Genomic DNA, 72,089 nt, shown 5'->3' with positions numbered 1-72,089 from the left:
GAAGAGTGCATATACAGATGAATACAGTCAAGAATACATTGCTTGTATTCAGCAAGACTGTATTCATGTGGATTCATGTGAATTCACATGTATTATTCTATAATAGGGCGACTCATTAGAGTGAACTTATCTGTATTATTGTGTTATGATGCAGTGAAAAGTTTAGCCTTCTTTCAACCTTCATTGCTTTGTCATTATTCATAAAATATCTCAAATCGTGTTGTCACGACTATTGATTAGTGAAATTAAGACGTGTTTTCACAAATGTCTAAGGGGTGATTAATTTGTCACAAGATGTCTTGAATGGCTCTGCCATTTTTCCGATGTTTTCCGTTACTCGTCGCAAAGATCGGTCCTGCCTATGCGTCCGTCAGTTCTTCTCCCTTCAATTTTTTGCTATTAAACATCTTTTCAGAGACGTATATCATCAACATACAGTGTTGCAGGTGTAACATGATGATAAGATGATGACCATTTTATGTTTGGGCCAGTTTTCTCATTTTAGGTGAGAAATAGCCCTTTGGCTAAACAGATGCCAAATTGAGGATTTTTAATTGCACAAATTTCAATTCCTTAGCAGAATGTTTAGCTGGATGAACGTCTTCATCGAGTAGACTTCTTTTCCAACATAAAATACAGGCCAGCAAAACCTCATTCAAGTATATATATAACTTATAAGTGATAGTGTAATTTTCATATATACAATATGAGCGGCAATAACTTTCTTGAAAGATATAATAAATGTTACATTAACATACTTCAAAGGTGAATTAACTGTGATTATTTCGGTTTTACGATTCTTGTACTTTCAGCAGACGCCCAGTTTAGCGTAGAGACAAAATTTTCGTGTATTAAAATGTTATGGTTAATATTGCCTCTGGTTCGTATGACATTAGATATACGCGACCAGCAATTCCATCATAACACTCCGTAATCAAAGTAGATTTCAAAGAACGAAAATTATCGTTTTGCTTCGTCTCCAGCCCAATCATTTTGACAATTTATTGATAATCGTTTGGTTTTGATAGTGAATTTTGTCGTGTGGTTTTGTTATTTATGTTAATGGGCTATATATCAAGGCTTCTCAACGTTGACGTTTGTTTTACCACTATCATGTACTGTTGTTCGAGCATGCAGTAAAATTTCAAAAATTCTAGTTTTTATCACTGTGTACTGACTGATATAAACTCAAAATTGGCCAGTCAAAAACTGAAACAGTAAGAAAGTAAAGCATTATGTTTATTCTATCACAGGTACAGCTATCTTGAAGCATCAGTTGTCAACTTAACTCAGTTGTCATGACAATTGCCGATGCAGCCTGACATATGAAGGAAGAGCACTTTCGACATCGTCAAAACAGCTGAGATCTACTTCAGAAACAAAGATACTTGTGTAGGAAAAGGACATCTTTCTTCCATTAGAGAATTGTTATTTATCACAGCACAAATAACCAGAAGAGTCGTGTGTTTTTCTCCCTGCGGCATCCTAAAAAGTGCCAAGAATGAAGAGATCTGCCCTCTTCTTCTCAGATCAAGCGCCCTCCTTCGGTGTATGCAATCAAACAGACACCGACAGGGATTATGATGGCATTTTAAATGCGTCGGTCTACGAAGGAGGCAATCAAACTATAAACGATATGGGTTTTGGCAAAAGTCAATATTTTTTCATCTCAGCGCTGACAATATCGATAGGAGGGTTAGTCAATAACTTATCCTTCGTTATTGTCATATGGAAAATCAAGGAGATGCAGACTAAAAGCAATATTCTGCTAATTAATTTAGCCCTGTCAGATATGTTATTTCAGATTTTTAACATAGTTCTTTTTATGTCCCTATTTCTTGATGGACCGAGTGAAAGGTCAAGAGAAATGTTCACCTCTTTAATTTACGTTATTGTAATCACGATATCAGAGTCCACTTTTACAATATCTCTGATTGCCATTGAACGATATATTGTAGTTTGCCATCCTTTGAAAGTCAATGTTTATTTGAGAAGAAAGATATGTTTCATCTTCATCTCGATAACATGGTTGCTTAGCATTTTCTTCTCAATCTGCTTCTACCCGTTTTGCTCTGACGTCATAGAAATCCGTTACCTAAAATTGCTGAGTATCTTTTTAGTACCTGGTATTATGTGTATTGCTTTGTTTGCCGTTCCGATACTCTACATTTTAGTTGCAAGAGAGATGACTAGAAGAAGTAAATGTTCAACCCTGCCTCTATCAAGTTCAATGTTGAAAGATTTCCGACGAGTTTTTAGGAATGTTCTTGTGACGACTATCGTGTATTTTGTCGCCGTGTTGCCGTACACTATTGTACAGTTGTTGCTAAATTTAGTAGTTACAGGTTTTGTCGACAATGGTCCGTTTTCCTATTTCATTTCCTTTGTTGCAAAACCTATTACAATTTGTTTTGTGTTTCTTCAATGTTCAGTTAATCCATTCATTTATTTGCTGTTTAACACCAAGTACAGAAAAGCTGCTCGGAAAGTTTACTGTCCATGTGTTTTTCAAACTCCGAGACCAGATGGAGATTCAACAAATCAGTTTGTCGACAATTCAGTAGCTTTAACTTATCTGTCCAACGAAATAACACAATCATATGAAAATGAAAATGTTTAAGGTATAATGTGCCTCGGGTACAAATATTTGGACTGTGGGAATGATATACTACTTTTAGGGATCAATGTTGAAGCTCATGGAGTAAGAAAAAAAATTAACCGTCTTAATTTTCCGAAAATCGAAAATGTAATTTTCCACCACAGAGTTAACACAGAAATGACGGCCATTTTGAATTTACAATATCGGTAAATATTAGGTAACTAGTTATTACGATTGGAACTAATTTGGGATGATTCGATGGTGTTATTACGTTAGTCTAGTCTGCAAATGTAAGCTCATCTGCTTTTCTTTTTTCGCAATACACTTGATGTCATGGGTAAGTTCTAATATTGCAGCTTTCAGCTGTAGGGCACCTAACTCTTTCGATAAATATGAACAATTAAAAGATTCAATTTTCAAAAATTAGTTCCAATCATGTAAGTTTAAATTTCTAGTTCCAAACGTTTGCACGGTGACCCTGTCATTTATTTCCTTGATTTGATTAGAGCACTGCGGAAAGTTTCATCAAGAAAAGTTTGAGCCTTTACCTTTCGAGGTACGTGCTACCTCAAGCAACATTAATGTGCATCTACTTATGTGTGTTTTTAGTATCCCTATCTAAGGTTACCGATCTGTTTATTGTCAGTAACTATTTAGAAGAATATACAAGTTTTTTTTTATTTTGTTACCAGATTTTATCGTGTTCGATTCATTTTACGATCTTACCTATATTCAATTATTATCAAAATTTCTGTATGTAAGGAGACACATACATTGATGAAAAGTTGAAAATCACTACATGATTTATATTCTTTATAATTAGTACAACAAAGTATGGTATGCCCGTCGAATAAGAACACTGAAACATCATTTGAGTGAAACTGAACATTTTGTAATGTAGTAGAAAAGTGAAATGTTGATAAAAATGTCACTCATTGAACTATTCTCTACCCTAAACATTTGGTGTACAGATCGATCTGATGCTGTCCCTGAATTTAGAATTGACAAAGAAGTTACATCACCTATATGTACCTGAATTTGAAATTAAAAGCCTCACCTTGTTTCCAACAACTTTATTAACAAAATCTAAATATTCGTAAGAAAAGCAAGGCCACAAGTAGCTGAACACACTTTATTCAATAAATGTGTTATTACGTATGTATGTCTGTATGCGTTTAATAACGATGCATACTCAGTGTAGCGTTTGTATTAATGTATCATTGTATCTCACAAGTGGTAAGACTGTGTTGTGGGCCACTAGGCAGAATTCATACACGCTTGTTCAGACTGTTAAAGTGAGTCGTTTATGAGTATCGATGATGTATAAAACGTGTTTTTTCCTATGTTTGACTTCACAATAATTGAACAATGGGAAATTCGTGAAAATGAAGACAAAATTGTCAAAGTTAAGGGCTATTGTGTATTTTTTATTCTCGGGGACGACATTTTTTATCATCTGTTGTCTTGTGTAAATACAAGTCTTCTGTATCATTCGATATGTCTGTCGATTGACTAGCTAGAATTCAAATTTTATACAACGAACCAATGCTGAATTTTATCGTCTGTTTTCATAAGAAGGCTTTTACGATAAAAATCTAGACTAATTTTACTTGAAGTTAATTTTTTGTCCTCGTAACATTATCCGATTTATAGCTGTGTGTTCAAGGATAACTGAACACCGTTTTACAAAGGGTGATGTAGAAATTCACGAGCCATGCTTTATTATATGTATGCAATCCGTATAGTGATGAATTTACAATGTATTGTTTTAGTGAGTGCTTTCGACTAAGTTAGTATTAACTAGAGTAGCCAAATGTGGCTTTCTTATACTTTTGTAATATTTCAGATTGTCGTTTGATGTTTTGAATCAATTTTCATGTTTTTACTTATAATATTAAACGTCTTGTCTATGGTGACAGTCAAAGAATACGAAGTGTTGTCAACAATAAACTGAGCAAACTAAGTATAAACAATTTTAGTGTTTGACATCGTTACCAGAAGTGTTGACATTTTTTAAATAGTCGCCTTTGTGATTTGCGTCTGTAAACAGCGGACTACAAATATATTTCGTTTTCAAGATAAAAGTTTTATGCGTAACGACAATCAGAATAATTAGTTTTATCCAAAACGACAAGGAGATATGACTAATCCTTTTACATGGAGATTTTGCCTTGATTTTTGTGCTATTCTTATTACAATATAAATAAATATATGTTTCTAACCATAAGGTCAGTGTCGTGTGTACGTTGTCTTATATAACTTCTCATCACACATTATGCAGTGAGTTAAATAAAATATTAAATATCTTTGCTGTGTGACTTTATAGCATAAAAAGTGGGAGAAATCAAAGTCGCATGTCGAGAAATTGTGTTGTCGATAGAACACAAAGAAATGTTTTGTTATGGGTTCAGGTACAGTTATAAGTACTAATTGGGAACCAATAAAGAAATTTGAAACGATTAACGCTAGACCACGAGAAGGTCGAAATGCCGGCATTCGATAACACATGGCTAAACGGCGATGTCGACAATATTGTGTTTGGAAAGCAAAACGCTGAATTGCACTACGTCTCAAATTACTCGCCCTCAGTTGACGTTAGCAGTTTTTGAACATAAAAACTATAAAGACAATGGGTTGAACATACATTTCTAACATTTTTCAGAAAGTACAAAGTGCAAAATTTCGCTTACAATATATCAAAATGTTAGGCAAAATTTATTGATATGAAATGTTTTTTCTGTCATCGACTGAAAATAAATTCGCATATAAGTGTGAAATGAACAACCTCGTGATTATAACATCGTCCTGTCTCTTTATTTGGTGATAGCTGGTTGAAAAATATGCTGACTGAGTGGTTGTTTGGTTCAAATATTTGTTTTATGGTAGTTTGCGCCTCAAAATGAGGGATTTCAAACTTTCGAACTTTTCTTCTGACAATTTTCAGCCATTGTCTTTCAAAATCACAAATTAATATTTATGATCATCCTGCAAACTATGCTACAAGAAAAAAATTACCTTAAATTTACTGAGATTTGAAATTCGAAATGGCCGCCATCCCCATGTTAATGCTGTATGAAATGATACTTTTGAGTTCCTCAGTATATTCGCACAAAAAAATCGCCCCATGTTGTTCCTCAAGTAAAGTTTCGTGCATTATGCACAGAACGTGTTACCTGCTGACTGGAATACATAATCAATCTGGTACCATATATAATATTAAAGGCCTGTGTTGGCACCACGTTGTCTCATCAGAAAATTTACCTACCAGATTACAATTTCAATGGAAAACAAAAGGCTATCACAACTCAATAATCCTCTTACAAAGTAGAACAAAGGCGATCCCAGAACTAGGGATCGCGAAAAGTTCCTTTAAGTTTGACACTTTAGGAAGCCGTCATTACTTACGGTCAAGGGATGGGAAGAATCTGAGGGGGTGTCACTCAAAATATTGACATCAACAATGGTGTTGCTCAAAATACGGAGGCAAAAGGGGGTTACTCAATTTTCGGCGCAAAAATAAATTGAAACTTAAACCTCTAAGATTGCACCATTTCATTCATCATTTTCTCCAAATTTTCGATGCAAGAGGGGACACTACCCATTTCTTGCTCGCCCCCTCTCTTGGGTGTTCTAACAGTTGTACTTAGAAAAAAAAAATCGAAAAGACCTCTCAGATGGCACCAGCTGCAAAATTTTAAAAATCAAAATCTCACAATGTTCCATACAAGAAAGGGGACATCCCATCTGACACTTCCCCCTCGGGCTTTCTCCTGTTCTCCCCTGTGCTTTCAAATTCTGCCCTGTCAGATATCCTTGTGAAAACCCTGCCATGTTACCCATCCTAATTAAACAATATTATAGGGCAACGGATGGAGGTTATAACATGAACTTTTTATATCATTATTTTGTTGTGACTTTTAATTCCATTTTGTTGCTTTCAGTTTTTCAACCGTCATGAGATACCAGATGAAAGTATAGCAGGGTACACCGGGATCTAAAAGGTTGTTATTGTAGCAGCATTTTTGCAAATTATACTTAAAACGGTATTGATATTTAACTCTCCTGAGTGTTGGGACGGGTTTAGTCAAAATGTCTGTTTTAGAGACGGCATTACTCAAGATCATCATGGTTTGAAGGGGATATCACTCGAAATTTTAGAGTTTCTTATGCAATTCCTCCCACCCCCTGGGCCGTAAATAATGACGGCTCACTTAATGCTTAAGGGTAAGATACAAGGATTGACCTAACTTAAAACTGTTATCAAAGAAGTGGAAATTGAAGAGAATTTAGGTTACTAAATTATTTTCAAGGACTTGCAGCACTCATGGAGCCTAATTCAATGCCAAATTTAGAATATCTCACAGCCCCTCCTTTGATTTGCAATTCTCCAAAGCATGTGAAGCTGACCGAGTCAGTCAGACTAACGCGAAGTGAACTAGGAGCTGTTAACATTTTTCGAATTAATTTTCGAATTTTCTTTGGCTTCTCTAGGTGCATCTCAATCTCCATCCAGACAGAGATTATAGCGCGGCGTGACAGCACTGCAGCTTGGATAATTCTAACCAAGTTAGACAGTCTAAGAGTCAGACGCTTAAGCAAGAATATCACCAAAGTCATTCGCATTACAATTGCTACCCTGTGGACTATAGACGTTGGATTATATCAGGATCAGTGGAATTAGCGAGAGAGATAATTTTTCCTGTTCGAGGATTAACATAATATCGGGTAACATACCTAACCCTTAAACCATTGAAAATCTAAACCTCATTCTTACAGCATAACGGATATATTCATACATATACATTATTTTTAACAAGTCATCGTTGATGACACAGTCCCCACTTGTTAATGGGTACTTTGATTACAGGTCCTCAGAGAGGATAGAGTCCTCTTCATTAGGTCTGTGATAAAAATACTGTGATAAAAATACTTTTGAATAAATTCGCTTGATACATGTCTGAGTTCAGGACATGAAAAAATCATAACAAAATGGCCGCACAGCAGCTATATTGAATCGTATCACAAAACAAATTAACGTGCATATGTATGACCAATCGTATCACAAAACAAATTAACGTGCATATGTATGACATTGGTCAATCTCCTTTTACCAACTTTGAATAAAATCGCTTGATACATGTCTGAGTTATGGTTCTGGACATTAAAAAACGCATAAAATGGCCACACGGCGGCCATATTGGATCGTATTACAAAACAAATCAATGTGCATGTGTATGACATAGGTCAATGTCCTTGTACCAATTTGAATAAAATCGGTTGAGATATGCCTGAGTTATGGCTCTGTACATGAAAAAATTGTAACAAAATGGCCGCACAGCGGCCATATTGGATCATATCACAAAACAAATTGACGTGCATAGCTATGACATTAGTCAATGTCATTGTACCAACTTTGAATAAATTCTGTTGAAACATAACTGAGTAATGGCTCTGTACATGAAAAAATCATAATAAACTGGCCGCCTGGCGGCCATATTGGATAGTCTCGCAAAACAAATTGACGTGCATATGTATGACATAGGTCAATGTCCTTGTACCAACTTTGAATAAAATCGATTGAGATACGCCTGAGTTATGGCTCTGTACATGAAAAAATCGTAACAAAATGGCCGCACGGCGGCCATATTGGATTGTATCACCGAAAAAATTGAAGTGCATATCTATGACATTGGTCAATGTCCTTGTATCAACTTTGAATAAAATCAGTTGAAACATGCCTGAGTTGTTGCTCTGTACATGAAAAAATCGTAATAAAATGGCCGCCTGGCAGCCATATTGGATCGTATCACAAAACAAATCGACGTGCATCTGTATGACATATGAAGTAATCCTTGTACCAAGTTTGAATGAAATCGCTCCAGGCATCTCTGAGATATCTGCGTGAACGGACGGACGCACGGACGGACGCACGCACGGACATGACCAAACCTATAAGTCCCCCCGGACGGTGTCCGTGGGGACTAAAAAGCGAATCTATACCAATTCGTAAATGATGAAATTTCACTACTATCCATATCACTTTAAATGTGAAATACAATCGGTATCGTAAACGTAACGACCAAACAATGTTCGTTTCCTAAAAGTCTAGTCACTACCAGCTATAATCTAACATATCCCTGACGCAATAAGCAAACGAACGTCAACAATATCTAGTGATAATATCTAGTGATAAGGTCATCTTTGCAACACAGCATTGAAGTCAAGTGGTTACACCGACCAAATTCAATATTTCGGGACCAACCAGTCAACGAGGAGAAGCAATAACAGGAGACGTAACATCGAGTGGTTCAACCCCTTTCAGTAAAAACGTGTAAAAAATATCTTTTGCGTGAAAACTTGCAGCATACTAAGGACCATTAAATTTACAAAATATAGTGTAGAAATAATATAGGAAATAATTTGACCGTTTCATCAATATAGCTTGTATCATGAACATTGGTCTGTTTTTTGACCGCATCTTACTAGTAAGGCCACTGCCAATCTCTTTTACTGGACACATGGCCTTTCCTTGAATAACTTAAACTGCTAGAGTATAAGTTCCGATATTGAGGTGAAGAAACTTAAACTGCTAAGGGATAGGTTTCTATGTTAAGATAAAAAACTAACATGTCCTGTGCAAATAAATTAACTTACCAGCAACGTCATGTTTCAAATTCGACACATTCCACCGCCTATCACTCACAATACGGGTGGAAACAGACTAGCAAAGCAAGCTCAAGAGGCGTGTGCAGAAGACAATAAGTCAAATCGAAAATTTATACAAAAATATCACAATTGTTAACTGCCCCAAGTCCCATTTCGCGTTAAGCTGTCTGGCCAGTTAGATTTACTTGAGAGAAGGAACAGCGTAGCGAAGAGTGACAATGAAAGAGTTAAAATTTGCAATTGCTTGAGACCTAGACTGAAAAATCCGTCGCTCGAGGGCTCTCCTTACGCCTCGCTGGAGTGTAGAGAGCGCCCTCGAGCGACGAATCTTTAAGTCTACTGTAGACCCTATGCTTTCGAGAAGTCCAGGAGAATAACACAGAAGCCTAAATTTAGTTAAGTTCCGAATTGCTTTATAATCGAATTAGTTAACTCCATGTCAGTAGCCATATCTCACCAATATCATTGAAGCGTCAAGCTATTATGTCAAGCACTCAAAAAAGTCAATTCTTAATTTTGCTGAGTTTGTTATTAACACGATTGGGAGTAATTTTGGATATTTGGATGGTGAAGTAATGTTGGTATAATCTGTAAATGAGAGCTCACGTCCTTTTCTTCTGAAGTTATACACTTGATTTTTATGAGTTATTTGTAGTATTGCAACATTCAGCTATAGAACACAGAACACTCAGAGAAATTTGAAAAATATGAAGATCCAATTATGTCAAATTTGTTCCAATCGTGTTTTTGACAACAGCTTGAATTCTCCAACTGTCACTATAAGTAAGATATTTAACCATGACATACCACCAAAATTTGCGGTATTTTGATTTTTCAATCATTCTGGTGGTACGGTGTGACACGTTCGTTGTATCATGTACACCAATATGACAAGTCATAAAAATTATACACATTAAGAACAATTTTGACTTGCATAATGATATTTAACTGTTTATCAATGTATATGTTCTCGTTATAGGGTTGAATAATTATATTGATTTAATGTCCGCAGTATCTTGAAAAGAATAGAACACAATAAAATCTGGTGAGAGTCATTGGGTCGGTAGGAAGAGATTTCGTATTTCGATCATGTATTTTCTCCAAAGACGTTTCTGGGGGCAAAAATCACGGACGAAGAAAAAAACAACATCTCAATACTTCTTTCAGGAAGAATAAGATGAATCATCATTCACTATTTACGATGGTGTCATGTCTACTCGGTATCATGTACTCCAATTATCGTTGTTGTTTTCCGACACACCATACTTTACATACCCACGATGACCATGGTATCTCCACAGGTGGCGCTGCACTTCTGCTCTCGAAGGTGATACGTAGGAAGTTGCTATGTATCATTCTTTTCAAAATGACTTTGACATATGAAGTTCTGAATCATGACATTATGTCCTAAGTCGTTTCATTTCAGTCGTGGCAACTTCACTGTACGAAAAATATCGCAGCTTGTGGGAATCTCTACCAAATTTACAGATTGAGAGAAAATGTCACGCTTAAGGTACATTGGGGAAGACTGCATTAACTTGCATGGTACCTTCAACCCGAGTCCTTGCCTGACCAACTCGGGTGACAAACAGAAGACTTTTGATCCCCAAAGGTGTGAATGTTCCATTGTTATTTTATCTAATCCAGCTGGTGCCATTGTAGTGCCATTGTAAGAAAGGCAGGTCTGTGAAATTGATCCTCTGATAACTAAGTAGGGAAGTAGGGTATTCCTAAGTTAATGGAGCTTTCCCGTAATGAGTCACGTTTTACTCCTCTCAAATTCTGTTGACTACAATTTTAACAGTTTTCAGAATTTGGACAACTAAGTGGACAGTTTTATATGTTTGCTTCAAGATGCTTTAATATGACTTTATATTATGAAGCTATTATTAATGTTTTCAGTCAAGTGATAATGCCATATTTTTTGAGATACTATAGACCCTTTTCATAAGTCTAGCGCCCTCCTGTGGCCACTGTGAATTTGAAGTCAAAGCGAGGTCACTGGGAAAACCCTCCAGCCGCTGCCCAGGTTTTTCCCCAGTGGCCTCGCTTTGACTTCAAATTCACAGTGGCCACAGGAGGGCGCTAGACTTATGAAATGGGTCTATCCATACAGTGTTGCTTACAAAATGGCGTGCGTGTGGGGAACAGTTTTTCACAGGTTTTACTACTCAGGATTAATTGAAGCGGACCTTACAATGGCGGTAAAGAGTTGAAAGCCTCTAGGGATATCTGTTGTTGAATTGCGTACAAAAAAAGCAATTGCTCCTAATCATGCCAGGGATTATATTCCCAATTACGGTATCGACGTCCGTATGTACCGTGTCCATGGACCATAGATCGACGAGAACTGACTCAACTTAATACTGTTACACGGATCTGTAGCTTCCTCTTTTTCCAACTTGCCCGTACTGAGGCCCACTTACTTAACAAACTGGCGTCAAAAACCATTCGTCCTCTTCCACCTCTTTAAAACGCATGTTTTTGCAGAGTTTGTTCAATGACAAGCCGAATTGCAAATATATTTATTTCATATTGCAAACGTCTTTAGCTTTTGTTACAACACGAGTTACAAACGCTGTCTGTCTGTCTGTCTGTCTTTCGGTTAAATGTGTCATCTAAAACGCCTAGGATCTTGTTCATTGGTTAATTATAGCAGTGACACTAATTAATTTGTATTGGACAATATTGTAAGTTTAATTACTGTTTATGTGCGCGAAACGCTTTCCAGAAGTGAGATGTAATAAATTGACTGTGTCAGAGCTGATGAATGGTGATTTCTACATAGATCATAGAAACGCAGACGAGGTTTCAAGGCCAATTGGCAGTTTTATTTCATTGATGTTACTTATTGCTATATTTCATGTTTTTCAATTAGATGAAAAAATCTACCATTCTCATCTTAGGTATATGACGGTTGTGAAAGGCAGCTTTTTAAATGTCAGGTAATTGCTAATTGGCATTTTAGGGTATTTAATATCAAGGAGATATGTCAATTGCTATCAAACAAACGGTTGTGATGAAAATCGGTCAAATAGTCCCCACACTAACAGATGTATAAACTAAAAGACGGCTGGTAGTTTCTTTAGGGTACTTTATATTTTGTATGATCTTTCCAAATTTTGATTTTGTCAGTGGAAAGTCTGCTCCCAATCAAATGAGTTGCAACCATTCACATATTCAAACATTCACGGGAAACCAAAATCGACAATTAACAAATTATAAATATGACATTGGAGCATTTTCATTTCCTTTTGCGATCACATTAAATTTCTTTGGGTCTGGTTGACAAACCCACCACCTTTACCACCACGATGGCAGCCCCTAGGTTGTTTTCAATTTTAATACTATCCAACCCAATTCCATAAGGAGCAATAAAGAGTAAAGTTCCTTGCTCAGAGGCACTACACTACTGGAGTCTCGAACTCACCATCCTCCGACAGTGAGTCCAGCACTCAAAACACTGCCCAACAGTGCCTTCAGGTCTGTTTCAACCCTCTGTGTAAGCAGGGTATGAGACCGAAAATCCACGAAAAATCCATCTGCACTTCTTGAACGAATCCCGAATATATCCTTCCCTCGGACTGAGTGTTTCTCTGTTGTCAGTATCTCCGACATTCTTCGAGTTTAAAGCTAATAGAATAGAAACAATTGAAACAGAAATATTAATTATCTGTAAAGACAAAGACAAAGAGTGAAAATATCTACTGTTATAATTTTTATCGTCAGCTATCTAGTTTTTAATTTTTCAATGTTTACGCAAACGGAGAACTATACAAATGTTTATGCACTAAAATGCATCGTTTATCATCGACGTTTATTAGTTTTTTTTTAATATGAGAAAGTGTTATCTAATTTTACAACTGATTAAGTTAGTGACATGTTCTCTTTCACCGTGTATAAGTTATATTTGGAAATAATGAAATGATCAACAAGTAGATGACTGCTTCAAATATAAACATTTTGACTATTCACAGCCTGTTTGAATATTGTCAGTAAACGCTGCCTACATCAGAAAAGCTCTAGCTGGATTACCCCATCCCTAAGTACAAGACCGACACTTAAAAAGCCTGTAATGCTATAACTTGAATTAGATAATTTTCACTATTTTGTCTATAGGGTCAACCATTGTGTGTTGTTCTACTCCCGGAAGAATGTTGATATACGCATTTTTTAAATTACACTGTTATTGTTGTCAAATGAATTCAGGTCTGGACTAGAATTCATATGTAAACAAAAACAGTGAGTTTTACAAAGATACACATTATGCTGACAACCTGAATAGAACGTGTTTCAACATTCTTTCGAATAATAAATACGGTTGATACACACAGAAAACAAATTATAAACAATTTCAAAATTTGGCATTACTGGCCCTTGAAGAAGACGACGATAAATGAGGGTTGTGCATACATAGGTTCATTCACATTTGCGTCACCAATCTCCTTGGTAATAAGCTGATCAGAAATCAGTTCCTCAATCTCAACGCTGCTTTCCGTACTTCGAACAACTGACAGGTAAACAATACAGATTGATCAATGCAGGCTCAAAATGAGCAGCAGTAATTTTTTTATTAACACGGAATTTATTCTACGTTAAGTAATTATTTTCACAATAACAAAGAAGAGTCGATGTTGTTCGCGAGTTCTGAATTGTTTATTACTGCACTTCGACAAGTAAGAGTTAATAGCAAAACGAAAACCCCACTCCAGATACAGCACCTCACTGATTCTGAGATGAATCACTTCAAACTTGCCTTCACTGTATGTTACAGCTGATATTGCACATAAGAAGGCACTTTAATGGTCCGAAAAACAAAAATGCTGGTGTCAAACTCTGGCAACTGTGCAATAACTTAATTAGTTTGTGTGTGAGTACCCTTCTTTGTTTGTTTGTTTATTTGGTTTTTGTCTGGTTGTTAGTTTTGGTTTGATAGAATCTTAAAATGCGTAAAAATTTAGAACAAAGTCATTGAATAAATGTTTTGTTTTCTCTATGGGCTCCATAACCATTAATTGTAATTTTGTTCCGTTATTTGTTGTTAGAGTTTCTTTGATGCTGTTGTTTTATGTTATTCTTATCAAAGAAATCAGACATGGCAGGTTTTTCAGCTGTAAGGACAGCTTGTTTAAATGTTCCGTATCCAGAGAGCTATGGCAAAATCCGTTTTAATGGATTCTTACGATATACAGTAGAATCTATGAGGAATCCATAAATATCCAGCACTTGGAATCCAGCATTAGAATTAACAATGGATTCCTTCTGGATTTCAAAGTATTCTAATACAATCCAATATAGAATCCAGCAAAATCCTTTGTGGATTCAGCTCTTTTGACATAGTATTTGCGTTAAATCCGATATGACGTTGACAAATCCCTCGCCTTTTGTAAGTACAGTTTAAACAGATGATTACGATGGCGTGAATTCTCGAAATTACAAGACTTTGACTTTGGCTTATTTATTCTGTTTCTAAATTCACTATAAACATCAAGGTCAAGGCTCAAACTAGTATTGTGGAAACAAAGAACATTCAAGACTTTACTGATACTTGAAATTCAAAATGCCCGCCATCTCTCAGTCAACTTCAGAGGTACAGTACTTTATAGTGTGGCTTTTGTTATTTGATTTCAGTTGTTATGAACATCGGGGTAAAAGAGATAAGTTGGTACGATGAAAAGGGACAATCTTGGATTTATTGACTCTGAGCTTCTAAATTACAAGACATAGACTTTGGCTTGAACATTCCTCATGAGAATTTTCAATCATGCTCTGTAAAAATCAAGGATGATCTTTTGGGATCACGCTGAAAATTGAGCTTCATGGAAACGAATAATCTAGACTTTAATGACACGTACAATTCAAAATGGCCGTCATCCCTAAATCAACTTTATTAATTTTTTTGTATTTGAAAAAAACTAAACTTGATTACTAGTTACCCCATTAGGTTCAAAATGATTCTCTAAAGTCGCAGACCAAGTGAATGTGGTAAAAAAAAGATCAATCGGAATACCAGTATTTGAAGCGGATTCCACAAAAAGAGCAATTAGACAACAATACAGTTTCAAAGAAAGCAACTGAACATATTACTCTGTTGATAGTGTCTATCCAGGATCAGACATTTATGAAGTCACATGCTAATTTGTCGACAATATAATTAATGACGTATTATTAGAACAGGGGGAGAAAATATTCAAAATAATTATGGCATTACAAATACGTGTAAAACTCACCATGGCTATTAGTGATTCTGTAAACCTGATTGGCCCATCCTCCACCTTTACCATCACCTGCACAGTTAGTAGACCGCCCATACTTCTGATAAGTGTTCTCTGCATCTGCACTCGATGCACACCATCCACCATTCTGCACCGCAAATGTGGTGAATCCACGTGACACTGCAGCTTCTTTGCATTTCCTGATGGCATCGTTTCTTGATTGGTAGGACCCATCTAGTCTATCATCCTGTCCTTCCAATGACAGGATTGCTCTATTTATGGTGTCAGTCCAACACCCGAGATTTACTAAGTCCGAATCTAATTTGATGAGAATGATTAACATAGCAATCTGATAATCAATAAGGGCAAGCTTATCGACAAGAATCACATAATAAATTTATAATTTAATGCGTAAAGTTTAATGTCTTCTTTAACTCTGTTACGCAGCGGCTTTAATTAATAAATATGCTGTATTGTTAGTGAAACTCCTTGTTGATGCTCGACATGTACAGAAGTTAATCTCTTATGGATTTTTTCATGTCAAATGTGTTCGACTATGTTAAATATTAATGTCTTTCCCTGACTGACTATATTAAATGTGGTGAAATGTGTTGAACTGAGAATTTGAGATGATAAAGAGACTAATTACAGCTTCCAAAATATTTTTTTTAAATGCACGTGTTTACAACGTTATACTCAGAATGATACTTCTGTCACGTTATATTGTATTTTTCTTTATCAAATGTTATTTATCTTCACAAAATTTTAGAGAAGCTACCATCATGTGTTTTATGAATTTCAATCAAATGTACTTTTAAGTGTAATCAGGTGAAATATGTAATCCACAATTTATGCTAGTTTGAACACAAGGCTTACGTAAACCAGATTGGCAAGATTGGCCAACTGAATAAAATACTTTTAAAATTAATTTCACATTGTCTATTTTCTCCTTTGAAGAAAATCCTCGATACTCACCAGGTCTATTTAGCATTCTATAAACTTGATTCGCCCATCCACCACCTTTGCCATCTTCGGCACAGTTGTCAGCTTGTCCGTATTTTTTGTAGCTGTCTTGAGCAATAATACTGGATGCACACCATCCGCCGTTTTGTAGTGCGAACACCGAGTAACCTCGCAAGAGTGCAGCGTCTCTACACTTCCTGATTGCATCTCGTCTTGTGTGATAATCTCCATCAAGCATGTTATCCTTTCCTTCTAATGATCCAATAGCCCTTTTGCTTGTGTCTCTCCAACACCCGAGATTCTCTAGAACTGCAATTACATAAAATACTCGTCATTTATTTACAAAACTGATTTTCTTACATGCGTATTTTATAGGGTCATTAGTTTCTCTTAAAAGAACTTCTATATTCACTGGTGACAGAGGAACTTTTTGTCTATGTTAATATTTCTTGAAATAACAAATGGCTGCACTAATTTAAAGTATAATTTTAAGATTTTTTCTCATACTATTATGGTGTTAAATCAACAACATCAAAAGATACACGTCTAGAATAATTCCAGAAACTATGTCGAAAGTTAAAACAATTTCATACTGAGCAAATAAAAGTTCTGGCAACGATATGATACGGTCAAACGGTTGCAGAAAATTGTGCTAACTCCAAAGCATTCACACATCACCAAAAGCTCGTATTGGAAAAAAGAACGTCAGAAAACCGTTAAAAGACTTTAAACCAAGTGTTAGATATAAGTTTAACCTTGTGCTGCGGCATTTTGTAATACTGACGTGTTTTGTAATAACTTACGCAAAATGTAATAAGGGGTATCAGCATTTTGTAATAACTGACGCATTTTGTAATAACGTCTGCAGTATTTTGTAATAAACCAGTCTACGCGTTTTGTAACAAGGGTATCAGCATTTTGTAATAAAAAATTGTCTACGCAAAATGTAACAAGGGTATCAGCATTTTGTAATAATTCGCACTTTGTAATAACAGTTAACGCATTTTGTAATAATTTTAAAAACTTTCCCCAGTTTTAAAGCATTAACAGATATTTTATTGACTTTGGAATGGTATTACAAAGTGTGTGTTTACTCATTAAGTAAGAACAAAAATTGATCGCTCCCTGACTTACATTTCAAATTAGAAAGACTTAATTTTAGATAGCTGTCAATCAGTATTTTTACCAACTGATCATCTGAGGCAGGTAACTACTAGATTTTGACTAGTTTATTATTATATATTTGAGAGAATCATTGGTATACACAGTCAGTTGATTTATTAAATAGAGGATAACGACATTCTTTCTGATGTATTGCAGACAACCAGCAATCAACAGGTAGATACACAGATAAAATAAAATATAATAACATAAAATAAATTATTATACATCTGCCTTCGAAAACAATACAATCGAGCTTCCTTAAAAACGGGCACGTAACGGGCATGCAATAATCCTTTACTTTCATATCTGATGATAAATAGTGCGTCATTGAATGGCTCCATACTGAAACTCCACACTGTAAAGTTAAGTGTTAAAGGATAGAACACCAATTAAACGCCTTTTTGTAACACTTTTTGAACGCGTCTAGACGTTCAGAAATTTAACACTACGTGTTCAACCAATGTTCAATTTTTAACACACGTGTGCAGATTTTGAACACTTCGTGTTCATCAGACATTATATTGAACACCATGTGTTCCATATCTGAACATACGTTGCACATGAAATGCGTTCAAAAAATTGAACGCATTTACGCGTTCAAAGGGCTGTAACACTTTTTGAACGCATGGACGCCGTTCAACGATAAGTGTGTTAAAGGTTAGAACACATGATATGCACTTGTTGAACACCTTTAATTTTGCGCGTTCACGGGGTGTTCAAGCCTGGAAATAACAAAACAGACCACTTATATAAAGTAAAATTATTTTATTTAAAAATACACAAAAATTCCTTTAGTAAAATACAATTATTTAGTGTCAATTGGGCACATAAACACCGTTGGTGTTTTCCTCTGACAAACTTTACAAAGTGGCCATATGGCCACTTTGTAAAGTTTGTCAGAGGAAAACACCAACGCTAATTAACACCTTCCTATCAAAACATAAACAAAAGAAAATCCCCATAAACACTGTAGATCGTTTTCAAACAATATGAACAAAGTAGTGACAAAACAGGTTTTACTTATTGTGGATTACGTTATATGTTCATACTTGCAAAAACGTACGAAAACATCTGTTTGAAAAAGCTAAAAATTTGGCTTACTTGAATATATCACATGTTGATAATTCCTTATGTCTTAAAAATGTCTGAAATGTCTTTAATGTCTCAAAAATACAATTTCGTGTATTTCATCATAACTTGTAGATAAATCCCCGGAAACCTGTACTCCAAATATTAAATGAATCGTACTGGCCGTTTTGAAGAAAACGCTTGGGATGTAAACATTTGACGATGATGCCACACATTCACCTATGATATAAGGTCTACGTCCTAAACAGCAAAGCTAAGATCAGTAACAAACCGAGAACAAATACGTCTTGATCTAAAATATAAAATAATCAAAGATTTGGTAGCAGGCTATGATCAACTAAATTTTACTGGCATAAGCCTTCAAAGACGTGAAGTCTCCTTCATCAGATGCCAGGGTGCAATGAAGATTTGAAGCAGAAAGCGACAGAAAATTCAGAGTGGAAATTTCAGAAAATTCCGAAATTTAGAGTGTACATTTTTCACTGTGAATTTTCTGTGGTTTTCTGCTTTAATTCTTCATTCCGCCATTGCATCTGATAAGGGCGACTACAAGTATTTGAAAGCTTATTCGTATTCTCCAGTAACATTTAGTTAATCATAGCGTTCTGGACATAGCTCAGATAAATTCAGAACAAAAATACAGAAACTTATCAATTCAGTTACTAACCCTCGAAAGTTCAAATCTACATCAGAGATGAACTGAGGTTCTCAAGCTTGTTTCCAGACAGCTATCTGTACACTCATATTCTTCAATTTCTGTACCAATAGCTTCTGTAATAACTCTTCGATTTCACGTTCATCCAACTTTTCACGTCCTGAAAATAATGCAACAATAGATAATATGGCGACATGAGACTTCAAATGAAAGACAATTCGGCCTTATTAGGTTAAGGAAAAGGGGTGACCTTTGTATGCAGTGCCTCTTTTATTGGCTTCTTCGTGTCATCAACTGATGAAAAGTAAAAGCAAAGTCTACTCTCATATGCTAAAACAATATTCTTCGATGTTTAACTAAAGTTTTAAATTTACATGCGATTGTGGTTACTAAAAGACATGTGTTAGCTGTGATTACGCAGCGGTAATGTGGCATATCGATCGCGCTCGGGTCAAGGGTCATCGCTCCATTGATGACCCTTGACCTGAGTGCGATCGATACCCCATGGCCCAAAACACTGCTGCGTATTCGCAGCTAGTGTATGGTCCACCAGCCACTGAAAGAAATAAAGGTTTCTACACGTAGTTAAGCTTTTTCAAAGTACAATACAATTAATTTCGAAGGATAATAATACAGATGCTTCAAAATCCAATACCTTATAATATTTTGGAGAGAAAACTTACCCTTTCTGGTCTTGCTTTCGCATGATCACGACTTCAGCGTGCGCTTACAAGAAAAATGTCGCAACTTCCGTTTTGATGCATCATGGGATAAGAAAAGGCACCAAACTTGAACACCAAGTGTTAAGAAGTAGAACGCCTCTTGCACGCCGATGTTAAAATTAAAACGTTCATGGTGGTTTTTTGATTTTCTTTTCAAAATTTCAAAATTTCAACCCGTAATAAACGTGTAAAATTATTTTTTATACTTCCTTTTTTAGAAAAAACATGCTTTCAGCAATTGTAGACCGGAAATATTTTCCACTTATTGTGAAATTCGTTACACCGAAATCCGTGTACGTATGCCGGACAGCGAGGCAGTAGTAAAGTTAATATAGCCATTGTAAAGTAAAAAACACAAAAGATTGTTAATTGTTTCACAGTATTGTAAATTTCTGTGATGCTGAGTTTTTGAACACTTGGAGGAGATAGTTGTTAACACTACGTGTTCAGGTTTAGAACATCATTGTTCATAATATGAACACTAGTGTTAACAATATGAACACTAACCGTTCAAATTTGAACACCGACATGTACATTTTGAACGCGTAAAGACGCGTCTAGCGTCCGCTATTTTTACAGTGCATACTGTACTTTGAAAATAACTTCTGATAAAAGAAAGAGAAGTAAATGTATTACGACTGTTTGAATGGGAAAATATTATGAGGTAATAACGAAAGTTCACCAAGACCGCACTGTACAAATATGGCACGACATCTCGCTGCTCGGCTCGTACATCGAATGTTGGATGAGCGCGCGATGTAAACAAAGATGGCGCTACCCTTAACCCGCTCGCAGTTAAGAGGGCGATGCAGAATATGCCTCTAAATTGTATGGAATAATGCATCGGAAACGACGGGTGCATATATTCTTGATAAAAAAGGAGATGTATGATAATAATTATTACGAAAATACCGCAAAGTAAGCACTCAGACATTAGTGCAACGCATCGCCCGACGCGCTAACGCGCGCTAATGACTACATGTATGTGTCTTTATACATTCTTTGCGTTATTTTCGTAATAACCTTAACTATACTGAAGTAATCTAACGTAAACAAAACTAAAACTAAACAAAACTAAACTAAACTAAACGAAACTAAAATAGTCAGAATAATCTGATGTTTTAGTGATTTGACTTGTTTAGCTACTAAGCTGGAAGTATATCTGACCTGTTGAGTATGTATGTATGTATGTATGTATGTATGTATGTATGTATGTATGTATGTATGTATGTATGTATGTATGTAGTATGTATGTATGTATGTATGTATGTATGTATGTATGTATGTGTGTATGTGTGTATGTATGTATGTATGTATGTATGTATGTATGTATGTATGTATGTATGTATGTATGTATCTATGTATGTATCTATGTATTTATCTATTTATCTATGTATGTATCTATGTATGTCTGCATCTATGTGGGTAGGGAGGGGGTAAGGGAGGAAGGGAGGAAAGAGTGCCTGAGTCTATCTATTTAATACTATATATCTATCTATCTATCTATCTGTCTGTCTGTCTGTCTGTCTATCTATCTTTCTATGGCTGTTATCATTTAATGATAATGGCAGATATTTGTCAGGTATAACCAGTAGGATAGCGAATCGAATTTAGCTTAATAATAGTATTGCAGGGCAGCTTATCCTAGCTCGTTGGCTAGACAAATTTCACCATTGGGCGATAGCGTACATTCAAAGGAGGAACACAACAGGAAAGAAATAGATCTGAGAAAACAAAACCATGGCTCAGTAGATGTGAATTGTCACCTTTTACATACAAGGAAAAGTGGCTGGTCTGTCGATAGAGCTTTATTTTGTCCTTGTCTATGGGATGATTAAAATAAATTATCATTCAGTATTTTAATTGACTGCTTCACGTCAGTGTTTATCAGTATATTTTGATAAGTATCAGCTGTCAGCATTGACATATTAACGTGCCCCTCCCATCTTATTACCGTGAATTATCGACAATCAACTTTAGAGAAACACATATCATACGTATAGAAGTTGCTAGAATACTGCAACCTTTCGTACATTTATTTTCCACTTTAACCTTTACTTTGCACCCTAAGGCCCTGGGGTGGAGTTGACATTTGGAAGTATCATCTAGCATGACGTCTGACTTCTTAATTAACAAAGACTGTCCCCCATACCATTATATTTTGGAATCACCATAAAATACTTTGTCCCAAAAATATGCAAATTATGGTCACGTGACCTCATTAAGTATTCAAAATGGCCGCCAATATATAAAATATTGTATTTTTTTAACATATTTCTTTATTTTCATGGAAATTCCTCATTAATTCATCATTTTTCATCACCAAACCTGTTTTTCTATCACGTCAGCATGGACTGAAATGAAATTGTGACAAAAAAATTGAAAAAAACACTAATATTTTGTATCATTTTGACCTGCTAAGTGTAATGTAAACAAAGGTTCTGTATAAGTGTTAGGTCTGTCAAAGCATAATGTAACATAACAATGACAATGACACACTTGTCCCAAAATATGCTAATACTGGTCATGTGACCTAATTAGGTACTCAAAATGGCCGCAAACCATATAAATTTATCACTATCTTTACATGTTTTCCAGTTTCCAGTAAAAGATAATCAATATTTTATCATATCCCAATGCTAAATCACATTTTGTAGTCCCATTACCATGGACTTTGATGAAAACTTTATACATTATGATAAACTTTACACAGATTTGATAAACCTTACACAGATTTTGTCTTCACTCATAAGTCAAGAATTACACACAGCGCCCTTGAATAGGGGTCAGACAGGTCAAGGTATCCTATTTTATATCTTCTGACTATTGAATTTATCAAACTTTGTCCACATTTACAAGATATTTTTGAATTGTAGTATTACAATTGCCCCAAAAATATGCAAATACTGGTCACATGACCTCATTAAATATTCAGAATGGCCACCAGTATTCTAAATTTACAATGATTTTCACATATTGCTTCTCTTTCTGACGACATTCTAAAGAATTTATCACTTCCCATTTCTCAATTATGTCTAAATGTATATTAGATTCTGTTGTCTACAACTGATGGTTCCAGGAAAATGTTTGTAACATTTTTATGAACTCAATAAAAGCTTCGTTCAAATCACAGTGTACACTAACATTACAATCATTTTGCAAAACTCAGAATTTGATTATTCGAGTTTTACAAACTTCATCCAATATACATGCAAAAACATAAGAATACATAAGTTTATTGTAACCAAAAAACAATATTTATCGTTTATCTTTAGTAAAAAAAGTAAAAATAATGTAGCAACGCCCTAAAAATCAGACCAAAACCCTCAAATGTCACAAGGGAACCATTTCTGGATAAGGTGGGTTTTGTGGCATGTACATCACTGTCAATGTTGATGATTTCGCTGTCTTTTATCATCTCCAAGCCTTCTCTTTTCATCCACCAACAGTAACATTGAAGAGAAAAAAATGCAGAACGGTTTGCAGTATATTGTCTTTTCAAAGTACAGTACTGTATGTAAAACCTACTAAAACTTTCTCGGTTTGTTTTCTCAATTATAAATAGCATACAATAAATCTCATTCTGTCTTTAATTGCATTTTGACTGTCAACTCAGACCCCCTAATATGGCGTTATTATGATAACCTAGCCTCGGTAGTGAGATATAATATCGACATCATTATATGCTATTACATTTTTGCGTATTCAGAAACCACAAAGAATTTTGAAATACATACAATATCAGCGGATGTTTATAATTATTACAAAATGCGTTAACTTATGTTACAAAACGCGTTTTATTACAAAACGCTGATACCCTTATTACAATCGCGTAAACAATATTTTATTACAAAATGCTGATACCCTTATTACAAATGCGTAGACCATTTTATTACAAAATGCTGATACCCTTATTACATTTTGCGTAAGTTATTACAAAATGCGTCGTATTACAAAATGCCGCAGTACATATAAGTTTAACCTCTTCATGACATAAACTGCCCTTAAATTTAAAATAAAATCCTGTGGCATATCAGGTTGCTCCATGTAACAATTCTTTGAGACAAGAAACATAAATGAGCATATCTAGAAATCATTTTTGAAACATATAATAAAATTATTATATTGTGAACTAATCCACAGTAACTGGAATAAGAGATTAGAGGGGCGATAAATGAGGATTGATCTCACTTACGTCCAGTATCATTTGCTGCACCAATTTCCTTGAAGATTAGCGGTTCCGAACCCTGTTCCTCTATCTGAACGCTACTCTCCGTATCTCGATCTGCTGACAGAAAGAGAGCGAAGGTGAAACAGAGTGTATATTGCTCTGGTAATTTCCAATAGCTTGATCAATGCTAGCTTCACAGTGACCATGAAATGTGTTGTACGACAAGTAGATTACTGCCACAACAAAACAAAACAAGACGAATTGATGTTCTTCGTGAGCTCTGAAAAGTTATTACCACACTTCGTCAAAAACAAATTACTAGTAAAACGAAATATCTCTCTTGATACAGCACTTCACTACTCCTGAGGTAAAGTTCTTTAAAATTGGCTTTTACTGTTTTTGATTGAACATGTTATTCATTTGAAGACACGTTGGTAGTCTAAATTATGCTTCACTCTGGCAACTTTAATGTAACCTGTTTATTTACTTTTCGGTGTTATTCTTAGCTTGCGCGATAATTTATTTAAGATCTTTGCTTGTTCCCTTGATTGTGTTTGTTTCTTTGTATACTTTCGAGCTAATGAACCTGATAATAAATAAAAATTTGGAAAAAATAAATTTAACTTGAGTTTTTCTATGACCTCTATTTCCTTTCATTTTTATCTATTTCCAGCATTTGTTGTCACCGGCAGTATCTTTCAACATATAGTTTCTAGTTCTGCTCATCAAATGAAATCCATATGGCAGGTTTTTAAGCCGTAAGGACGCCCTGTGCGTGTAACATCCCATATAATTTTGAAGCACTGACTTAACCCTTTTAGCACTATATTTTTTCCGAAAAATATCAGGGCAACATTTTACAAACTTTATGAATTTTCCGTAATTTTCCTATGATTTGTCACCTGATGAACATAAATCGTCATATTTGGCTAGACTTTTTGAACACAATTTTGGGAAAAATCAGAAACAAACTGTCTATATCTGAAAGAAATTGTTGGCGTTATATCGCATAAAGGCAAAAAAATGTACTTTGACTTTCAAAAGGTTAAGGTAAAGTCTATAATCCATTTGTCTAGAAGAAGAGAGCAAAGTCCAGTAAACAACGTGTCGCCTTGACAAGGCCAAGACCTTTTATAGTATATAATTTCAGAAGAAGAATAAAAAAGCATTGTTTTACTGGTGCATGCACCTAGAAGTCACAATACTAAGAATTTGGCTCAAAGTCTTTTCAAGAAAATTTTAAATCACTTTTTTTCAAAACCAAGAATAAACATTTTGGATCATGGTGCAAATTTGTACTATAGCAAATGGTAACCATTTGTTTACTGACACTTAAAAATTTAAAATGGCCATTATTGATTGTCAACTTTATGGGATTTATCATTTTCAAATAAACTAAACCAGTGCACTAGTTACCTCATGAGTTTCAAAATAAGCCCCATAAGTTGTAGACCGAGTGAATATGTGGATTTCTATTTTAATACAAATACCGGTCATTAATGCGCATCCTATTAGAAGAAGAGTAAGAAAACAAACTCGTTTCATAGAAAAGAAATAAAGGTATTGCTCTGTTGATAGTGCCTACCCTATATCCGATATTTTCAAAGTCCGAAAATAATTCGACGAGTATAATGACATATTTTTAATAACAATAGGAGAAAAAACTTCAAATAAAATACGGCAAAACCAATACGTGTAAAACTCACTATGGCTATTAGTGATTCTGTAAACCTGATTGGCCCATCCTCCACCTTCACCATCACCTGCGCAGTTAGTAGACCGTCCATACTTCTGATAGGTGATCTCTGCGTCTGCACTCGATGCACACCATCCACCATTCTGCACCGCAAATATGGTGAATCCACGTGACACTGCAGCTTCTTTGCATTTCCTGATGGCGTCATTTCTTGAATGGTAAGAACCATCTAGTCTGTAATCCTGTCCCTCCAACGACGGGATTGCTCTATTTATGGTGTCTGTCCAACATCCCAGATTTTCTAAGTCCGAATCTAATTTGATGAGAATGATAAACGTAGTGCAATCAATAAGCACTAAAACGTAGCAATCGATAAGGACAGGCTCGTCGGCAGATTATTAGTTGAAAATTTAAGGTGTCACGCTCAATAATAGTATACACTGGAATTGTTGGTAGAACTCCTCGTTGACGGTCAACATGTAAACGAGTTTATTTCTTATGGCTCTTTTCATGTCAAATATGTTTTAGGAATTTATATGTTAATATATTTCCATTGTCGACTTCATTTAAATGTTGTGGAAATTGTTCAACTCAGAATTTGAAATGATGAAAGTACTAATTACTGCTTCCCAAATGGTTTAAAAGCACTTTTTACAACGGGTTTAAGAACAATGAACGGAGGGAAATTAGCATAAAGACAAGAAAAATAATTCTTTAAAGTACAAGTGCAATCTTGGTCACAAAATCACAGATTCAATGCACCAATGTCTATTTCAAGAATAGTACTTATGCCACGTTATATTCTCTTTTCCCACATCAGATGTTACTTATCTTCACAAAATGCTTGAGAAGCTACCATTAAAAATATTTGTGTTTAATGAATTTCAATTAAATGCATGCTCTTGAGTGATTAGGTGAAAGATCTAATGCACGATTCACGTCAATATAATCTTAAGGATTATGTTAACTGAACAAAAAAGCTTTTTAAAATCATTTCACATTGTCTATTTTCTCCTTTAACGAAAGTTCTCACTACTCACAAGGGGCATTTTGTATTCTATAAACTTGATTCGCCCATGCACCACCTTCACCATCTTCGGCGCAGTTGTCAGCTTGTCCGTATTTCTTGTAGGTGTCTTGAGCAATAACACTGGATGCACACCATCCGCCGTTTTGTAGTGCGAACACCGAGTAACCTCGTAAGAGTGCAGCATCTCTACACTTCCTGATTGCATCTCGTCTTGTGTGATAGTCTCCATCAAGCATGTTATCCTTTCCTTCTAATGATCCAATAGCCCTTTTGCTTGTGTCTTTCCAACATCCAAGATTTTCCAGCCCTTCAATATACAGGAACATTCTTGTGATTTATTAAAATACTGATGATATGACATGTGTATTTTATATTTTCATTGGTTACTTCTAGAAGACCATCTACATATACTGAGGACACAGCGACTTATGTATATGTCTACATTTCTTGAAAGAACAAATGACACCACTAATTTAACCAGTTTTTTAAATTTCATCTTATATTAATCTGATGTTAAATAAGCAACATCTAAAACACACTGTTCTAGAATAATTCCAGAAACCTTGTTACTTTTTTAAAAGTTTGCATGTTCAACCAATAAAATTTATGGCAACGACATTATACGATCAAAGGGTTACAGAAAATCGTGATAAATCCAAGGCATTCACACAGCAGCAAAACCTCGTATGAGAATAAAGAACGTCAGAAAACACGCACAAAGACTTTAAACCCAATGCTACATATATGTTGTATTGCTTCATGACATGAACTGCCCTTAAAAAGAACAAATCGTGTGGCATGTATCAGATATACTAGACAAGAATCAGAAATAAACATTTCTAGAAATAATTTGTTAAAGTAATCATGAAATTATTATTTCGTTAACTAATTGACAGTAACTGGAGTAACATATTAGAGAGACGACAAATGAGGATTGTGCATACTTACGGTTAATCACGTTTGCTGCACCAACCTCCTCGACGATCAGCGGGTCTGAACTCTCTTCCTCTATCTGAAAGTTGCTCTCCGTATCTCGAGCTGTTGGCAGAAAGAGAGTGAAGGTGAAGCAGAGTACATTGCTCTGGTAATTTTCAATAGCTTGTTCAATGCTAGCGTCACAATAAGTATCGCTGATCTTTTTATTGACCATGAAATATGTTGTACGACAGGTAGATTACAACCACAGCAAAAAAAACCAGATGTGAATTGAATATGCTCACGTGTTTTACAACAGGTTCATTAATAGTAGTACGCGTCACAGAACAATCAGATATCTGTTACATCACTATATGTAGCAGGTTTTATGAACTTCGAACAGTACTCTCAGAGTTTAATCACTAATTACAAAAACTTTATGTAATATGCAAATGAGCTGTTAATTAACTTGACACTGCCCAATGCTTCATGGGACAATTAGATATCCATCAGATCAACATTTGTAGCACGTTTCATTGAATTTAATGCTGTAATATTAGAGCAATACCACTAATTACAAAGTTAATTCAATATGCTAATGAGTCCTTAATTAACTTGACACTGTCCAATGTTTCATATCAGAATTAAATATTTATCAGATGAATATCTCTAGCAGGTTTCACCAAATTTGGTGCCGTAATTTCAGAGTTATATACCTAATTACAAAGTTTATTAAATATGCAAATGAACCCTTAATTAACTTCACACTACTATATACTTTACAAATTAGTCAGATATCTGTCGGATCAGTATAGGCAGCAGTTTTCATCACATTTGATGCATTTATTTCGCAGTTATATGACTAATTATAAAACTTCATAAAATATGCAAATTAGGTATTTATTAACTTGACACTGTTCGATACTTCTCAGTACAATTAGATATCTATCAGATCAACATCTGTAGCAAGGTTTATAAAACTTAGTGCTGTATTTTTGGAGTAATATCACTAATTACAAAGTTCATTAAATATGCAAATGAACCCTTACTTAACTTTATACTACTCAATGCTTTACACCACAATTAGATATCAGTCGGATCAGTATCTGTAGCAGATTTCATCACATTATGTGCAGTTATATCGGAGTTATATAACTAATTATAAAACTTCATAAAATATGTAAATAAGCTTTTTATTAACTTGACACTGCCCAATGCTTCGAAGTATAATTAGATATATATCAGATCAATATTTGTTGCACATATCATCAAGTTTGGTGTAGGAATGTCAGAGTTATGTCACTAAATAACACTAGTTCATTAAATATGCAAATGAGCAGATAATTGACATGACACTCACACTATTATCATGATGTTCTGAGATTATCATCTGTGAAAAGTTTCATGACATATTGTGCAGTATTTCTTGATATATGTCTACACTGTCATTACCGTCTCCATAGGGAAACCATTGTACGGAAAACAATGATATTGCATAACTTCATTAATATGCAAGCAACACTAACCAAAATCTAATCAGTTCTTGCAAGTAGCATATGGTACCTGTGTACCAAATCTGACCTGAATCTGTTGAGGAGTTTTTGAGTTATCGTGTAAACAGACAAACAGACACACACACTCACACACACACACGGGCAGAGAGACAGACATCGCTATGACATTAGCCCACGTGTGTCAACACGTAAGCTAATGATGTTCTTCATGAGCTCTGAAAGGTTTATTACTACACTTCGTCAAAAACGTTACAAGCAAAACGAATATCTCTCTACGTCAGAGGTAAGGTGCTTCAAAATTGTATTCGACTGCAGATATTATGCATATGAAAACACTTCCATGGTCTGAAAATATATAATTCTGTCTCACTCCGGTAACTTTACAATAAATCGTTTATTTACTTGTGTGTGTTGTTCTTTTCTTGTTAATTTTACTTCTCTGCTTGTTTATTTCCTTATTTGTTTGTGCTTCTTTGTGTTTTGAATCAAATAAACCTGATAATAAATTGCAATTTGGAATAAAATCGATTACATTTTGGTTTTTCTCTGTGAACTCCGTTGGCTGTGATTTTTAATGTATCCCCAGGTTTTAATGAACATCGGGGTCAAGGTGCAAAGTTGGTATTATGGAAATAAATAATCTTAAATTTACTGACATTGCGCCTATAAATAACAAGGCTTATGCTTTCACTCAAACTTTCCTTAGGGAAATTTGCTATCATGTTCTTTCAAAAGCAAGAATGAACATCAGGGATAAGTGTTGAAATTTAGTATTATTGATATAAACAACCTTGACTTTACTGGCACTTACAAATCAAAATGGCCGTCATCCTTTAGTCAACTTTATTATATTTTCTTATCTTCAAAACAAAAAAAAAACAAAACAAAAAAAAAAACTAGTGTACTGGTTACCAAATGAGATGTAAAATGAGTCAAAGATGTCGCAGACCAAGTGAATATGGTAAAAATATCAGTCGGAATGCCAGTCATTTAGGCGCATTCTATAAGAAGAAAGGTAAGAAAACTATTCAGTTTCATAGAAAGCAACTTAAGGACTTGCTTTGTTGATAGTGTCTATCCAACATCCGACATTTTCGAGTTCCAAAGCTAATTTAACGGGAATAATCAACGCCGTATATATTATTTAGAACAGGGGGAGAAAGAGCTTCAAATAAAATATGGCATTAAAAACACGTGTAAATCTCACCAGGATTATTTGTGATTCTGTAAACCTGATTGGCCCATCCTCCACCTTCACCATCACCTGCACAGTTAGTAGACCGCCCATACTTCTGATAGGTGATCTCTGCGTCTGCACTCGATGCACACCATCCACCATTCTGCACCGCAAATGTGGTGAATCCACGTGACACTGCAGCTTCTTTGCATTTCCTGATGGCGTCGTTTCTTGATTGGTAGGACCCATCTAGTCTATCATCCTGTCCCTCCAGTGACGGGATTGCTCTATTTATGGTGTCTGTCCAACATCCAAGATTTTCTAAGTCCGAAGCTAATTTGATATGAATAATTAAGGAAGAAATGGTATTAACCAGAGAAGGACAATCCAATCAACAGGAAGAGCATTAAATATGAGGTGTGGAGTGTTAGTGAAACTCTTCCCTGAACCCCGACATGTGAGGCACTTTATTTCTTACGACTGCTCTCATTTAAAATGTGTTTCACAACCGGTACTGTGTTAACATTTTTGCAATATTAAATGTCAGGAAATTTGGTTTTCGAAGAATGTGAAATGATGAAAAGACGGAAAACAGCTCCCAATGCAAGTAGCTGTAACCTTTTAACAGTAAATGGTGAATGCCACAATACTCACCAGGTCCATTTGTTATTTTATAAACTTGATTCGCCCATGCACCACCTTCACCATCTTCGGCGCAGTTGTCAGCTTGTCCGTATTTCTTGTAGGTGTCTTGAGCAATAACACTGGATGCACACCATCCGCCGTTTTGTAGTGCGAACACCGAGTAACCTCGGAAGAGTGCAGCGTCTCTACACTTACTGATTGCATCTCGTCTTGTGTGATAGTCTCCATCAAGCATGTTATCCTTTCCTTCTAATGATCCAATAGCCCTGTTGCTTGTGTCTTTCCAACATCCAAGATTTTCCACCCCTGCAATGTATAGGAAAATGTTTGTCATCTATTACAAAACTGAGTTTATGACATGTACATTTTATGGGGTCAGCGATATCCTCTAAAACACTATCTGAATTCACTGTTCACACATCAATTTATGTCTGTGTTAGCATTTCTTCAATAAAAATTTGGAGCACGAGTTTTTTTATTTCACATTACTTTGATGATACATAAGCAACATCAACAGAAATTAGGTGGTTTTATAAATGTTGATTGTTCAGCCGATATAATTTTTGGCAACGATATGATGTAGTCAAACGGTTGCAGAAATTTGTGATAAATCCAATACGAAAAAGGCAGGCGTGTAACAAGGCAATTCATTGGTACCAATTGGTCATATGGTGATTCCGAAGATGAAAGAAATTTCGTGAATTTGTTGCCAATTGCAGAATTATAGACAATGTATTATGTCTTATGATTTTGACAGTCGCCGAACTTTACTCATGCCAATGAATGAGTCATATATGCCCAATAAAAGTTATCTTATGGCGATTTTAACAGTAATGTCTCCCCGCATTATCTCCAATACATCCTCTAGTTTGTTGTCAGTAATAAAAAAACTTTATTGCTCTTTTAGGCCTCAGACCCATATCTCCCCGCATTATCTTTGGACATTAATTTACATAAGCATAAAGGTTTATAGAGAGAGTACGGAATCTATGCCCATCTAGGTAAATAAGTACTTCTTCAATTTTAATGCTGGTATACCGGATCGATACAAACAAAGTGATAATCATCCTCAGTCTACGTGGATCCACAAACTTTACAATTTCTCCTCAATTCTCCTCTTTCCTCCCAAACTGCAAAACCTACACCACATTTTCTGAGACGAGCGAGCGCGATTTTTAATTTGAAACAAATATCCTATGTTAACTAATGTTCAGTTTAAAAACATGTTTTAAAATTACAGTATAAGGAAGTTTTACTTTCGCAGAAGATGTCTGAGAAGCGCTTGTGTTTGAAAATATCACTTAACACGATTGGAACTAATTTGGGATAATTGGATCTTTATATTTTTCAAATTTCTCAAAAATGTTAGGTGCCCTATAGTTGAATGTTGCGATATTACAAATTACTCATAAAAACAAGTGTGTAACTTAAAAAGAAAAGCAGATGAGCTTACATTTGCAGATTAAATCGACATTACTTCACCATCCTATTATCCCAAATTAGTTCCAATCGTGTTACTTGTTTTTTGTCATAAATTGTACAGAAAAAGATCAAAATCTCCTCGACCTTATCACAACCGATAATCTCCAAAAATGTGTCCATACAAGAAACATTTGTCCTGAGTTGCCCACGATTCTTTGCCATTTTTGTTAAGTGTCACTGGAAACTCGGATATTTGCTACTCTGTTTGAGGGAAATTTAAATAACTTCAACAACTATAAAAGTACTTTCTTGAAAAGCGTAGATAAAGATTGGGGATCTTCCAGAATCACCTGAAATACTTCAACAACTATAAAAGTATTTTCTTGAAAAGCGTAGATAAAGATTGGGGATCTTCCAGAATCACCTGAAATACGCGCATCCGGTGTGGATGATATTATTCCGACAAAGGCTTTACAATAATTCAACAACTATGACGACCTCTGTGATAGAGGTCAAGTAGTCTACTAAAGAAAACTGTGGCACTTTGGGCAAGGAATCTGTATTGCTGTCTGTTCTATGCTGCTTTGTGTATGTGCTTATAACAATTGAATATGTATTACCAATTTTCACGCAGTGTTATCGGATTACAGACGGGTATAGTGTGATTACTTTTCTTTTCAATTCAGACCTTTTTGTGTACTCTTAGTAGCTCAAGATTTTTCGCAAACATTTAACTTACATAGTAAACAAAGAAGAACATAAAAGAAGTATTTTGAATTAGAACGATCACTGTTAGAGATGAACTTAAGTTCATTTTTCAGTAAATGAAGTACATGTGCATTAGTGATCTTGAAAGGAAACTTCAAGAAGAATCATTCCTGAACTTAGAACTCATTATTTTATGTATTCTATCAATTTGTTTCTTTATTTGTTGTAAATATCTAATGAGTTTCACTAACCGCCAAAGAACTTTGCAAACCTCGCAAACATGCCTGCGCCTTGGATTCTACTTCCCTGAAATTGCCAAATATGAGTTGATATGCAGATATGACCCTGTAAGGCGCCCTCACATAGGTGCCGAATATAGTGTTTGCTGAATGGGCAATTGCCAGTGTAGCATGATTGGACTTATATGATATATCTGCAACAAGCAAATACCCCGAACACTTATCCGGGATTTTCGAGACAAATTAAAAGAAAATATAAGCTGCAAACGAGATTGTATGAGAGTTCAGGAAGACTATGCACAATTTAGTTCAAGGATTCCGTGAATATTTCTATAAACATCAAAGACATCTTCATCAAAACGAATTGATATACAAATAACTTCGATCGATACAGTCTAGCAATAGGTTACTTATTAGTATTGTGTGTAAACATTTAACATGCTACGTTATCTACTTGACTGACAAAAACATCCTGTCAGTATCAGGGAACGGTGATAAATTGCACATATTGATCCGATCATACTTGATCACCCCATCATAAATTGTGGCATTTTGTATTTATTTCTTACAACATATATTGGCTTGACATTTGATTGTTACAAATACAAAGGTAGCGACAACATGTTTATAGTTCACTGCCTCTGGTTTACGCAGACATGCTGATATCACGTTAGTTTATGTTCATCTTATTGCGCGGTACCATTTAAGTAGAATTGGGGAGGGGTAATATTCTATATGTACTTTATAGCTAGCGAGGCAATTATCGCTACCTTAAATACGATTTTCTACCTAATGGAGTAGCTGAGGTAGATGATTATATTTTCAACAAGGCGGATTTAGTAAGGTAAAGCATACAAGATTTAGATGTAATGTTTGAGGGTGTACAGGAAATTAGTGTACAATGCATCAATAATAAAACGCACGGACGGGAATCTGGCGACCTGAAATACAATATGAAATGTGACAGTGTCTCATTTTGTACAGCTATCCATGACTTGTACCTTAGGAAATACGGAAATTAGGCCATTGATATGTAAATTTTTGAGCAATGAAAGCAAATATGTGGCATAGGATAATGGTCCTACATACATTCAGTCATAATCCCAAGGATTACTTACGTCCAACTGTCAATGAAATTTTGCGAGACGATGCCGTTCCACTGTTGTTGGTGGCAAAGCATTGATATACGCCATCATCACTTTGGCTGGTTGGGTTTTGAATTGTTAGTGTGTCTCCTTCTGAAGTTACAAATTTACCATCAATCTGCCCCTCTTGGCCATCAATCTGCCCCTCTTGGCCATCTATTTCCCACTTATATCTGTAAACATAAATATACATGATACTTAATTATTTGCATAGGCATTGGCGGTGATTCAATGACAATATTTTGCTGAGTACATGCATGGCAGAAAAACATTACAAACATGATACACTGTTGCCTTGAAACGTTATCTTACGCACTTAGATCTAACAATGCCGATATAAAACATGTTCTTCTTTGAAATTAATTAAAACACATGTTTGAAAACCAAACCCTTATATTACATCCTGCTGCCAGTGGTTAGCATGATTTTAATTCTTGAAAACCATTCTGGAATGACAAAGCACACAGGTAAAATTATTGAAATGAAGACTAAGTTGCAACTGTCCCTCACAAAGTAACAATGCCCTATGACTGGAGATATATCTATAATTGACCCTCACCTATAAATATCGGAATCATGCCTTTTGATTTTCGACTTTGAATAATGCGCTGATCAAGTTGTTGATTTTAAAACAATTATTTTACTGCCATAAAGGAGATTTAGGGAATATAATGAATATAATAATTTTTAATGTCCATGGCAAAGGAATTAAAATGCTAAACAGATGCTAATTTGAGACTATCCAAGTTTGCCGATAACTTTACATTGAGAAGTGTATAATATATATTTTCATCACCATGTACTGCTTTTATTTCAGTTTACATATTTTATCATCTGCCCATGACCTAAGCAGTGTCTCCTCTATAGACAGAAAATGAATTATAAACCCTGATACTGCCTGTTCACGCCATCATTTGTGTGTACTCCAACTAGTTTCGAAACGGCGGCCCAGTATCACAACAGAGAACAAATTTCTATGATATGTTTTGTTAAACAGTTGGAGGTTGATATTTCCGGGAAAATTGGGAGAACAGCGTTCGAGCATGAGCTGATATTTTCTTTTTGTAGCAGATACTCGTACGATACTGTCGAAGCGACGTCCCAAGCTCAATGTGCAGGGATCGGTTGACTCAAAAGGTAAACTTGTTCTTTGTACGTATGTCAAAACATACAACGAATTATTGATAAGTTGGTTAAATTTCACTTTGTTTAATAACCCAATCGATAGAAAAAATAGATAGAGTTCATAAATACTATATTCTAAATTGCCATTAACTTATTCGAAAGTGCCATTAACTTTTGAGAGTGTGATTTTCGACAGTAAGATCACATCATATGCCAATCGTGATCGGATATTATTACTTTTATTCTCACCTGCACAGTCATATTTAGCGTAGGGTGTATGATATAAACGTAATCAAAATGATCTCAAATTTACAATAATTGCTTCATGAAAATAGCAAATGATGAATATGAAAATGATATATAGGCTAGTCAGTGTCATATCTGCAACATGTTAATATAAAAATTAAATGACCTACATCGGTTGAGGCTGTCCCGCCGCTACAGACAAGACGATGTCAAATTCTCTTTGTTCAGGCTCTTCAACTCTACTTGGTTGAGATATCCCTGATGTTGTAAAGTGGAAAAAAATAATTAGAGACGTCAAGCAGAAAAATACGTTGAACATAGAACTTATTTTACAGGTTGCAGTCCTGAGTTTTCGAAATTTGTTCGCGGCACTAGAATGTACAAGTCTTCCTCGATGACACATTCCCTTCTTAATCAACTGTTTATCGGCGCTGTTGATTGAAGTTTTGGACTTTGGACACTTCATGTGTATGTTCGATTCAAAATTGCAAAGAGGAGTTGTCCTTGTGCAATATCTCTGTTGGGGCTGAATCTGTAAGTGATTTCAATTGGTCATAGTGTCTCATTTCGTTCCGGAAAGGTTAATGATATCTGTGTGATATCACCAGGATTATTTTGTGTTGCGCTTATCGGCCTAACCAATTGATATTATGTTGGTATTATGACGGTAGGATTGATTATGTCTAGTGTACAATATTATTACATAAGATACCTGTAATATAAATGTCAGATGACTTAGTGGTCTTGATAAGTGTAATTCTACCACCGGTTTAAATCGTAAAACATCACTTGCATACACTTTGAAAATCAAGTCATTTTGAACCAAACACCATCTTTAAGGGTTGCATCTTCATACAAAAACTGCAGCGATAAATATGGTGAATCCCAAGTATAAGTCATGCCAAAGCTAGCGTTCCGTTTCTGAGACAATGGGTCTTTCTGTCTGTCTGTCTGCCTGTCTCTGGCTCTGTCTCCGTCTCTCTGTCTTTCTCTGTCTCTGTCTGTTTCTCTGTCTGCGTCCCTGTCTGTCCGTCTGTCTGTCTGTCTCTCTGTGTCTGTGTGTTTCTCTCTGTATATATATATATATATATATATATATATATATATATATATATATAGAGAGAGAGAGAGAGAGAGAGAGAGAGAGAGAGAGAGAGAGAGAGAGAGAGAGAGACAGACATACATTGTCTGTATGTCTTTCTGTGTCTCTTATATATATAGAGAGAGGGAGGGAGACAGATAGATAGATAGATAGATAGATAGATAGATAGGGAGACAGACAGATAGATAGATAGATAGATAGATAGATAGATAGATAGATAGATAGATAGATAGATAGATAGATCTGTCTGTCTGTCTATGTAATTACACAAACTACTTTTTATTTCCTTAGACGGCAGTTAAAATCCTTACTTGCTTAAGAAGTCACATTTGTACAACTTTCACAAGATATTACAGGAAAAGAGTAAGTAAGCCTGGGTATTTGCAGTGTGAGAGAATTTCAATTTCGGTGTTCCAAATTTGTATTTCCGAACACAGCCTAAGGCAACCCTTGCAGAAACGACAATTTCCCTTTTTGTCGAGATTCAATTTTATTGGGTACTTGATACAAAAATCGGATAGAACATCTGTAAGACGTTATGTAGGATTTGACAGAATAAAATGGCACGGGGACAACAATGCAAGAAGGTCAAACATTGCTCCTGGCTTATGTGAATGCCCATATTCCCTGACGACATAAGCATGGTAAGACTAGCATGCTGATATAAAGTAGGCCGGTTAGCCGTTAAAGGGATCACGTGACTGGGCGAAACTGACCTTAGGCCATATCCCTAAGTCATTCCTCCGTAATATATTCCGGGAAGGTTTTATAGTGACAGTCATGTAAGTACATTACAATATTCCATATTTTGATGAGTGTTAGTATTAAAAACAATATGGCGCTGATCTATTAACGTCGTCTGCTTGATCAGTTGCCAAACTCAACCCCCTCACACAAATAAACTAGTGAGATAAGACCCTCAAAGGTTATTTTATCATGACGTGCACAATAATTTATCCCTTTACTATCTTCAATACATCCGCTGTTTGTTATGTTCACCGGTGTGGTGTAACGGGGTCAAGTAGTTGGCAAAGATAAACGGTGGCACTGGGGCCTAAAAATATGTATTGTCGTTTTATCATATTTTAGTGTACCCTCCTGTGCTGAAGATTATTCGAAAACTGTTTTCATCACACGAAACTAGCGAAAAGGAATACTAAAGATGTATTTAGAGATGGGGTCGATCACTGAAAAAAAAGATGTTTAGTTTATCATTTAGTGATTGGAGTATATGTACATAAATGATCTTAACCGACAACTTTTTAAAGAAGCAGATGTGAACTCAGAGCTCACAAAATTTTGTATTTTATTATATATTTGTTTGTTGTGAATGCCAAATAATTTTTACTGCCAAAAAACGTCGCAAACCTTGCCAAACATGCCTTCATCTTGGATTCTTATTCCCTGAAATTGCCAAGTATGAGCAGACATGCAGATATGACTGAGCAAGGCGCCCTCAGTTGCGTGCAGACGATAACTTTTGCACAGTGGGTAATTGCAAGTGTAGCATGATTGGACTGATATGACGTATCTGTTACAAGAAAATACCCCGAATACAAATTTTTGACCTTCTCGACAAATAAAAGAAGCTGCAAACGAGATTGTCCGAGAGTGCAAGCAGATTATGCCTAATTAAGTTTAAGGATTACATGTGTCTGCCCATGAAGAACAAAATCATCATCATCACATTAAAATGATATACAAATAACCTTGGTCGATATTGTTTATTGATAGCTTACTTATTAGTATTGTGTTAAATGTGTATACATGCTCCTTTATCTGATTGGCTGACCACAAACATCCTGTTATTGTAAGGCTGCAGTGATAAATTGTTGTTATTGATCCTCTACAGTTTGATCACCCTGTCATAAAATGAGACCTTTTGAGATGAGTATCTGACACAATACATTCTTTTCGTCAGCACATGTTTGAACTCTACAAGCCTTGGGCGTGTGTCATGTAGCTTTGGTACGTTATCATGCCATAATCATGCCATTCTAGCGATAGAGTAGCTGCTAAAAAGACAACTGTTTCTATCGGTCGCCGTGCTTTAAGACCATGAGTTTCTCGTCGGCGTTGTGTACTCCCGAGCTGACCTGACCACTCTCCCAGCCGTCTGAGCGATAGCCGATAGGGACTCCGGTTTTTAAACTCAAGGCTTCATATTACCTTCAACGCGAAAGCGGATACAAGGACTGACGCAGAATAGTCCCGAGCATTGCTGCAAAGTTTAAATAGTTGATGATTCATGTTGAGTATTTTGTAGACTGGGGATTAAAAATGTCGAGCAGAAGAAGTGACTAAGATTAATAATTAGCACAAGCGCAGGTGTCGAAAAATATATTTCACAAGGGTTTCATTGTGAGCGAGGATGATACAAAACAAACCGCATAAACAGCGACAAGGAAAAAAAACAAATTATACGCTAATCTTAGAAGATTGAAAATCAGAGTCGCACTTTGGTTTGCTGCAACTGTCTCTGTATAACATTAGTGCTGTTGGACTGATTCTCCTGATGCTAAATTTTTTGCGATACCGACAAGTGCCTCTGGAAGTCTCTCCACTTACCTTGGCTAAACACCCCGGTAATGGTGATAGCGAGCACCAGCAGACGTATTTGGTTGAACCCAGCCATCGCTCTGTCGTGAATGGTTTTGAGTGGGCTAGCAGCACGATTTCAAGTTTTATGCACTGGCGGACAAGCCCGTTGATCAGGTGATCTGCTTCCGGACGATTAGACTGTGACCGACCCTCGGTATCTGAATGTCAATAAACGTTACCTTAAGTAGCCTTAAGTTACCACCGTTTATAAAAAAACAACCATGCTTCATATCATGTTTTGACCTCCTATCAAATGATACAGGTTGTCTGCCATTTCCCGTACCTCTTTGATGTCACGCGTCCTCGCTTTAGTAGGTCGGACGATGGCCGATAGAAATCTACAAAATCAACAACTCGAAATTCCAATTGCAGAATATAGATTTCAAACTTTGCCATTCAAATTCAGAATTTAAAGTTCAATACTTGAAAACGAGGTTTTTCTGGCGCCATTTATTCTTACTCGTTGATTCCAACAGAAAATATATACTTCCAGTCATTTCTAATGTAGAGCAGTTTGAAGTGTCCTACCTCGGCATATACCATGAAAAGCGACTGAATTGCGGACCTTGCGGACCTTGGCATCCTCTACCTCGAACCACGTTAATGTGTAGCGCTACAAGTTTGGCGACCTCGAGCTCATGATCGGCCAAAGCGTTGCTGTATCAAGTCCCGTTACATTTTGTGTAAAAACGGACTTTCGTGTCACACAGTACATTTCTACTTTAAATCTATTTCTTTCACACGCTGCCATCTACAAACTTAGCGTTCTTCTCCAAACAAAGCCCGTGTGTATACAACGTGCATCAAACACATATAAATATAACCGTAGTCGGTTATATTGTGAAAAGTCCTGTTTATCATTGTCGCATTAGTGCTACTGATGTTGACAAAGACCACACCGCCCTCGAAGATATACCAGAATTCACCGCTTTCATCGTATACGTAGATTCTAAAATGTCAAAAATAAATATCTAAATATGAAATGTAAACTTTAGAGATGGGGCCGGACTCGATTAACTGATAGCTATTTTTCTGGCTCCAAAAATTGTCATTTTGCTACTTGTTATGTCATCTGTAAATTGACTTTATACGATTGTAAATGACAATAAACTATGAACTATCTAGCGATACCGCGGTGAAGACGATCAATTTTCAAACCGTTAAGCGCCACTATGTATTTTCTAGTAAACTCATTTTCATGCCAACGGCGTTTTGTTGCCTAATGTACAAGTTAGTGGCATGTTTTACGAATTTTCATTAGTTCTACGCATGAATTTCTTGATCGATACTTTGTAAAGTTTGCCCAAACCGTCGATGCATACACCTTTCCCCGAACGTTTTTTAATGAAAATCGTATGGTCAACCAAGTCAATGTAATATCATTCAACTCTTAATGGTACGAAACGTGTCAAACTGTCAGCCGATGCTTATCTACCCCTTGCGTTTTCACGTAACGGGTCTTTCCTTCTTGCCTCCTTTTAGCAATTTTCTGAAATATGAACGCCTCATGTTAACATAGCAAGGTCCGCAATTCAGTCGCTTTTCATGGTATATGACAACATTTTACTGAATATATTATGCAACTTGCTTGCGAGAATTGGGTTTTCTGAGAGAAAATTTGCTTGCTCCGCTACAACAATTTGATACCTGTGGGAAGCCTGAAGGGGACCCCATCATTACTCACTGGGGAACGTGTGTCACTGAAGTTGGGAGGGACTAGCATATCATTTAATGTTTGGGGAATAACGCATTCGTCACCATCTCAGTTGCTTGCCATATGCGGCAAGATTGGATGAGCGCAGGCGATCAGCTCGCCTTGGTGACTTGACGCCAAATGAGCCGATTCCCGGTTTTTGCGTTGGACTTGCAGCAATGTATTATGGGATATCTTCGAGGGTGGCGTGGATAATGACTGGAGAGTCAACATCACCGTTAAGATAAGAGGGCCATGCATCCATCAAGTCCGCAAGATTCGAAATAAAATACAAGAATATTATAACTACTGGTAATAGAACTAATCCATGGCGCAAAACTACGGAAGGGATGCGACAACCCGGTGAACAGATCACAAGGGGATTGAAATCGACAAAACTGTGCGTTTCTGACGGATACGGCTTCCATCGACCTTCGTTGCATTCAGAATTCTATCTTCGCAGTTAACTCATCCGCAATCTACTCCAAGTATGTAATGTTAGTGAGCGGATCACCATGTACTAAGGTAGTATAATAATTCCAAAATGGCCGCCATCCCTGTGTAAAAAAATGGAGGAAAATAAAATTTTCAAAGCTTGAATATCTGTCCCAGAGGCGCGTTCTACCTTAATCAGCGTGAGGGAGCAGATCCTTGACAGCTTAACATGACTTCAAAAGCACGGCTGATAATGATCACAAGCTCGTACGTCGAAAGGAAAGAAACTAAATCAAATTTTGACCGGCATCTTTCTGATTGAAATGAATTTAGCGATTTCTGATACTCTAGGCAACAACAAAAATAATGTCCAACAACACCTGCTTTTATTATTTGTAAACTACGATTGTACACACTATATCCTTACATGAAATCTCTACGAAATGGTTTTGTTACAGTTTGCAAAACGATACTTTTGGTGCGCGTGCCACTCAAACAAAGCGCTGAAATGTGGTTTGTCAACGAATCAATGAGTCACTGTTGACTTCGCTTCTTAGACATATCCAGAATAGCAACTTCTATGTATAATTAATGAACTGATCAGCACACTGAAAACGTGTTAAACTGACTTTAGTAGAAGACAGCAAGTCGTTAACATAATCATACTGTCACCTAATTCAATGCCTACTGACATCAAGACGATGAAATTCATGAGGGTTCAAAACTGTACTATCCAATCAAGTGAGTGATTGTTTTCTGTGTGAACTGATTCATGTGAGGGAAATTAATGATTAAGCGCACAGAAATGGGGTTCGGTCACAGATGATCATATCTTGTTTCGAGAGTTTTTACTGATGACGTTGGACATTTTAAAATTGCACAGTGCAGAAGATTTTTATTGCACTATATTTTTAAATCAACTGATTCCAATTGTGAGCTTGGCTCTAGGTACATTGAAATTGAAATGAAACAGTCAGAGCTCCGTTCTTAAACCAAATTGTGTCCAATAGTAACGCTGGATCTAAACTTTGTTTTCGGACGTACAAGTAGTAATAGGTGGCACCGTAACGGGCGGATTTTGGCAGGAGGTTCAGTGAGGCACAGTGAGGCACAGTGAGGCACAGTGAGGCACAGTGAGGTTTCAGTGAGGCAAAGTGAGGTTTCAGTGAGGCAAAGTGAGGTTTCAGTGAGGCAAAGTGAGGTTTCAGTGAGGCACCAATGTTATAGACACCCCTTGCTTGTTGGGACCCCCTAGCCCAGTCAAAATTAACGGGAACCCCTCCCCTCCACACTTCTATTGTTTGGGACCCCTAGCTCAGTCAAAATTGACAGTTTGTGAATTTTGGCAGGAGGTTCAGTGAAGTTCGTAGAGGTTCTGGGGTTTTCGGCTGGCATGAGATGCAGTGAGGAGCCGCAGGCGCTAATGTTTTGGACCCCCTAACCCAGTTAAACTTGGCAACCTAAATACTTGGCTGTGATTGGCCGTATGCATCGTGCTTAACATCTATAAAAGGCCCAGTCTTGGCCCTCTCCTCTCAAAACAAAAAATGGCAGTGAGGTACAGGATCGGTAGCGATAGTCACCCGTCCTGGTCAGCTCTGAGCATGTCCTCCAGCTCTAACTTGTTGTGATGTGCGCCATCTATCGACGGCTTCAACTGCTTCTTTCGCCTTTGCTACCTGTTCGTGTCTCGCGTCTGTTACTTTCGCTCGAGGTAACATGGAATGGGATGATTCTCCCGAATTCACTGCAAGTCAGTGGGAAATAATTGACGATTTGGAGAGACAGCATGGACCACAGTCACCAAGTGATAACACTGTAAGTATTCATCATCAAAAGTGAAAGTTTACGGAGATTTGTTATTCAGTACACTGCTGCTATGTATACACGTAGGCCTAAACAATACATTGCCGTACGGACACTGCCATCCTGTGATCATTTCCTTTAAGTATTTTTTTATTGCAAAATACAATAGCTTGTTTACTCTTTATCATTTGGCTAAATTCAGTGTGTTCGTCAATGCTATATGTGAATATTACAACTGAAAATAATCTGTGAGTTTTATACATATTTTCTTGTGCGTACGCTATTTTCGTGTTCACTGTGGAGGCTACCGCAACTCCCGCGCCGGGCCGTGATTGTCGTCTGCGCACTGAATTCGCGGAAGCTGTGCGATCATTAACACTTTTTTCGATGCATTTGAAACACATACCCTTCAATTCTTCAGATTTATATAATTTATATAAAGACGGAACAGTGTTTAGAGTCAGTTGGCATGCTTTAAAGATAGTAAAGGATAAATATTGAACGTACGCAATGTTTTCGTGTTTCAACTGCTTACGTTTGTGCGGCCGCGGTTGCATTGCACAGTGCATTGCATGCACGTAATAAATGCATTGCATGCCGCGTTCGCCCACTGATGCTCCAGTTCATTCTTTCTATTTCGACTTGTAATGTTCGAGCGACACAACTACAAAATCCGTGAAGATCATGTCATTCGGAATTACGATGAAATAGCTTGAAATCTGTACAGTTTATGCAAACAAGTTGAACCGTCATAAGGCGATCGCATGTATCGATCGCAGGATATATCAGTGTGCGGTGTGACCTGACAGTTAGCTTAGGGGTCAACCATTAATTGTTACAATGTTTCAACTAGGTTATTCATGATCGAGAGCAGCTGGTATTATATTAAATCATGGGTGTGCACGTGTAAGGCTTAATTGAGGGTTAATGCATCGTTTTCCGACCGTTACAGACAACTGTATGATCAGTTTGGACTAATGACGCTCTGATCGAATGATCTGTTTCACTGTATAGGTGTTGGTGTGTGATGAAAGCAATGAGATGGACAGTCAGTCACAGAGGTCTGCTGAAGACGTATGTCCTCCGGCTTCACCTGTAGGCTTACATGCAATAAAGTAAGTAGATAGTATTGATATCAAACATTGTAATTAGAGTATATAACATAGAAACAACTTATTTTCAAAGTGCAGTGAATGGTGTGAGATATAACTGCATAAAGCTGGCAATTACCTCACTCATTGTGTTTATTTTATTTCCTTTTAGCCACCCGAACGACTCCTCCGAGTCATCGACACCTAGATATGAAGCTCACTCACCTCAGATATGCAGGTATACCTTTCTTATTTACGTGTGCGATGATATTAAATTACCCGACTTTCTCTGTTGAGTTGTGTTAAAGTCATGTACAACTAACATTTTCTCTTTTTTTCCTCCGTTAAACAGAGCCGCTGTTCAATCACAGACAGCAATTGATCAATTACTTAATGACGGTGGCTGTTCTCCTACTAAAAGATCAAAGTAAGTGTTCTTTTTTTCTTTTTTTTTTTTAACAGCTGTTGGTTACTCCACACTAAGTATCTTTACTTATAATGATGATGATGATAATAATAATAATAATAATAATAATAATAATAATAATAATAATAATAATAATAATAATAATAACAACAACAACAACAACAACAATAATAATAATAATAATAATAATAATAATAATAATAATAATAATAATAATTATAATGTTGTTCAAATATAAGAAACAGAATCATATTTTTCCCTTTTTTTTTTTTTTTTTTTTTTCAATTTCAGGATTGCAACTGGCTCTGTAGCACCACCTCTGCTCTCCACACATCAACAGCCATCCCCAGAGTATTTAGAGGCCCTACAAGAAATCACAAACCGTCCACTCACAACTACACCGGTACCCTCGGTGAGTAATGCTAATAGTGAGCTATGTTGCGACCACTGCAAACAGCGTTTTTCTTGTCAAGGCACTTTGCGTCGTCACATTGCCAGTGTTCATGGTGAACAGCATTGTTACTCATGCTCATACTGTGACCGGTCTTTCAATCGGAAGGACAACCTGGTGCGGCACGAAACCAGTGTTCATCGTTCAAATGCACACGCCAGTACTTCCAAGGGTACAAGCGGTTCTTCCACTAAACAAAAGCGTTTTCCCTGCCCGACTTGCGACCGTCCTTTTACACGGAAAGATAACATGTTACAACACATGAAGGCGGCTCACGGCACAGCAAAGGCAAAGTACAAGTGTGACGTATGCGACATGACCTTCGTCAGGAAGTCTCATCACATCAACCATAGCAAAATCCACAAGAAAGTATGCAGATCCGTAACATACAAGTGTGCGCGATGTCGTTACGCTTTCAAGTCCTTTCAGGCATTAAAGGCACACCGCCATCGTGATCATGCACCCGAAAGTTCATCTCCTGCATCGTCAACCTCGTCATGGTCTTCATCGTCATCGTCAGATGAAGAAAATGCACCAGTTCAGATGGGCGGTGGTGGGAGTGGACATGCCTCAGCGTCAGGCAGCGACATGGAACAACAATTGCCTGTTGATCCCATTGAGCCCATTTTTGGAGAAGATGATCCATCAGATCTTACTCCAACGTACAGGGAAAACTGGTCCCATATCAGGTCAAGGCATCGAGAAGGAAATCCCCTGCTAGATGTTTACAATTTTAGACTGACAAGTGGTTTCCAATTAGATGACTTGAGGAGTTTCCTAAACATGGTCCATCGACGCCAATCCACCCAATATAAAGTCAACTTTGCGCTTGGTTTTATTATGCGTCATGTCGAAACCGATCAGTTGAGATACTTCTATCCATCTCAGAACAACCATCTCTTAGACAACCCTGCCTTGATTCGAACCCAAGATGAGTGGCCGACCTGTTGGATCGCCTTCGCGATTTCGACGTCATGGAAGACATCAAACACCGCAGACCGGACACTAATGGGTTATTGAACTTATTACCAATGTTACCATCTATGTTGTGAAAATGTCAAAACACAGCATCGGGTGCCAGGACATCGGCAACTTACCTGTTGCACTGACAGCATGTCGCAGTGTTGTGGCACTGGTTAACAACCCGCATACCAACCGACCCTATGATGACAATCTGTGTTTCTTTCGTTGCCTCGCACTAGCCAAGGGTTACGAAGAAACCAATCTAGAAGTGGCTACAGTCAACTACCTAAAGCAGTTTCTCCAGCAGCAGGGACGTTCAGTTGGTGAGGAATTTGAAGGTGTGTCCTTTGACGACGTTTCAAAATTGGAAAATATGTTCGCTATTAATATCGAAGTTTGCGAACTCTCTATGGAGGAAGAGGAGTCTCCCGCTCAAAGAGAATCGTCAAACACCTTGTCCAATCCAAGAGAAAATATGGCCACACCATGTACATCAACCACCACCATGGTCACTTTTCGTACATTCGTGATTTCTACCAATATGCTGAATCCTTCAAGTGTTCCTCCTGTGACAAATTATATGACTGCTTAAGAAATCTTCACAAACACGAGAAATCCTGTACATCTGAAACAAGACACAAGTTCCCTGGAGGCACTTTTCAAATCGCACCTACCATTTTTGATTCGCTTTCAATGATGGGAATTGCTGTGCCAGAAGATTTGCGCTTCTACCCTTACAGGGCAACGTTTGATTTCGAGTGTTATCTCAACAAGGACAACATAAGTTCATCCCATGGTGACAAACTGCGCCTGGAAGCAAAACACGAATTGTTGAGTGTCAGCGTATGCAGCAATGTACCATCGTTTGACGAACCGCGCTGTTTTATTTCTGAAGGAGACCCTCAGCAATTGGTATCCGACATGCTCAGCTACCTGAACACCATCAGTCGTCACTGCTTCCATATGATGGAGGATAGGTTTGCATCCGTTGTAAACGAGTTAAAGGAGAAGATGGAAGACGAGGGCGTTGTAGATGATGATGATGACAAACATCCTCTGATAAAGCTGTGGAGTCATTTGATGAGGTACTTGAAACAGCTGCCTGTTCTTGGCTTCAATTCGGGACGTTATGACCTGAACGTAGCAAAACCTTTCCTTTGGCCAGAACTGTTACAGCAAGATGAAGTCAAGTTCGTCATAAAGAGGTCTGCTGATTATCTGGTGCTAGAGACAGACAGACTCCGGTTTCTTGATGTCGCAAACTACATCTCCCATGGCTGCAGTTATGCTCAGTTCTTGAAAGCATACAATGCAGGTGAAGAAAGGGATTCTTTCCGTACGAATGGATGGATTCGCTCGAAAAGCTGAAACAAAGGTCACTTCCACCACACTCGGCTTTTTATAGCAGCTTAAAGGCGACCAACATTAGCATGGAAGACTATGCATTTTGTCAGCAGATCTGGGAAACACGCCAAATGACAAGTTTCAGAGACTTCCTCATATGGTATAACAACAATGACGTAAAACCCTTTCTCCAAGCCATTGACAACATGGTTGCCTTCTACAGAGATAAAGCAGTTGATCCTTTCAAAGATGCAGTTTCGTTACCCGGTGTGACTATGCGATACCTCTTTGGACAGCTTCCGGCCGACGTCAACTTCTCTCTTATCAGCGAGCAAGATCGAGACTTATACGACACATTCAAATCCAACATCATCGGTGGTCCAAGCATTATTTTCCACCGTTACCAAGAGGCAGACAAAACGGCCATTCGTGATGGCAAAAAGTGCAAGAAGATAGTAGGCTATGATGCCAATGCCCTATACCTTTGGGCACTGATGCAAGAGATGCCTACAGGCTTTTATGTCAGAAGAAAGGCCAGTGAAAACTTCAAGCGAAAATGGTCAGAACCCATGGCAGTGGAGTGGCTGGACTTTGTTGCTAGCAAAGAAAACATCCATATTCAGCATAGGGGCAACGCAAGAGAACGACGTCTTGGCAGTCGTCAGCTCCCCGTTGATGGGTTTTGTGAAAACTCCAACACTGTCTACCATTCCATGGTTGTTTCTGGCATGGCCATGATTGTATCGTAAACAGAGGAAAAGAAATCAATGAGGTGCGAGGAAAGCCAATGAGTGAACTCTATAGGGACACTGTGAACAATGAAAACTACATCAGAGACATGGGGTTCAATCTAGTAACCCTCTGGGAATGCCAGTACCTTGACATGAGACGTAATGATGTTGAACTAAAGTCCTTTCGTCGGAGAAGACAGGTTAGATATTTTGACAGGTCTTTCTTCCTGCAAGAAAATGACATACTGGAGGCTGTCCGCAGTGGAGATTTCTTTGGAATGATTGAGTGCGACATCGAAGTACCACCTCATCTCAAAGAACACTTTTCTGAGATGTGTCCAATCTTTAAGACGTGAATGTCTCCAGATCGGACATAGGTGAACACATGTTTTCATTCGCGACAGAAAAAGATCAGCTGAGGTCCCCTCGTCGGTCACTGATTGGTAGCCTGCATGGCGAACAACTTCTTCTTATTTCGCCCCTTCTGAAATGGTACCTGGAGCATGGACTTGTTGTGAAACGAATACACCAAGTCATCGAGTATACGCCGAAGTCCTGTTTCAAAGAGTTTGGCGAAGCTGTATCAGAGGCCCGCCGACAAGGAGACACTGATGCCTCTAAGTCTGTTCTGGGTGATACAATGAAACTCCTCGGCAACAGCGCATATGGAAAAACTTTGATGAACAAGGACAAACATCTCGATGTGAAAATCTGTGGTATCGTCGAAGCGAACCGGCTTGTCAATTCACCCCTTTTCAGAAGAATCATCGACTTCTCCGATGACACCTACGAAGTATCTTGCTCAAAACAAACGATCACAATAGACCAACCCATGCAAATAGGAATATTCGTCTACCAGTATGCCAAGCTACGCATGCTACAGTTTTACTACGACTTCATGAGCAAGTATTTTGACAGGAGTGACTGGCAATATGTTGAAATGGACACAGACTCTGCCTACATAGCCATTGCCGCAGACACACTCGACAGTTTGGTTAAGACTGAACTGAAGACTGAGTATGAAGCAGAACGTCACATGTGGTTTCCCCGACCAACCCATTTTCAACATGACAAGAGAACACCCGGCCTCTTCAAGGTAGAGTGGCAAGGTGAAGGCATCATCGCCCTCAACAGTAAATCATTACTGTTTTGGAGGGGAGAAGGATAAATTTTCCAGCAAGGGAGTCAGCAAGAAAACTAACAGCATCACCAAAGAAGTGTACCTTGATGTTTTAAGATCAAGAAGTCCCAAAACCGTCACGAACAGAGGATTTCGTCTGGAAGGCATCTACATGTACACCTATCGGCAGTTTAAATATGGATTCACCTACCTTTACATCAAGAGAAAAGTTCTTGAAGATGGTATATCCACCATTCCATTGGATCTGTAATGTAATAGTGACTGACTGTTTGGAATCCAAACCGCATTGTTAGAGTTATAATCGATCTGTTTCGTGACAAATACAGTCACTGTGACAACTTTGTTTGTTTTCATCTCTCGAAAAAAAAAACAAAACAAAAAAAACAAAAAAAAAACAAAAAAAAACCAAGTCATTCTACATTTGTTTAAAACTGATTTAAAAAAAAGAAGCAGCATTTAATTATATCTAAAAGCAGTGTGACGGCCTAACAATTTTGGATTGGATATTCTCATGAGATATTAAATTTATTGTCTTTGGAAGGAACTGCTGTTCGAAATCTTGTTAAAAGTTTGATGTATTAAACCAAAGTCAACTTGTTCATTTGAAATGGATCAGTGGCTTGTCTTAATTTATTTGCTGGTGTTTGTGTATGAATGTGTTGGCAAATGAGTCAGTGTGTATGTGTGGCCCCTTTGTCCCAAAGGCCAAAAAAGTAGGCCCCGCTGCCCCAGGGGCCACCTTAAAGGAGTTCTGCTCACCACTGAAAGGTTCACCCTTTCATTTGATATGTTCCCGCAAGAAACTTTTGAAGGCCCCTTTGCCCCACGGGCCCCTGCCCCTTTTGCCCTCCTGCTGTCAAGAAATGAGATCACCCAATGAAATTATTTTCCTGTATAAGTTTGTGATGTTTTCAGTCTGACATTCATTTGATGTGATGGGTCTCATTCTGCAAACACTGTTGAAGTTGATCATCAATAATCGGGACTTTTCAAATCCAATGTTCTTCCTGTATTTATGTGTGTTGCCATACATAATCTATGATAAATTTTTCAAAAGGAAGCCCGTCTCATATCACTATAAAGTTGATCCAAACAGTGAAATTGACTGAAAAGGAATACCTAAGCAGTCAGACTGAAGAGCTGACAGGCTGACTTGATGTGCCATGCCTCGAGTTCGAAAGAACTGTCCTTACCCTGGCTGTCATGCAAAGCACCTTGTCAGATTGGCAAACCATCTCACACAAGTGCATAACATCGAAGACAAAGTGGAAAGACGCAGATTGTTGAAAGTAGCCAGGCAATCTGATTCCCATCAGTGATGTGCCAGCTGATTCGAATAATTCACATTTTGTCCCGAACAACATCAACCCATTCAAGCATGGACGTCAGACTTCAACATCCATTCACTGCTCTCATATGTGGACCAACACAATCAGGCAAAACAGAATTTGTGAAGCGACTGCTCAAGGAACGGGAAGCCATGATTTTTCCTTCTCCAGAACACATTGTCTGGTGTTACGGTGAATACCAATCTGCCTATGCAGAACTCACTGCGCAGATTCCAAGCATTCATTTTGTCGAAGGCATTCCTGAAGACTTGGACAATATGTTCTCCCCTCGTCAATCCAATTTATTAATTCTTGATGATCTGATGTCTGAAACTGGCAATGACAAGAGGATTACCAATCTTTTCACCAAGGGTTCTCACCATCGCAATCTGTCTGTGATGCTCATCTTGCAAAATTTATTTCATCAAGGTAGGGAGACCCGAACCATGAGTTTAAATTCACATTATCTGGTCCTATTCAAAAATCCGAGAGATGGATCACAAATCACACACTGGCCAAGCAAATGTATCCTGGAAACACGCGTTTTATTCAGGAAGCCTTTCTGGATGCTACCCGAGAACCCTATGGCTACCTTCTTATTGACCTGAAACCCAATGCACCCGAAGTCCTTCGTCTGCGTTCCCACATTTTCCCTGGAGGAGACTACCTTCGTTTATGTCAGAAAAACATAAAACAGATATGACTGAGAGAAATGTCATCATTCATCATGTCTCAGCGAATGAGAAAGCATGCCCACTTTCTGTCTGTGTTAGCCAGAGGCAATCCAAAGCAACAGAGGGGAGTTATTGAAGGAGCTAGTAACGAACTTGTTCGCTGTCTTTGCGAGTGTTGTTTGAATATCCTGAGGGGCAGTGTTCCACTGACAGCGAGTCAAAAGAAGAAACTGAGCAAATACAAACATCAACTTCGCACGCTGACAGATAGAAAGGTTAAAACATCCAAGAAGAAGAAAATACTGGTCCAGAAAGGTGGATTCCTCTCTGCTGTTTTGGGACCTGTCCTCTCCGTGCTCGGAAGTCTCCTGTTCAAGTGACGGCCACCATGCCCATGGAACACGCCAAGAAGATGGCACTTGTGCCACAGGAATTACTCGATACAATACAACTACAGCAGAATCAGACTACACATCCTGTCACCAAGGTATTGTCCTCGTTAGACCGGGAGATGCAACAGATCTTAGAAAGAACAGATATAGCTGACGATCTAAGCTATACCAACAGACTCTTCAGCAGTACAGGGCTTTTGTCGACAAAAGGAAGGAACCTGTGAAAATCAGCATCGTTCCATCTGAGATGAAAACCGATGCTTCGGCTGCAACTTCTTCTTCCATGTCTTCATTAAACCTGAGCACGGAAGGGGAAAGGGTTGATGATGGAAAGCCAGCACATGGGGTAGAGTTGGATGTCATCGAAAGTGTACCAAAATCTATGAAGAAAAAAGCAAAACTACTCTTGCAGAAAGTTAAACAGAACGATCTAATTGACTGGAACGAGAAAGGGGAACTGGTGTACGATGGTAGTCCTGTGCCAGGCACCCACATGGTAGATCTTGTCAATGATGTTTTACGTCGAAGGAAAACTTTCACTCCCAGGGGATGGCAACAGTTTGCACAGGTATTGTCTACCATGAACATTCCACAAGATCTGGTAGGAAACAGAGACAGATGGAACTGGATCCAGTCTTTGAAGAAATCCAAAGGATTACTTCACATGGACGTCAGTGATGGTGAACCTGAAATGTTCAGTGAACAGCCGTCTACCAAAACGAAGAAGGCGCCTCCTGTCATTTCAACAGCAAGAAGACCTCGGCATCGTCCAAAGAGTTGGATCGACTTTTAAAACAACAAGGCCCGTTCTGCCGCCGGTCATTTTACAGGAAGTTGCGGTCATGGAGTGTTGTCCCCCTTCTCTTTCTGTAAATGATGTTCTCAAACGTGTAAGGTGTCTGTGTGCCTGCTGTTCTGGGTCCATCGTCATCAAACATGAAACATGCGACCAAATCGACGGAGTTGGATCAACATCTCAGCGAGGTATTTTACGATCCAGGTCATTCCGCAAGTTTTGGAGGAATCGATGCTGTTTACCGTGCTGCAAGAGAAAAGGGGGTGAAAATAACCCGTCAGCAAGTGAGGGAATGGATGCAACGTCAAGACACTTACACACTGCACAAGCCTGTGCGGTGGAGGTTTCCAAGGGCTAGAGTAATTGTTGGGGTATAGATCAGCAGTGGCAAGCTGATCTGGCTGATTTGAGTTCACTGGCAAAATACAACAGAGGATACCGATACATCCTAACATGTATTGACATCCTGTCCAAGTATGCCTGGGCCAATCCTTTGAAAGATAAACGTGGAACTACCTTAGTGTCAGCCTTCCAACAGATTTTTAAAAGTGGACGAAAACCAGAAAAACTGCAAACAGACCAAGGTAAAGAGTTTGTCAACCACATATTTCAAAAATTACTGAAGAATGAAGGCGTTCATTTCTTCACCACTGGAAATGAAACAAAAGCATCTGTGGTTGAGCGTTTCAACCGCACACTGAAGACGAAAATGTGGAAATACTTTCACCAGAACCAACACCTGAACTACATATCCATACTTCCTCAATTGATGCACTCCTACAACAACACCTGGCACCGCAGCATCAAGAGAAAACCGCTTCTGTGAACGAGACCAATGAAAAGAAGTGTGGGACACACTGTACAGTGATTTTGACTCCAAAACAATCAAATTCAAATACGACATTGGTGAGCAAGTGAGAATCAGCAAAGCCAGACGAATGTTCAAAAAGGGCTACCTTCCAAATTGGACTGAAGAAGTCTTCACCATATCCGGACGGATCCATGATCGACCACCCTTGTACAAGTTGAAAGATTACGATGGTGAAGTGTTGGAAGGGACATTCTATGAGCAAGAACTGCAAAGAGTGGTTAAGAAAGATGATGATGTCTTTAGGGTGGAAAAAAATACTCAAGACCAGAAAGAGAAGGGGAAAGAAAGAATACTTGGTCAAGTGGTACGGTTGGCCTGACAAGTTTAACAGCTGGGTGACGGATCTAGCAAAGGTATAACATGGACGTACTCTGGCCAAGCACCACACTTGGAAAGTAACAGTCACCATGGCTGAACACCCCTTCTTCATGACATTACCTAGCAACGCATCCATGGAAGTTTTCCCAGACAATAAAGTGACAGGCTACACTGTGAAATTACCAAAGCACGTTTCCCTCCAGGGTAATTGGGAAGTGGCCTTGACGGAAATACATTACCCTTTCTCTTGGTACAACGTGGTCGAGGGCAGAAACTTCCTTGTGTATGATGATCAGGACCATAGAAAAACACTTGTCAAAATACCTGCAGGTTACTATGATGATTTTGGAAGTATACTGACTACTCTGAGAGAGCGAGGTTTACCCGATGATGTCCTATTGACTTTCGACACAGTGTCCAGGAAAGTAACCGCTGATGTGAGTGAGGGTACCAGTCTCCACTTTCTTCCAGGTCTGGCTTAAACCATGGGATTTTATCCAAATACCATCTTACGGCAGAAGAGTGATGCCCCTTCATGTTCAGTGTTTGAAAGTCTCTTCTCTGTGTCTTACGCTCTTGTGGACGGCCAGTTGGTTGGAGACACCTTTGCACCACTGTTGAGAATAGAAAATGTGGAAGGGGTCCACGGACAGATGATCAACCACACCTTTCACACTCCATACTTTCTTCCCCTGAGAAATCGTGAATTTGATACAGTAGAGGTCTACATAAGAGACGACACTGGTCAGAGAGTACCATTCCAGAGTGGGAAAGTGATCGTGACACTAGCCTTCAGAAAGCGACGCCCTACACTGTTGTAGCCTGAACCATGCCTTATAGACGTAAAATCTATGAAAGCAACCCAGCCACATACAGGAAGTTTTATGTGGATCAGGTGGGAAATGGAGCATCGTTCCAGGGAGCAGCTGTGCAGCGAGGATATGGCTTAGGCGGTCTGTTGGGAGGTCTTTTCCGTGCAGCCACACCGCTGCTGAAACAAGGAGCCAAAGTCCTAGGGAGACAGGTGTTAAAAACAGGACTCAATATTGCAGGTGATGCACTCAGTGGACGTAACGTGAAGCATTCTGCCAAAAGGCGACTGGTAAAAGCTGGAAAAGACCTAATGGCAGGAAGGGGTTTGAAACAGTTTTTCTCCCCTGGTGGCGGTGGTGGTATAAAACGCAGAGCGCCACGCAGAAGAGTCATTTCCTCCAAAGCAAAGCGACAGAGAAGATCTCTTGACATTTTTGACTAACATGGCATTTCTTCATGAACACTCCTGTGAATGTACTAAGAGTGAACTTGACTTGTTCACAGTTCCTCCAACTCAGACCAGTGTGGAAGAGGGACAATGGGAAGAAGTGCATCCCCTGACACACATTGTGGAATCGGGACCCATAGAATTTGTGATTTCGGGCTCGGGGGAAGACTACATAGATTTGTCCTCAACACTCCTTCTGATCAAGGCTAAGATCACAAAAGCTGATGCTAGTAACCTGGGTGCAGATGCAGCAGTGGGACCTGTCAATCTGTGGCTCCATTCACTGTTCAGTCAAGTCGATGTACACCTCAATGGCAAAATGATATCCAACCCCTCCCCTACTTACCCATACCGAGCGATGATGGAGACGTTGTTAAATTATGGGAAGGAAGCCAAAGGCACCCATATTGCTGCTGCCCTATTCTTCAAGGACTATCACTTGAAAATGGACGAAGTGGACCTACTAAAGAAGGTGGGGAAGCAAACAAGGGACTGAAAAGCAGATATGCCTTCACATCTGGCAGTCAAGTTGTCGATATGGTTGGACCCATCCATTCCGATCTCTTCTTTCAGCCCAAGTATCTAATGAATGGTGTTGAATTACGTCTCAAACTCAACAGAAGCAAGAATGCCTTCTCTCTTGTGAGCTCTGCAGAAAATCCAAACTTCAAAGCAGTGGTCACAGAAGCTACAGTACTGGTCAGAAAAATTAAACTCAGTCCATCGGTACAGCTGGGCCATGCAGAAGCTTTAAAGCAGGGACCATCAAGTATCCCATACATCGTTGTGTGATGAAAGTTCTGTCCATTTCTGGAGGTACAATGTCCTTCAACAAAGATCACATCTTTTTGGGACAGCTACCTAAACGTGTGGTCTTGGGTCTGGTGGACAACAATGCCTTCAATGGTTCATACAAGAAGAACCCTTTCAACTTCAAACATTATGACATGACATCACTCGTCCTCAATGTCGGCGGAAAACAAATTCCAAGCAAACCTCTGAAAATGGACTTCACCAGGGCCGGCGGTCAATCGTTCCTTATGGCCTACTACTCCCTCTTTACTGGAACTAACAAAATGGGTCGGGATGAAGGCATCGATATCAATCGCTATGAATACGACAACGGATACACACTGTTTGCCTTTGATCTCACACCGGACTTGTCTGCTGACGGAGGGCATTTGAACCTGATCAAAGAGGGCAACCTTGGCATAGAACTGCAGTTCAGACAAGCCCTGCCAAATACTGTGAATTTACTTGTGTATGGCGAGCTAGACAACGTGATCGAAATTGACAGAGATCGCAACATCCTGTTTGACTTTTGAATATGTGTCCTTCAACACTCCGAATAAGAAAAGCATGGACACCTTAGAGCTCAGGGAGATCTTGACTGGGGACAGGTACGCAGCATCTTCTTTTGTTGGGGTGATGGCCTCTGACAAGTTGCCAGAGACAAGACTAAAATCATATCCAGCTGCTTTTGTTGCCAATGTGGACCCTAGCACCAAACAAGGAAAACATTGGGTTGCTTTCTACTTTGTGGATAGCAATAATGGCGAATATTTCGATTCCTATGGACGTCCACCCATCAAGACACCTTTCGAGACATTCCTGAAAAGAAATTCTCTTGACTGGATCTATAACAGGCAGAGACTCCAAGGACCCCTTTCTTCTGTGTGTGGACAGTACGTTCTCTATTATCTGCTGCATCGGTGCCGGGGATGGTCCATGCCGAACATTGTGAAGCAATTCACTGAAGATTTGACTTTCAATGACTTTCTTGTCAATGATTTTATCGCGAAAAACTGACAGGTGTTGATTTTGACGTTTATGATGTTGACTTTTTAAAGAAGCGTTAGAATTTATCGTTCACTTTTCATTGCAAGTTAGCTGTTCTTTGTATATTTGCACTGGTGTTAACATTCAAATAAACTTGACAAGTTGTTCCATTGAAAACATTACCAGTGTGTATCATTTTTCCAAGGGTGGGTATAGCGGATTGGGATAAGGGGCAGTTAAACAAAATTAATCATCCACACTTCTCTTTCTCTCACTCAAAGACTAGACTGACAAGTTTTTCCTCTTTAAGTCTTAACAGCACATTTTATTTCTTAAATTCAAAACTTATAACACAAACATGAAATAGAATACAACAAGTTGTAAGTGTCCCATACTGTTCTTGTACTCCTGAAGAAAGTCCGAGAAGAAACTTCAAGTAATTCATTGCATGCGTAACCTTTCAAAAAAAAAAAAAGAGAACATCAAAAATAGCAACTCCAGCAAAAGGTGTGGCAAATAACTTTGAACGTTGACTGATACAATTGAAAACATTGCCGAAATCCTAACAACTAGAAGATCCATTTGTTGCACACATGGACTCGATAATGTCATTGCAGAGAACCATTCCGTACACAGTAATATTGTCCATCAAGGCTTCAAAGCATCCCTCTGGATCGTCGGCCCATCGATAACACAGTAAGTGCAGCAATTCGTCAAGGTCAATCAATCCAAAGTCCATTTGGAGGTTACAGATCTCTGCAACTTCCTGGACAGATCTTTCCACTGCAGACATGTCGATCCGTTCAGCAGCAGCTCCAAAGTATTTGGAAATCACTTCCCTCTGTCCAGCAGGTGTGCAACCATAATGTAGACACTCGTGTTCCCTCTGGGACAGATAGTCATGTTGACATCCCTCACAGTTTTCACTCACGAGTTTATCAACTTCCTGTGAGATAAATTTCGCATAGATGTATTTCACCAGCTTGCGTGCCACTTTCCTATCCAGGTCGTTGGGGATGGGGGGTGGAGTGAACTCTGGAATAGAATGAATTAACTACAGGTCAGCATCTGGACAGCATCATCAACTCTCCCTATGATACATTTTAACTGACACCATTCATCCAGTCTTAATGTAATACCTTTCTTGGTTGGTATCAACTGTCCAGTCTTCTCTTGCTTAAAGAACTCACGAATTCCAACATAGGCACTTCCCTAGTACATCTTTACACTAACAAGCCTAGCAGATGTGTCCATTGAAGAAAGTTGAAATCGAAACTCCTTCTCACCTGTTTGAGTGTTGACATCACTGGTGATGGGTCTGGAGTGCACTGGGAGTACAGTTGCGGCTGGCTATCTGTCACATCTGTACTTTGAGAATCGAACAGAAGGGGTGTTGATGGTGGTTCTTGGGCAGGCTCAGGAAGAGTGGGACTGTGGTTGCCAGGGGTACTGGCTGCAGGCCCATCAAAACCTTCTGGGACACCAGGCATTGACCATCGGCTTTCATTGGTTTTGATATTGAAGTAATAGGGCTTCTCGACCCTCGCTGAATAACATTTGCGCCATCCTTGCTGACACTGGCTCGGTGTAAGGTCACAGGTTGCCATAGCTGTATGCGTCTGCACTTGTCAAAGGTCAGAGCTCGAATGAGGCCCTGAGTGGCCCTGATCTCTTTTAAAGGGTGTCCTCATTTGCATAACTTCAAATGGACCAATCAAATATCTTAGATTTAAATACGCCAATCAGAGGAAGACTGTTAATCATCCCATGATGCTTTGCAGTATTTAAACCAGCCAATCAATGTGTCCTTCAATATCTCAGCCATATGAAAAATTTTCGCAGACTTAGGGTGTCGATATCTACCTCATCACTCCAAGTCATCAAGTAACGGACAAAAGAGATGAATCTAAAAAATTGGAGCCATACCACTGATTTCAAATGAGTTAGGGGGTCAAAATATTAGAGCCTGCAGCTCCTCACTGCAGGTGATATCAGCCGAAATCCACAGAACCTCACGGAACCTCACTGAACCTCCTGCCAAAATTCACAAACTACAAATTTTGACTGAGCTAAGGGTCCAAAATAAATAGTTGTGTGTGGGGGGGGGGGGGGGGAGGTGGGGCCAAAATGCCGGCACCTGTGGTTCTTCAATACACCTCCTGCCAAAGCCTCGCGAACCTCACTGAACCTCCTGCCAAACAATCAATAACTATTAATTTTGATTGGGCTAGGGGGTCCAACACAACAGGTGTGTCGAGGGAGGGTAAACATTGGCACCTACGACTCTCCAATACATCTCCTGCCAAAGCCCCCCTCAACCTCACTGAACCTCCTGCCAAAATTCGAGAACTGTTAATTTTGACTGGGCTAGGGGGTCCCAACAAGCAAGGGGTGTCTATAACATTGGTGCCTCACTGAAACCTCACTGTGCCTCACTGAAACCTCACTTTGCCTCACTGAAACCTCACTTTGCCTCACTGAAACCTCACTTTGCCTCACTGAAACCTCACTGTGCCTCACTGTGCCTCACTGTGCCTCACTGAACCTCCTGCCAAAATCCGCCTGTTACGGTGCCACCTATTACTACTCGTACATATTGAAACTTTGTGTCAGAATTAGATAGGAAGGAGATATAGGTGTTCACATAGATTGCGATCATAAATCCCCATGAGTATCGTATGGCAAGTTGTTTCGGACGGATCCAGAGTGCTCGTGACTATTGCTGTACAGTGTGGGGCAATGCAACAGAAAAAATAGCATTGACAAAAACTTTCGTTCAACAAAAGTAAATATTCTTACCCTTTTTTAACTTCCCTTTAACTGTCTGTCAAATGATTTTTCTCTCTTAATGCTCTGTCGATTAGACAGCGTATTTTTTATCGGTAATTTTAATGTTTAAATTTATAAATTGAATTTTTCCGTAAAATGTATACAGCTTATTTACGCCACATCGCAATGTTCATGATCATTATACACGGCATGCGTTTCGCCAGGACTGTAATGTACTAAGATCTTGTCAAAAGCTGGCCAACTTCGGTTTCGCTTACGAAAGTTTGAAATGGTGAATCCTTAGCTACAGACATCAAATTAAGTTTTTACTCCTTTAAGTGCAACTCGAAGGACTGCATCAGAATGAATATTCCCCGAAGTTTCTGTCTTCTTGTACGTTTTTTTTGTAATCTGTAGTCTTTCGGGATTTTTGTCAAATTGAGCCCCGATGAATAGTGCATAGTTACTCGCCGCTCTATAAAGGTGTAAAAAATGTTAATATTTGATATATATTAATTTAACTTAATTAGGATTCATTAAAGAGGTCGAATTGGAATAAGGATTTATTGAAGAGGTTTCAATCATTTTCAGTAATGCTAAGTTCACAACAAAACAAAGCCAATATGCTAACTAACATTGGACAGTTTTAGCGATATAAGCTTAATTTAGTTATACCGAACAAGGCAAACCCATATCCACCATAGAAGAGTACGGTGCTCGACGTAAAGAACAGACCGCTAGGCAAACACAATATGGAGCGAATTGTAAACTAATCGAGGGTATATCCGCCTGTGAATGGTTTAATTGCTTACTGCTAATTGAACTTTTTCACTTGCAGCACTACAACCTTCATCAGCAGAATAACCCGATCTCAATATCGTATCAATTCGGAAAAGTGAAATTATAAAATTGGGTCATAGACTTTTAGTAATTTATACCTTCCATTGTTTCTATTAAGAGATGGCCATCTGAAGTATATATTATATATATTATATATATATATATATATTATATATATATATATATATATATATATATATATATATATATATATATATATCCTAGTATACAGATGTCCTCGTTGGAAATTACAGTGCTTGATGCTGAAAGCACAGCGTTGTAATTAATATCAAGTACAAAATGATAATGCCTGTTACTGAAACTAAAGTAACAGATATTACTACTTTGAATTGGGATTATATATACCCATATATATATATATATATATATATATATATATATATATATATATATATATATATATATATATATATATATATATATATATATATATATATATATATATATATATATATATATATATATATATATAATTAAGTAGACGTCGCAGTGGGAAATTACCGTGCTCGATGCTAAAGCAGAGCGTTATCAATAATAACACAAATTACTTCAAGTACAAACTGTAGTGAAGTATCATGCATCCTGCAATCCTCAGACAGAGGTGATACCCACTCTGGGGATGGCATGGGGAGTCTGGGGATGTTGCAGAACTGGGACGACAGTGTTCAAGAAACCTAGTGTTTAGTTGTCTCTCCGTTTCACTTATTGATATGTAAATTTGAGTGCAGCGGCCTTGATTGGTCTGACCCTGACACGGAATCATGTAAACTGGACCAGTGATATCTTTCTTGGCAGCTTTGTCCGGAAAGACACCTTTGGCGATCCCTAGAATCGGCTTTTTTTCTAATATATAAGACTATTAAGGAATTTTGATAGCCTTTTAAAACTGTAATCCACTAAGTACATTCTATGATGAGACAATCCCGCGGCAACACAAGCCGTTAAGTGTAGCTAGAAACTGGCTTAGTGTGACATTGGAAACAAACCATTACGCCGTAGGCGTTGAATGTCTGTTTAAGGGCCTCAGAAATACCCTTCATATACAGTAGGACAATCTGACCTTTGTGAACAGTGTTTTCGTGCTTTTGAGGTGGTCTCTTTAGGTTTACTGACCCGATTGAACGTCCATGGTACATCACATTTCGTGAGAGCCCGCGTGATGTGTTGATTTTTTTCTACACAACCAGTCGAATCGGCAATAACGGACTATGTTTGATGAAACAGGGTTTGTTTCACTCCGAGTTAATGTAACGGATGATTAGACGCAATCTCGCAGCTGTGATCTTGCTGTACGTGACATAACTTCAACCATGACGTCATTCGGTAGACCGGTTTTGGCACGTACAAGCGCTGTTTTGCCTGGTTAAATAGTCTATCTTGTGTACAATTTGACAAATTCTCACATTTATTAAAGCACTTTCCGCTTTCTTCGGGACATTTTGTCGCCTTGGTTACATGTACAGTACTTGACAGATTTAAACTTACCGGCGTGACTTCTCTGCGTTTACAGTGTAATGTGAAACGTAAATTTTTACAATTACCGGGCTATATTTTTCACATTCATTTCCAAAAATCTGATGTTATTTAAGCAATCCTTGCCATAATCATGTTTGATTTTTGCATGACAATTCATCTGTGTTGTTAGCTCAGTACTGTCAATGTTTTCAACATGTCTGCACACTCGATTTTTGTCACTGAAATTTTTGGTTGCAGCACAACAACCTTTATCAGCAGAATAACGCACTCAATGTAAAGAATATTCGGAAACGTGACATCAAAATATCGTAATATATTTTTAATCAATATTCTATGGTTTGCCTAATGTGCAGAAACAAAATACTCCACTGAGGACGAGTGTTGGTACCATGACATACAACCGTGACAAACTTCTAGCGGACGTTTTGTCTCCCTCAGAGCTTCATGTTCTCCACTCTCAACATTTTGCCGAATGTTTGCACAATAGACGGGTAGAAGAAGATGAAGAGTTACGATCCTATGATGTCGCCGCATTGTTTACATCGGTTCTGAAAGACAAGGACCCTGTAGTCATTCGTCGTACACTGGAGAAAGATGCTACACTTAACATAAAAACCCACCTGTCAGTAACGTAAGTCGTCAAACTATTGCATATCTGCTGGCTTCGTACATATTTTGTATACAACTGTGTATATTACTTGCACATTCCTGGAACAGGAATGGGTTCACCTGTGTCACCTATTGTTTGTAATTTTTATTTGGAACATCTGGAACAGATAGCTATCATCGCAGCCCCTCATTACCATTGTGCTGGTTTAGGTATGTTGGATACGATAAGCATACAAAACTCAAGAAGTGTCACTGCCAGGAATTCACAGACCATCTGAATAATCTTGGCCCAGAGATTAAATTCACAACTGGACTTTATCTATAGTCCGAGAAGACTGCACCATAAATCTCAAAATCTACCGGACACCTACCCATACAGGTCAGTATTTGAATTTTGTGTCTAATCTTTCGTTACAACATTAACTGGGAGTGATACAAACCCTGTTTCATTACTACTGATTCGACTGATTGTGCAGAAGAAAATCAACACATCACGCACGCTCTCGCGAATATGAATATCTACCATGGACGTTCAAGTGAGGTCAGTCAACCTAAAGAGACCACCTCAAAAGCATGAAAAGACTTTGTTCGCTAAGGACAGATTGTCCTACTGTATGTGAAGGGTATTTCTGAGGCCCTGTAACAGACATTCAATGCCTACGGCATAATGGTCTGTTTCCAATGTACTCAAACTCTAAGCCAGTTTCTAGCTGCACTTAAGAACAAAACTGCCAAGAAAGACATCACTAGTCCAGTTTACATGATTCCGTGTCAGGGTCAGACAAGTCAAGGCCGCTGCACCCAATTTATATCGGTCAAACGGAGAGATAACTAAAAACTAGCGTTGAGATCTGGTTATTTTGCTGATGAAGGTTTTAGTTTTGCAACCGAAAATTTCAGTGAAAAAAATATAGTGTGTTGAGATCAAAAGTTCAATTTACCGTAATTATCTAATAACACATAATTTTCCGTGTAAAAAGGGTTTATTATTATTTGTAATATATGTCAACATTTATGTTATTGGCGTTGTTTTCTGGCTTATATCTAGCGCGCACTAAAAAGGAAACGGAAAAATCGAATATTCAGCGATCATCGTCGGATATGAAAGAGTGCCCGGAACCGAGCATTAGTTATAGAAGCATAAATGACGCTTGATATCCCCTATGATGGAGGAAAATTCGCACACGGTAAAAAGTAACAACGCTTATTTGGAGTAGATCATGCTAAATACTCTTTCTGGCATCAAAATTCTCAACGTTTATACTACGCTATCTCCGTGTATCCTATCACAAAGTGTTATCTGTTAGAACATAAAGCTTCAGTAGTTGAGAGGCCCGTTTTACTTTTACTAAACCTTTTCATCGCCACAGTGCGAGCTCTTGTCCAATCAGAACAACACATTTGCGTGATTGACACAGATAGAATTAATAAACATATACTCATATAAGACCAGGCGTTATGTTTTCTGTATTAAGTCTGGTATCAGTACTTATAATCGACGCATCTCGATGCCCGTGAAGTGTTGGTGAAGTGTTAGTGAAGTGAAGTTCCGTAGCGGCAGGTAAGATTTATCAGTTGATGAAAGGAAGAGCAGTGCCTATGTCCTGGTTGTGTTATTTATCCACATTCGCAGATCTTCTAGCTCAAATTGTGAAACGGATCTCTTAAGTTTGAACGCGCCACGGGGACAGATATTTGGACGCGTAAACGTTTACAATTCTTCTCTAATCTACTACTTGTCGGGAATCATTTTAAAGATCTTGGTGTAGGAAAATTTAAGTCGTCTTAGTTTTTCAAAAATCGAAAAATTTATTTTTTTAGGGTTAACACAGAGGGGGGCATTTTGACTTTAAAATATCGATAAAAATTGCTTATTTTGTTTTTCCAGTACCAAAATTTGCACGGTGACCACTGATTTTTATTCTTGGTTTTGAAAGAGAATTGTTGTAATATTCCTTGTGAAAAGTTTGAACAAAAGTTGAAGTCTTTCATTTTCGAGGCTTATACTACCTTAAAAAACTACATTAAAGTCACTTTTGCTTTACATCAACCATACTTTGTGTACTTCTGTGAATTAAATTCCTAGCAAATGTTTCCTATACCTTACAGGGACGTTGTAGCATTGAGTTGAGTTTTGCCTATACACGAAATACGTACACGTGTAATGGTAGGTCCTAGTGTCTAGCCCTTGGTAAGTTTCTATGCTATATCGGTCGAATATAGAAAATCAAGCCTCAACATAAATACAAAACACGATAAATATGTTGTTGTGCCTGCAGACAAAGCATCAAACTATGTCATTTTTGTCTGCAAGCAATATTACATTCAATGTGTAAAGACCGAACTTCAGATTAACTCTGATGATAAGAGTAGCACAACATACTCTCTTTCCACCTTTTCCGAAGAGGAAATATTGCAGAACCATTCAACAGTTTTGAGTGAATTTGGCATCGAGTTAGCGCAAGATGACAAGGTACTACCTAATCTATATTGGATTCCTAAGATCCATAAGAATCCCTATAAACAACGTTCATAGCTGGTTCAGTAAGTGTACAACAAAACGCTGGTCACAACTTTTAACCATCATTTCATCAACCATAAATACTCAAATATAAATACTCTAGCCTTCATTTTTACCACTCTTTTTACGCACAAGGTAGGGCTTATGAAGAGGAACTGTTGTTAATGGTGTAACTGGCAAAGTGCAAAATTTAGAGAATCAATTTTGATGCGATTTACTTTGCAGCTGTTTGGTCGTAGATATACAGTATTGCATTATTGGTTATTTCAACTATGATTTGAACCGCAAATGTCGTTTTTTCATTGTTATGAGATCGAAATACTAACATGACATGCTTGTGAACTGGATCTTCGAGACAATCCCCATAGTCAGATACAATGACTCCAAATAGAAAATTGAAATTGTATCAGATTGGTCGATAATTTTGTCCGTATAAAACTTGTGTTCTTGTATAGCTTTCTTAAAGGGTTTTGAATATCATCTCGAGAGCTACACAAAAGACAGCCTAATTTGTTCGTTTTACTTGCATATAACTGTGTGCTCTGTCGGGAGTGCAGACGACTCAAACTAACAGAGAAACCAGATCGGAAGCTCCTAAAGAAATAGTTGTTTTGATGGTGCAAGAATTCAAACAGTCAACAGTTATGCTGAGTTAACAAGTTTACAGCCTAATGAATAAAAAGTTCCACTAGATAGGAAACACACGAAATTTTTGAGCACGAAATTCGATTGCCGTATTTGCCTTCTCATATGTGCTTACTATACATGTATGCTTCATTATGTTTCAATTCTGATTCATGCTCTTAACACTGGTGCAATGTTGGTACATGTAATTGCTTGTGTGTCTATATCTAAGCACTGACAATTGCATGATAAGACTTAACACTGGCTGGACTTATAAGCGGTCTAGATAACTGCAGTGATAATTATAGTTAATTACAGTGAGCAGTGAAACAAAGAAAAAGCTTACCTTACACTAGCCACTTTTACGCTGCACAAACTGCAACAGGTTTCGGTACCGCTTTAAGTGCTCAAATGGCCGAAATAGTGCAGTCCATTCCACCTTTCATTGTGTGAATATTATCCAAATATATATCTAAAAGTGTGTTGACTGGTCGGTTAGTTCCAGAAATTGGAACACTTTTTACAAACCTCAAGGGATAATTCCATCGTCACAAGATGTTTGAAATAGACTGTCATTTTGCAGGTGTTGTATAATTAATTTGTCACCAGATGCTTCAGATAGTTGTATCATTCACTGACGTATTCCCTCATCATCACATCAATGCGTAGTGCCAAATTCGTCAGTTCATCACCCTATCAATTTTTCTGTCAAAGATATTCCATGATAAGTATCTTATTTAGTACACTGTGGTTGTATACATCTATTTTTTAATGTGATGATATGATGGTAAGACGACGTAAGGTTCGTGCTTTGACCGAAATGTTCATTATTCAAAAGCAAACCTTCACTATAAATATTTTGTTAGTGTGAAATTGAGGTCTATTTAAATGCATTCCTTTTCATATCGTTGCTTTTTGTGGAATGTTTTAGCCACTTTTCGGCAAAAATCTTCATCCCGTGGACAGCTCTTTTCATATAAAACAGGCCAGCGTGACTTTCTAAGGGATATTCATATAATGGTGCAATTTGCATATGTGAATGTAAGCAGTGTTAATGATCTCTAGACATATCATAAATATAAATATCCATCATAGATTAATGAACTATGGCTGTTACCGTTATTATTCCTTTTACTGACAAAAAACGCCACTTCGTGACAGCGACAACATTTCGTTCATTTAACATGTTTATATTCCGCTTGATCATGAGAAATTTGCGATTTTTGGCTAGCCTGTAATAAAAACAATAATATTTTGGTTATCCAAAATCTTTAACAGAGCAATAGCGATGGCTGTACTGTTTCTTTAACCGAGTTATATTGATGCTTCATTTTAAATTGTTTGGTTTTAATTGTAATTTTGATTGTAATTATGATTTGCTATTCGTATTTTTTGTGAGTAGCCCAGGTATGGAGCTGAATTCAAATGAGTTAATGATGGTACATTAACGATACTAAGGTTTTTATTTTATTGAAAGACTGACGATTAAGATTTTTAATTACTTTATTTGCATGTTACATGAACATTTTTTTAGATCATATGTCAACTTTACGTGTTCATATTAATATATTAAATTAATTTTTGTCCTTAGGTCATATGCCAGCTCTGTGTGCTTCGAAATTTACACGACTTCTCTGGTGTTTCTGTCATACCTTGGTCTGATAAAGCTGTTATTTCGGTGAGTACTTTTATTTTCATTTCCGTAAAGAGCCACATATCAAAATATAATACGATTTGGTTAGACTTCATAGGTACATCAAAACATACGTTTATTATGCTAACGGTTTAGGGAGTATCATTGATTTAATTAGATATTCCTCTTTAGGAAGCATGTTGCCATAAGTATTTTATGAAAAGCTAGAATAAGTGGATAATTGTGTCACTTGTGAGATCGATGTCTGAAGTGGAAAAAGTCCGTTCGTTCTATAGTAACCCGGCCTATTTGTATTTTCTGGATGAATAGCAATGCATTGAAGGATAAAGCTAAGTCATCGGTGTCAATTTTGAAAATAATGAAACAATCGGTGGCAGTAGAGTTTTATTGTTGCTTTTAATATAACAAATTAAAATACCAGAAAAATTAAAATATTTTGCATTTATTCTGTCATAGGTATTGGTAACTGGACTCATTGCAATGACGGCCTTTCATAAGCAGGAGATGCAGTTTTGACGTCTTCAAAACACCTAAAAATCGACACACGTGCATGAAAAAGACACCTACTCTGAGCGTAATTTACATGTCATATGTACTGACTGGCAAACCTTGTATCGTTCACAAAACTATCTCCTTGAAAGTACTGAAAATGAATGATTCTACTTATTTCTTCACTGATCAAGCGCCATTTAATGAAGGAGGTATTCGAAATTTGTACAACTTGCATAATAACAATGAGTCAGTCTACGAGGGACACAATCGAACTGTATATTTCGATTGGTATTCAAGCCAATACTTTTGGGGTTTAGGAATCGCAATATCGATAGGAGGTTTGGTCAATAACTTTTCTTTTCTCATTGTCATATTGAAAATCAAGGAAATGCAGACAAAAAGCAACATGCTGTTGATTAATTTAGCAATGTCGGATACGTTATTGCTGATATTTTACATGACGTTTTTCGTGACGATGACTGTTAATGAGGTACTGACTAAAAGGTCAAAGCACTTTTTATCTGGTCATTATCCATAGTTCTTTTCGCAATGTCGGAGTCAAGCTTTACAATTCTTTTACTTGCCATTGAACGATATATTGTAGTTTGCCATCCCTTGAAAGTCACTGTTTATTTGAAAACAAACATTGTTACCGCTGTAATCTGTAGTACATGGTTATTAAGCATTTCCTTCTCAATCGGTATGCCTCTTTATCTATTTAAGGCTACTTATCTGATTTTGATGACTACGTTCACAGTGCCCGGTGTTATGTTTGTCACCTCATGTGTCGTGCCGATACTATACATTCTAGTTGCAAGAGAGATGTCCAGAAGAAGTAAATGTTCAACTCTACCCATATCAACTTCAATGATGAAAGATTTAAGGCGCGTTTTTAGGAATGTTCTGGTGACGACCGTTGTGTATTTTATCGGTGTTTTCCCACACACAATTGTAGAGTTGTTACAGAATGTAAAGAGAATAGAAAATTCCTACTCTGGTTCATTTTCGCGTGCCTTTTCAGATATTGGAAAGTTGTCTGCAATATTTTTGTTGTTGATTCAATCTTCTATTAACCCTTTCATTTACTTGCTCTTCAACTCGAAGTATAGAAAAGCTGCTAAGAAAGTTTACTGTCCATGTGTTTGTAAAACTCCGAGACCAAATGCTGGTCCTCCAATTCAATTTGTCGAAACTTCAGTTGCTACACCTAATCTGTAAAAACTACGAACGAAATTTATTGACGGTGTGAAAATGAATATTTATTTAAGGCAACGAAAATCGAAGAATCTAGCAATAGCGTGCCAATGTCCACGTCTTAGAACTTAGCTTTAATGATTGATGAACGTTTGAGATAATATTGCAATACCTTGTATTCAGCTCGCCAAGGCTGAAGCTAAGTTTCTGATTTAAGAAATATTCAATCTTGATATCGTACAGCTGAGAAATTGCAGCAAATGCCAGTGAGCCATGATATCAAGACACTTAAAAACGAGATGTCAACTCAGTTGTGTCATCTTTACCTGATATAATAAAACCAAAGAGTCCCTATTTTTGAATTGCACTGATCCAACGGTTCCTGTGGTTTCTAAATAATCTAGATGAGGAACCTTCATGACGACAAGGGTTAAGCGACTAATTAACCAAGCAGGAAAAAACTCGAGACGTGGAACAATCAGATGCGATAATCAAAGTCATCGCATCGAATGCCCTCATTTTTATAACGAAACTCTGCAAGCACAACAGAAACGACCCCAGTGCTAAGGTACTGTACAGTTTATCCTTTGTTTGTTCCCTTCTTGGCTATATTAATTCAACCAATGAGGAAATTTAACATTAAACGTTATATGTGGCTATATCTAAACTGTCAATGAATAAAGAACCTGATAAAGGGGCAGGAGTTGCTTTGACGGATTTTTTATAAAAAAAGGACATAAAAATTCCCGATCGACTTATCAGCACTTAAGGCTGTGAACGCTAATTTAATCTAACAGGCGCATTAAAACAACTGAAAATGACCATCTACTTACGAAGTGCCAAGAATACGAAATTTAAAATTGCTAATATGTCTCAACACAGCCTGTCATCTGTGATACTATTGACCATGTACAGTTACCTAACACTAGCCTGGAAGCCGTTGGTGTACCTTCTAACAACAATAGTAAATTCTACGATCGTGATAACAAGTGTAGTTAGACATCGTTCATTGTGGAATCGCTCCTTCGTAACCTTTTAAGCAAATTGGTAAATCGAAGATTCAAAACTTTATGGGGAACCATAATTACTTAGTCACGCTACTTCATCACTACCAACTATTTGAGAAAGGGACTTTTCGGCGAGTTAATTGTAAGGATTTGAGGATAATGGCTGTCGTTGAATGATAATGTTAGTTGATAGTACTTCAGTTGACTACACACAAATTATTTCTTGAAGACATTAGTTACTGTTACTGTGCTCAGTAATGGCAACTGCGATCAAGAACTTTTCTGTAAAATCGACTAAATCGACCATTATTGGCACCTAACTCATACTTGCTGTGGTAACCTCTCTTGAAAGCAAACTTGGTCAACAACTTTTACACAAATAATCCCTGCGGCATTATACGTGAAAAAAAAGTACAAGAACTGTAACTCGACGTGTTGATATTCGGACAAACAGCTTTCTCCAACGCGAACTAACAACGCTAACGCGTCGTTCTGTGTCATTCCTGTGGTGAATCCAATCACATAAAACAGGTTTATAGACCCCGAACTCCGATCAACCGCTTGACGTGATTTCGAGAAGTAATCATCAGAAACAGTTTGGTGAGGATGGCAACGTTGCAGTTTATCCTAACATTCAGCTGCCTGTCAAAAAAGGTCATAAAGGTTGAAGGTATGGCTACTGGAACATTCAACTCAATATGTCAATACCGATCAGGCAATAGCAACTGATGATTAGGGATATTAAACATTGATTGATAATAGCAAATAAATAAGTGGTAAAACAAGATTGAAACGGGATGTAAAAAGGCCGAGGTGTTTTGGTCTATATTATCCTCAACATAAGTTAAAAGGGATAATGTGATTTAAAATCCTAAGATTTAGAAATCATGAGGCTTAAAATTAAACTCCCTAAGTGATACACCTTTCTTTAAGCATCTCCTTATAGACCCTTCATTTTTCGCATAATGCTGATGCATTTTTTTATTTGAATTTAAAAATGGAAATTTTTACACTTGAAAATGACTTTATATTTTAGATGATTTCATTATTGATCTTTTTACGTCAAATGATCATATCACTATATTTTTCTTCTTAATCAATTTGAGTTGAGATTGACTTTTTTCCAACTAATCGGTGTAGTCTCCACAATATTGTGTAATCATATCAAAGTGTCTAACATAGTTATTTTTCCAATGTGTTCGTTCCCGAAATCGGGTATTCTGATCGTTTTCCTCTCATTTTGCATACGAGAGAACATGAATGTGTTACATCTTATCATCTTGCTCTTACATTTCGTATTTTTACTTATTTAGGGCTCTAAAGACCCACTCCTGTCAAACTTTATTGATACGTACTACATTTGAAAGGAGTTACCTGAAAAATAGCTACTTGCCGTCTTTCATGCGTTATGTGGGCCTTTATGAGGTATTGGACCTTATTAATCACGATGTACTACTTACAAAATTATCATTAATGAATTGCTTGGAAATGAGTTAGTGTATTTTAAACCTTTCCGCTCAGATCGTTTTCAGATCTTTTGTCATATTGGTAAGATATCTGACATCGAAAGAG

The 72,089-nt window shown here is 37.7% G+C and overlaps 4 protein-coding genes across 8 annotated transcripts; 3 read left to right on the top strand and 1 right to left on the bottom strand.

Annotated features, from left to right (window-relative positions):
• Positions 1–12,074: 12,074 nt before the first annotated feature.
• On the bottom strand, positions 12,075–39,934 carry LOC139123621 (uncharacterized). Of its 5 annotated transcripts, none has more exons than XM_070689783.1 (13): positions 39,777–39,934; positions 36,277–36,364; positions 34,709–34,908; positions 31,231–31,527; positions 30,607–30,909; positions 27,919–28,008; positions 26,981–27,277; positions 25,951–26,253; positions 24,269–24,361; positions 16,456–16,752; positions 15,496–15,798; positions 13,683–13,775; positions 12,075–12,898 (listed from the first exon to the last, which is right to left on the bottom strand). In XM_070689783.1, the coding sequence occupies exons 1-13, from the start codon at positions 39,841–39,843 to the stop codon at positions 12,756–12,758; spliced, it is 2,574 nt and encodes an 857-aa protein (XP_070545884.1). In that variant the 5' UTR covers positions 39,844–39,934; the 3' UTR covers positions 12,075–12,755. The 5 variants fall into 5 exon arrangements, with proteins under 5 accessions (XP_070545884.1, XP_070545885.1, XP_070545887.1 ...); XM_070689784.1 differs by having other exon boundaries at positions 24,269–24,358; XM_070689786.1 differs by having other exon boundaries at positions 27,167–27,277.
• Positions 39,935–43,299: 3,365 nt separating this feature from the next.
• Positions 43,300–46,732, top strand: LOC139123863 (zinc finger and SCAN domain-containing protein 22-like). The gene is made up of 5 exons (XM_070690015.1): positions 43,300–43,755; positions 44,758–44,858; positions 45,007–45,072; positions 45,187–45,261; positions 45,553–46,732. The coding sequence occupies exons 1-5, from the start codon at positions 43,657–43,659 to the stop codon at positions 46,730–46,732; spliced, it is 1,521 nt and encodes a 506-aa protein (XP_070546116.1). The 5' UTR covers positions 43,300–43,656.
• Positions 46,733–55,526: 8,794 nt separating this feature from the next.
• LOC139123862 (uncharacterized protein F54H12.2-like) lies at positions 55,527–56,027 on the top strand. Its single transcript, XM_070690013.1, has one exon. The coding sequence runs from the start codon at positions 55,527–55,529 to the stop codon at positions 56,025–56,027; it is 501 nt and encodes a 166-aa protein (XP_070546114.1).
• Positions 56,028–56,352: 325 nt separating this feature from the next.
• LOC139123861 (uncharacterized protein F54H12.2-like) lies at positions 56,353–56,856 on the top strand. Its single transcript, XM_070690012.1, has one exon. The coding sequence runs from the start codon at positions 56,353–56,355 to the stop codon at positions 56,854–56,856; it is 504 nt and encodes a 167-aa protein (XP_070546113.1).
• The last annotated feature ends 15,233 nt before the right edge of the window (positions 56,857–72,089 follow it).

Source organism: Ptychodera flava (genome assembly GCF_041260155.1).
Source record: "Ptychodera flava strain L36383 chromosome 23 unlocalized genomic scaffold, AS_Pfla_20210202 Scaffold_23__1_contigs__length_28996876_pilon, whole genome shotgun sequence".
Taxonomy (NCBI): domain Eukaryota; kingdom Metazoa; phylum Hemichordata; class Enteropneusta; family Ptychoderidae; genus Ptychodera; species Ptychodera flava.
The sequence above is the reverse complement of the archived record's forward strand: the minus strand, read 5'-3'. Positions and strand labels throughout refer to the sequence as shown.

What these genes read in the sequence shown, in the direction of transcription:
- LOC139123621 (XM_070689783.1), bottom strand. Translation starts at nt 39,843, where the DNA reads ATGGCTGGGTTCAACCAAATACGTCTGCTGGTGCTCGCTATCACCATT. An exon ending in AATTTCATTGACAGTTGGAC is followed by an intron (nt 31,528 to 34,708) that starts GTAAGTAATCCT and finishes TATACATTGCAG; the next exon opens with GGGTGGAAAATCTTGGATGT. An exon ending in TGCAGCAAACGTGATTAACC is followed by an intron (nt 27,278 to 27,918) that starts GTAAGTATGCAC and finishes TGTATATTGAAG; the next exon opens with GGCTGGAAAATCTTGGATGT.
- LOC139123863 (XM_070690015.1), top strand. Translation starts at nt 43,657, where the DNA reads ATGGAATGGGATGATTCTCCCGAATTCACTGCAAGTCAGTGGGAAATA. An exon ending in CACTCACCTCAGATATGCAG is followed by an intron (nt 45,073 to 45,186) that starts GTATACCTTTCT and finishes TCCGTTAAACAG; the next exon opens with AGCCGCTGTTCAATCACAGA. An exon ending in TCTCCTACTAAAAGATCAAA is followed by an intron (nt 45,262 to 45,552) that starts GTAAGTGTTCTT and finishes TTTCAATTTCAG; the next exon opens with GATTGCAACTGGCTCTGTAG.
- LOC139123862 (XM_070690013.1), top strand. Translation starts at nt 55,527, where the DNA reads ATGGCATTTCTTCATGAACACTCCTGTGAATGTACTAAGAGTGAACTT.
- LOC139123861 (XM_070690012.1), top strand. Translation starts at nt 56,353, where the DNA reads ATGTCCTTCAACAAAGATCACATCTTTTTGGGACAGCTACCTAAACGT.